Source organism: Talpa europaea (genome assembly GCF_964194135.1).
Source record: "Talpa europaea genome assembly, chromosome: 9".
In the NCBI taxonomy this organism is placed as follows: domain Eukaryota; kingdom Metazoa; phylum Chordata; class Mammalia; order Eulipotyphla; family Talpidae; genus Talpa; species Talpa europaea.
Window position 1 is genome coordinate 15564866 of NC_140076.1, and position 67278 is coordinate 15632143.

A 67278-nucleotide genomic window follows, 5' to 3' on the forward strand; every position below is an offset into this window, starting at 1 on the left:
CATGATGCCCCCGCTACCTCGTGAGAGATCACAGAATGAAGAGTCAGGCTTGGATTTGAGTCGAGGCCACTCACCTTCTGCGCCTCAAGTTCCCGCTTACAACCGGGGAGAAATACCTAAAGTCGCTTGTCTACCCAGATTGTGGGGACTGGGACGTGTGTCACGTGCTTGGCACCTAGGAAGGTCTCGGGAGCGCTCAGCTCGCCCCACAAGTTGGCGGCGGTGCCCGCGCCAGACCGCGCACATCAGAGCGCGCCCCTCGCTCCCGCGCGACGTCGGCGGCCGCCGGGCCCAGAGGCGCGCGGCTGCAGTTCCCGGGGGAAGGCCGAGCCCGGCGGACCCCGCCTCCCGGAAGTGACGCCACGGGGGCGAGCGGCGCCGGGGCCGGGGCTGACCGGAGCGGGCCGAGCGCACCATGGCGGAAGCGGAAGGGAGCCTGCCGCTCCTGTTGCCGTCGCCGCCACCCCCGCACGCGATGGCGGAAGTGGAGGCGCCGACGGCGGCCCAGACGGACCAGAAGCAGGGTGGCGCAGCCATGGACGTGGAGCGGAGCCGTTTCCCCTACTGTGTGGTGTGGACGCCCATCCCGGTGCTCACGTGAGTCTCCTCCGGCGTCCGCCCGGGGACGAGGTGGGCCCCGGGAGAGGCGGGGCGGCGCGGCGCGGCGTCCTCGGACGACCCCGGGGCGGGTCCTCACGCCACCCGCGCGGCTCCAGTTGCTGCTGACAGAAGGACACGCTCCCCGCCGGGGGTAGTCCGGGAGGAGGACGATGGCAGACCGGCAGGGGAGGGCCTGCGGCTTCCCGCTGGTCCCGTGGCCCTTAACTCGGGCTGAGGAGACGCCATCATTCATTCTTTAGTTTATTCCTTCATGTGCAAATGCTTGCCGGTCGCTTCCTCTAGGCAAGACAGCCTGGGGTCTGGGAATCCCACCGACTCCGGGAATGCCAACTTTGGCAGAGCCCCCAGGTATCTGAGAGCCCAACCCTTTGTCTCACAGGTGAAGCTGGAGTTCACACACCATCTCAGTCGCACAGAGGGTGTAAGTCCCGGGTGTCTGCAGCCTTTGTCGGAAGAGAAAGCAGGTGGGGAGGTGGCTTCCCCTCCCGCATCGGCCTTGTCAGCTGATAATCACTTCTCCGAGTGCTGGACAGTTACCCAAGCTCCTTCAGACTCTCTGAATGTCACAAACGCTTTCTAAGTTAGGAATTGTCTTCTCAGATGATGGAGCCCAGCTTCCTGTACCATTTAATGTCTCGATCCCTCGCACAGCAAAGGCATCCTGGAACTCAGTCTTCTGATACCAAAATTTCCCGCCTTTGACTCCACTCTCTTCCCCTCTCACCTGATAGGGTAGATTTGTTCCCTCTATTAAGAACAACCAAGTGGTGATGTAGAAAAGGGATCATTTTTGGCTTTACATATTGCTGTCTCTAAAATGACCTTAATTTTTGTATCATGTTAACATACTTTGGTTTATGTATTCAAATGCTTATGCATTTGTTTAAGAGCACCCATGTCTGAGTCCTTTAAAAATAAAAATGTTAAGAAAGTGTTAATTCATTAATTCATTCAGTGTTCCTTTAACATTTGCCTCGAGTAGTTTTAGGTGATGAGAATATATAGTGGGGAGTAAATCAGATACTGTCCTTGCTGTTGTCGAATTTAAACGTGGTGGAAGGAGACAGTTAACTCTTAAGAGAACTGATAATGATATCTGCTATGAAGAAAGCAAACTATTAATGTGAGGCTATTTGGAAGGGATAGTGCAGGGATGTATTGGTTTTGCTAAAACCTGTCTTGTTATCCTAAGGTTTCTTAGGGTGTGTTTTTAAAAACACATTTGTGGAGTTCTCTGCTCTCCAGAGAGCTGGTTGCAACATGAGGTAGAGACATGTCAGTCCCCAGCCATCTAGGCTAGAAGCAGCTCATGTTCCATTTCTACTCAGACCTGTGTGCAGGTATTGATAAGGCCGAGATGAAAGAGACCTGGTAGCCCTGTCAAAGAGCTCATGTGCCGATGAAAGAACTTGCCCTCCATAGGATGGGGAGAAAGACAGGTGAGCCAGCCATCGGAGTGCCTGTGATTACTGACCTAGAGAGCACAGCGCGGAATAGATGTGGAATAGATGTGGCATGAGAAACTGCCAGCCGTCTTTGCAGGGAGGGTCAGAGAGGAGACTGAATCCAAAAATCTGTTCGAGCACTCACAGATGTCAGTAATAGCTACTGCTACTAATAAAAATAGCTAAGATTGGATAGTTTGTTCTGAGCTCTATTCAGAACATGTTATATTCACTGTTTCATTCAGTCCTTTCATCAGTCTAGTGAAGATTGATACTGTCATCACCATTGTATAGATGAGGAAATAAAATGAAGCCAGTGCAGGACCTCCCCTGGTGGCGCAGCGGTTGAGCGCTGGGCTGTGAAGCTGCCCTCAGCCTCTGTAGTGCCGGTTTGATCCCTGGCCGCCGGGCGAGGTTCGGTCCATCTGCCTATTTCGGTCCATCTGCCTGTTCTGTTCCCTGCTCTGGCTCTGCTGAATCCTCTCACCCTCCCGTGCTTCTGACTGTGCCGAAGCACTGGGTGCTCTTTGACAACCCAGTGCTTATATAAATAAATAAATAAATCTTTTTTTAAAAAATCCATTAAAAAAAAAAAAATGAAGCGACTGTGGGGTTTTTTCTCCTCCCATATCTACCTTCCAGGATAGAATTCCAGGGTCAGTAACTCATTCATACATTCATTCAGGAGCTATTTTGTTTAAAGATTTATTTTTATTTATTTATGCATACAAGAACTGGGGTGTAGGCCAGAGTGTGGGAGGTGAGAGGATTCACCAGAGTCAGAGTGGGGAACAGAACAGGCAGACAGACTGAAATACACTGCTGAGGAGAGCAGCGGGGAAGACAGGAGAGGTCTGCTGCTCCATGTGGGTCAGCTCCCTGGCTAGGGATTGAACTCAGGCTGAAGTGGCTGGTGATAGCTTGATAGCACTGAGACTTTAACCCCTGCGCCACCAGGGAGACCCTCAGTAGCTATTGAAGGCCTGTTGTGCACTAGGTCCTGAATGGGCAGTGGTCCATAAGCAGCTCTGGAGCTTGTCTTCCTGAAGCTTCCAGACTGACACGTAGAGGCCCTTATCTGGGGCTTCGCTGGGCAAAGTGTTCAGCTGTTACTGTGACCTTTAGTTTCCATCAGCAGTAGCCAGCACAGCTGAGGTATTTGGAGTACCTGTCAAAGGCAGACCTTGCCAAACAGAGATGCGTCTTGAGTAGGGTCTGAGAAGCGAGGGAAGCTATACTTTCCTAAAACTTCCTATGTGTCCATCCTGTGGCCACTATGAATCCTTAGGAACTTTATGCCAGTCCAGCCAACAGACAAGTATTTCCTGGACAGCCAATAATAACATGGAGCACTTTATCAACATATGCTATTTAACCCTCTCAGCACCCCCACTGAGGTGGTTATCATTACCACCCACCTCTCACTGATGAGGTGGGAAAGAGTTACTTACTCCAAAGTCAAGATTCTACTCCAATTTGGCTGCAGAGCCCCACTCCACTCCGCTCGTGGGGCATTTACTGGCCCAGACTCCACTCATTGTCCATTCACTCACCCATCATCAGTCAGTGAGGACTTAGTCCCAGCTGTACCCCCACACTGCTCCAGCAACAACTCTAGTAAGAAAATTCCTGCTTTTGTGGAGTTCCCATGCTGAGGGGGATTATCCCTTACATGGTTACCATGTAAGTAAGCAAGATAATTTCAGATAGTCGTGGATATTGGGAAGAAATCGTAGATATTGGGGGGCCTGGGTTTATGTGTGGTTACTCTAGAAGGTGTGGTCAAGAAAGACCGAAGTTGGCAGTTGAGCTGAGGCCTAAAAGATGAGAAGCAGCCAAAGGTGCAAAGCTCGAGGGGAAGAGGAAAGGACACGCGCAGAGAAAGCCCTGGGAGGGAATTCGGTGTGTTTGAGGAGCCAGAAGCAGGCAGTATTACTAGAGAGAAGGGAGGTGAGTGACTTCAAGGAATAAGCAGGGCCAAACTGTTGCAGTTTGAAGTATAACTTAAGTATAATAGGAAGCCACTAATGGATGTTTAGCAAGGGAACGAGGGACTCTGAATTATATTCTCAAAAGGCCAGTCTGGCCCCACCATCCCCTCAGGTGCTCAGACTGCGGCCGTGGGAGACATGTCTCCTGTCCGTCTTCCTCTTAAAGATCTTTTTAACTCATCAGCTTCTCACCAAACACCATCGTTTGGTGCCAGTATTCCACAACGGCCTCTGAACTGGCTGCCCTCCTTCCTTCTATCCTGACTGCCCCTCGCACCACCCCCATACACACACCAGCCCCCCATTCTCCAGACACACAGCACTTTGCTGCTTCAGAGTTTTGCTTTCCCCTTGTTGACATCCTGCCCTTTCACAGGTCAAGATTAAAAGTCACCTCCTCGGTGAAGCCTTTGCTGACTCCGGTCCAGCCCACACAGTCGTGTGCTGCATCTCTGGGAGTTTTGCCTCCGTCACCCAAGCAGGGTCAGCCTTGACGCTGTGACAGTCTCCAGCATATAGACCCTGCAGAGCCTTGGATCTGAGACTGCAGACAGATCTGGGGTTCCTTTGTGTTTTCCATATTGGAGTCCAGCTTTTAAAAATATGAACTTTCAGTTCCTGGCAAACACCATGCTTCTATCCTAAAATCTACCCTTGCAGGTGCTGTTTTCTTCATATTTCCTGGGGGAAACCTCCCCTGAACCCCAGCTTGGTTTAAATGCCTTCCAGCACTTTTTAGAAACTTTTATTTCTGAGGTGTAACACTCATAGAATATACAAATCTTAAGTATGTGGCTGAATGGGTGTTTACGTGATCTGTCACCCAGATCAAGAGAGAGAACATTAAAGTACCCAAAAGGGCTCCCTGTGCTAGTCAGTTCAGCCCCAGCAACAACCCTATTTGCCCTCTAGCACCATAGATTTTCTCTTTTCTTGTATGAACTGCATATAAACAGAATAATATGCATATACTTTTGAGTAAGTCTTTCTTCACTCCATCTTCTGAGACTCTGGGCTGTGCGTTGCATGAGTTTGTTATGTGCTATTTCACTGTATGACTGTACCCCAATTTACTTGATCACTGAATATTTGTATTATTTCTAGTTATTTTTTAAATCAACCTTATTGACATATAATTTACAAACAATAAAGTGCATACACTCTGAGGTGACAGGGCAGTGAATTTTGACAGAGGTGACTGACCCTTTCCAGCTGTCCTGGCTCCTGGGGACACTGCTAGGTGTACACTCTGATCTGGAATCCCTGAGGCATAGGCTATATTGCCAGTTTTCGAAAGTGGTAGAAACAATTTCTACTCCCACTAGCAGTGAGAGGGAGTTCCAGTCACTCGGCTTCCTCCCCACACTCTGCCTTCTTCCTCTAAGGCTCACCATTGCTGGGGGTGCTGTGCTATCCTGCCGTACTCGGCATTTGCACTTGCCCTCTTCTGGGCTTCCCCAGCCCTTCTGGCCACCCTATACACCGCATGAAGTTAGACACCCACCACCTGTCTCGCCCGCTGCAAGACCCCTAAGCTCTGCCCTTTTTCCTTGCAGGTGGTTTTTTCCCATCATTGGCCACATGGGCATCTGCACATCCACAGGCGTCATTCGAGACTTCGCAGGTCCCTACTTTGTCTCGGTGAGTCCCTATTCTGCCCCGCTCTGGAGGGCTCCAAGGCTTAAGTGGAAGACTGGCCTATCTTGCCTGTAGGCAGCGGCCTTGTCTCCCTTAGACCCAGAAGAAGGCAGATACTGGGCAGTCCTTGGCCCTCTGCTTCTCCCCAGCATTTCACCCCTTTACCCCTTCTCTTGCCTCCAGGACAGGCCGGGAGGGCAGCGTGGCCAGAAGGATTCTTAAGTAACTGAGCCAGTCCTTTGCTCACCCCTGGGGTACCGAGACATGGGTAGGGGTTGTAGAGGCAAGAGTGGAGAGTCAGACCATCCAGGACCCACGTCTCTGGACCTTCAGAAGGTGCGAGTCGCAAGGTGGGAACACGGCTGACAAGGTTCCCTAGGTATGGCCTTGGAGAAGAGGTGGGGGGCTTCTAGAATGAACTGCTGTGTCCTCAGGTCTATTCCTGGGATGTGCCAATATGGGTGCCATGGGCTGGTTCCAAATGAGCAGGAAGCATCCTGCTTCTTCCCCGGTTGCAGCTTGTGTCAACAGAGGCTAGGATGAAGGGGTGTGGCGGCACCAGCCCCCTGTATCAAGAGTTGTCGTGATCTTAACACAACAAAGGTCTTTCCCACCCTTTACCATCGTATTCTTTCATAATTCATCTTTGCCCAGCTCTCACTAGGATCTTCCAGATCCCGCACCCACAGTCTATCCCCGTAGAACTCCTGTATCCCAGATCTTATGTGGCGGGTCTAGGACTAGGCTGAAATGTGTCCCTCCAAGGAAGACTCTGGAGCCTGCCCCCTGTCCTGCCTGCTCTGATGCAGTCAGAGGGCCAGACGCCGAGAAAGGCCCCAGGTGGACCACCTCTGTCAGGCCAGGAGGTCATAGGGTAACATCCTTTATGTGGCAAGGACACCCCTCCCTGTAATCGAAGGCCAGACATTGACCAAAGAACCTGGAGCAGATGAGGTCCAGAGAGAGAGGGGATTACCTGGGGGCAGACCGGGCAGTTGCGGCCGTTCACCCCGAGACTTCAGTCCCCCAGTGCAGTGCTCTTTGCACGCCTGCCTTCTTCCTGCTGAAGAGCTACTGCTGGCACTACAGATGCCAGGCCTGCCCCAGAGCAGGGACCAGGCTCCCTCTGCCCACCTGACACACTCCTGAGTCATGCATGCCCGAATCACGCACGCCCACCACTGGCCCAGGTCTCTTTCCGGCTGGATGCCAATTCCCCACTGACCTCTGCTCTTTTCCCTCAACAGGAAGACAACATGGCCTTTGGAAAGCCTGCCAAGTAAGTGATGAGCAGCCGTGTGACTCGCCCAGAGCCTGCTTCCTCCTGCCAGGAGCAGCAGGCCAGGCCTTCTGGGGCTCAGGAGGAGCCAGCACCCTCACCGTGGGCTGAGGGGAGGGCCAGCCAGGCTCCGCCACAGCACACAGGCCCCAGCGGGTCTTTAGCCACGGACCGTCTAGGCTCACTTCAGCTCCGCCAGTGGTGTTTGCAGCTCCATTGGAAGGAAAGGGGAGGGGCTTGGTCAAGATTATATGGGAAGTGGCACTCCCAAGTGCTCACTTGGGAGTAAGCACGCCATTCCAGGTATGAGGGAGGCATTATCTGGAGTTCTGCTGGAAAGTTCTGGTTAGAGAGAACAGAAGCCGTCCGGGCCCTCTGGGAGCTACTGCTGCTTTGCGTGGGAATTTTAGTCTCCAGTTTTTCTGTCTTGCGGACCCACCTCAGCTGTGGGCCTGGGGACGGCTTGGGGATGCTCAGAACAGCCCCTGTTGCCGAGGAGTGTGGCCTGAGGAGGAGTTGGTGTTCCCCTGGGCAGAGGTGGCCTAGAGTGGGCAGGTTGCAAGCTGCCAGGCTGCTTTTCCAGGACGGTTTGAAGCACACCCATGCCTAGGTAGAAGCCCTGTAGGCCACTGGTTTCTCACTGGTCCTGTCCCTCAGCCTCCTCCACCGAGCCATTCCCCACACAGCCTCCAGGGGGTGCTCTGACCTCCCAGCCTTTCCTGGCTTGCCCTTTGGGGCACACTGTTGCTTGAAACAGCTGTTCTCACCCAACTTGAGGTTTGAGGTTTTAGCTCTGCCAGCTGCTCTCCCACTCAGCGCCGTCTCCTGCGTGGGGAGTCAGGGTGACGGCTGCCGACAGGCAGATTCCTTGCGGTGCTGTTCAAGCCCCAAGTCTGCATATCAGCCTCACCTGCCAAAGTCCCATCACCCTGGCCCCACCCTCCAGCACCACCCAGCTGTAATTTCTGGCACAGGCTGCAGGGTTGTGTGCCTCTCCCAGTGTTCAAGCCCTTCCCTCTGCCCAGAAGTCCTGCTCTGTGCCTGGCTGACTCTTCCCCTTTCCCACTCCACGCAGGTGTCCCCTCCAGAAACGTCTCATGCCCCCATCTCTGCTAAGTTCATTCATATCTTCCCGGGTCCTCGTGGCAGGGGGCCGCTCACTGTTAGCGATGTGTGCTGTGTGGCCCCCTCCCCGGAACTGGCTCCCCCCATGGTCCTAGCACCCAGCTCTGGCCCTGTGCCAGGGACATGTGTGGGGCTGAGCAGCTCAAGGGAACTGAGCCAGTGCCCAGAACTCCCTGTCTCCCCTCAGGTACTGGAAGTTGGACCCTGCTCAGGTGTACGCCAGTGGGCCCAATGCCTGGGACACGGCTGTTCACGATGCCTCTGAGGAGTACAAGCACCGCATGGTAGGTGGGCCGCTTCTGAGGGTGAGAGGCGGGGCCAGCGCCCCACAGCCCAGCCTGACCCCACCCGGCCCTTCCTGTGTCTCCAGCACAATCTCTGCTGTGACAACTGCCACTCCCATGTGGCATTGGCCCTGAACCTCATGCGCTACAACAACAGCACCAACTGGAACATGGTGACACTCTGCTTCTTCTGCCTGCTCTATGGGAAGTATGTCAGGTGAGCCACCCTCCCCTACGTTGTCCTCCCAGGATCCCCCTGCATTGTCCTCCCAGGATCCCCCTGTGTTGTCCTCCCAGGATCCTGGCAGGGCCATTTCTGGAGTCCTCCAGCCAGCAGGAATAAAGCAGCTGCTGGTTGCTGCCGCGTAGGTTCTAGAACAACTAGCTCAACTCCTGGTGGAGAATGAGGTGGCTGTTTTAGGTCCCGAGCCCAGTTCTGTCACTTGCTCACTGCAAGATCTCAGGTGACTGCCTCAGCCTCTCTGAGCTGCAGCTCTCCTGGGTGAAGGGGAGACAATGACTCTGGCCCCTTGGGGAGGCTGTGCGTCTGCAGAGCCCCATGCTCGGGTCACATGGATAGGTAGCTCCCAGGGGAAGTGGGTGACCATTGCACAAATTCCCTTCTCTGCACCCCTTATCAGAGACCGGGTTCTGGGCAAGAAGACCCAGTGGTGGCCCAGGAGAATCTTGGAGGCCACGGCCTCACGACCTGCAAGGTCAAAGGCATTGGTCCCAATTCGCAGGTCAAGACCATGTGACTCACCCACTTGGGGGCCAGCACACACCTGGCTAACCCGGCACCTCACGCTTTCCTCCAGCTGCACTCACCACTAAGAGCCTCTGAGAAGGAGACTCTCAGGGGTCTTTTTGTCCAAAAGGTCTTTAGAGGCTCCCTGAGAAACCCGTAACTGTGGTCACAGGGACAGAGCCGGAGCAGGGGCTGAACTGAGGACCCCAACTCTGGCCCCTGAGCTCCAGAAACAGTTCTGCTCCAATTGCCAACCCCTCACCTCACCTCCAGGGGTCCCATTATGAGACCATGGGCAGAGGAGACCCCTGGCTTCCACACCAGACTGAAGTTCCCAGTCTGCTCACTGGTGGCCTCTCCCCAGAGACAGGTGTGGTCACGAGTGGCACTGTGAGGCCCTGAGGGGTGGGCACTTTTGCACTGCCCAGCAGGTGTCACCAGATCCCCTCCAGGAGCCTGGACAGCCCCCGCCAGGGGTTGCTGGTTCTCTATAGTTGGCACCAGGGCCAGCACATACCTCGGTTGGCCAAGTTTGGGGGGCGGGAATGTGCTTCCCTAAGGGCAGCAGCCTCATCTGGGTCTGTGATGAGTGGGCCTGAACACCCACTCATGGGGCCCTTCCCACCTGTACCCCCCTCTCCTCTCTGTCAGCATCGGGGCCTTCGTGAAGACCTGGCTGCCATTCGTCCTCCTCCTGGGTGTCATCCTAACCGTCAGCCTGGTCTTTAACCTGCGGTGATGGCAGCCCCAGCCCCAAACTCACCAGCCTCCTGAGGAGGCAGCTGCCACCACTTTGGTTCCAGAATTTTTCTTCTCATCGCAAAGGCAGGGATGGACCCGCTGGCTTTGACGCAGAGGCTGTGGCTCAGTGGGTTAGCGTGAGAACTGAAGCTGAGGACGAGTGGGGGGCGGGGTGTTTCCTCGCTGTGTCTCCCGGTTACTCAGAACTCCTCGTCTCCCCCCTGCCCCAGGCTTGTGACCCCGCCTTTGAGTCACCCTCTTTGTTCATTTGTTCATCTTTTGGGAAAGCCTTGGCTTCCCTCTGCAGAGCTGCTGCTGCCACCGCCTCCTGCCGCGGCCCAGGGCCCAGTGCGGGAGAGGCCGTTTTTAGACCCAGCGAGGGCCCGCGCTGGATTTGGAGCCCGCCTCCTGCTGCGGCTGCGGCCTGGTGCGTGGGGACAGGGGGCGTCTCCATAACCCCAGCTGCCCTGGGCTTCCTCACTCGCCTCTCAAAGGGTCCACTGGGGCTGGAGGCCCCCCCCTTCAGAGGTTTTCCGGGAGCCGCGCTGGGGTAGTTGGTGCCCCGTCTCTTTGGTGTCCAGCCCAGGCATCCCCTCTTCCCACTCTTCCGGGGCCCATGGCCCACCTGCACTTGGGGGCCTGGGCGCCCCGCGCCAGGCTGGAGAGATGAGGGGTGCTGATGTGTCCAGAGTGGCCCCCTGTCTGCCAGAGCGTGTGGGGCCTTGCCCTGGGGATGGCACCCTTGGGCTCAGGATGTGGGGACTTCAGCTGGCACCACCAAACAGCCAGAGGGAGCTGCTTCCTCCCACCTCTCACACCCCCTTTCTCCAGGTTGTGGAAGGCTGGCTGCCCTCCCCACTGTCCCACATTCCTCTGCGCAGGGCGTCCAGGGCAGGACAATAAAGAGTTTTGACATCAGACCGTGCCTGGTACTTCTTTTCTCCCTTCCACACCCCCTTGCCCTTCGGCTTGTATCTTCTGACGTCCCGGAGTATCTCTACCTCCTGGGCCCCTGGTGAAAGGCCTGGTTGCTGGCAGGAGTTGGATCCTCCTCTGGGACTGGAAGCTGATAGGGACGCCAGCGCCCCTCAAATAAATCCTGCCCTGGCCCAGGCTGTGGGAGTTCCTCATCTGCCACCCTCCCCAGGCAGGTGCGTATCGAAACCCTCCCGCATGCCATCGGGAAGAACTTTGCAGTAGGATTGGGAGTTGCGCCTAGGCCTCCGGGAGCCCTGGACCTGTCCCCTCCACCAGGGTAGCAGCTTCCCCATATAGGGGGATCACCCCGGTCCCTGGCCCGTCAGATCCGAAGTCATGTGGCCAAGTTTCTCAAGCTGATATCCCCCCACCCCCCACACCTACGCTGGCTTCCCGCCTGTTGGAATCGCAGCCTGCCTTCCCCAAGCCCAGCTTAGAAGTCATTCCTAGGGGCTCCCTGGTGGCACAAGGCGTTAAGCATAGCACTATGAAGCTGTCCACAGCCTCTGCAGCATGAGTTCGATCCCCCAGCCAGGCAGGGAGCTGCCCACATGGTGCAGCAGACCTCTCCTGTCTCACCCGCTGCTTCCCTCAGCAGTGTATTTCAGTCAGTCTGCCTGTTCTGCTCCCTACTCTGTCTCTGGTGAATCCTCTCACTCCTGCACCTCTGGCCTGTAACCCAGTTCTTGTGTGCATAAATCTTTAAAAATAAAAAAATAGGGCCTCCCTGGTGGTGCAGGGGTTAAAGTCAGTGCTATCAAGCTATTGCCAGCCACTACAGCACAAGTTCGATCCCCACCCAGGGAGCAGCACACATGGCTCAGCAGAACCCTCCTGACTCACCTGCTGCTCCCCTCAGCAGTGTATTTCAGTCAATCCGCCTTTCTGTTCCCCGCTCTGTCTCTGGTGAATCCTCTCACCCCCGCACCTCTGGCTACACCCCAGCTCTTGTGTGCATAAACAAATAAATCTTAAAAAAAAGAAGAAAATAATAAAAGCGAGTCCAGAAAAGTAGCTGTTCTAAGTACAGGAGACACGCGGAGGAGACTTGCAAGTTGGAAGCATAGACAGAGGAGTTTGATACCTTCCAGGAGGAGGCTGCCGAGAGCTCGAGGGCTGAGGAACAGCCCTGGGAGGAGCCAGGAGAGGACGGTGGGAGGGGGTGAGGATGCCGCTGCAGGCTACTCGACAGGAGGTGGCACCACAGTGATCCCCCCCCCACACACACACACAAACACACATGTGCTCGGTAGACACTGCTTGGGCAGATGCACACGCTTGTTCAGTCAGCGCCTCCGGGGGTCTCACCCAATGGTAGTGAAACCACCTGTGAGGGATGTTTACGCCCATTTAGCAGATGCGGAAACAGAACCTCAGAAAATCAGATTCACGTGTAAAAAATAAACGGGGGCACTGGCCCTTGGGCTGGGGGAGGGGCTTCAGGTGGGTGAAGGGAGTTAGCATTCATTCAGGAAGCAGTTTAGACAGGGAGGGGGTGGGCTTTCCTTGCTCACCTCCTCTCCTGGGGGGCTACAAGCTATGGCTGCAGGTGGGTGTAGGGTAAGGAAAAATATCAGGCTTTTCTGCCCTCCCGCCATCAGGAGAGATGATGGATCCTTGCGGTCCTGAATGCATGCCTGATGGGGGGCGCCTGGAGGAGGGTGTGGGCAGAGGTAGATGGGATTCACCTGGGCTGAGACTGGGCTTTTAAGGGCGGCGTCACGGGGACGCCAGCAGCAGCAGAAGCCGAGAGAGAAGCCGAGAAGCAGCAGAAGCAGAGAAGGCCAGAGAGCCCAGAGAGAGTGAAGACTCGCTGGAGGCTGGGAGGCCTGCCAGCCTCCCGGCCCCCCAGCACCCCTGCCTGCTGTGTACTGGGTTAATCCCAATAAAAAGACCTGCAAAGAGCTACTAAGGACTCTGATTCCTCCTTTACCCAGTCTGCATGAGATCAGAAAACCTGCTCAGTGTTCTTTCCTGACCCCTTACAGTGGGTCAGGACGGTCAGTTGAATGAAGCAGACCTGGGGGGGGCTCCAGAGCCTTGGGGTGGCCTCATTCATGGTGCCCAAGCACGTGTAATCTAAACATAGGGCCCAAACCCCTCAGGGCAGTGCAGAATCTGGGAGCAAAGGGGGCACCAAGGCCTCCCTGTGGGCAGAGGAAAAGCACCAGAGCCTCACTTTGTCCCTGGAAGAGTCTAGGCTTCCTCAAACACCTGGGGGTCCCCCAGGTGGCAGAGGAGACAGACAGCAGCTCTGCTGTGACCTGCAGTTCCCAGGGGAGGCGGTGGGCGTGCAAATGGACTGTGCTGGAGAAGGGACAGTCAGTTACTGCTCTGTGCCAGCCTGTGCCAGGCCCCGTGTCCCTTACATTGTCCGCTGCTGCTGCTATCTGTGCACAGTCTGCACAGGGGGAAACTGCAGCTCCGGGAGGCTAGACCCACCAGAGGCCATACAGGGCGGAGCAGGACCCCCTCTGGCGGTCTGCCCTCAGCAGGCACCCTTTCCGGTCGGTCCGGCACTCGTAGAAAGGTGTCTGACTTTGTTTTCAGAGCAGGTTCCTATCAGCTCCAGGCTGGGTGGGGCTGCCACCCCCCCTACAGATGAGGCAGCCAAGACCCTGAGGTGCGCCCCTCTGTTACAGAGCGTCAGGGTAAGTCTGCAGAGGAGCCTGGGCCACGCCCCCACATCGCCCCCCTGCGGCATCTACTTGGGGTCTTGGGAAGGTCAAGGCAGGGGCGAGGCTCTCGGGAGCCCGGAGTCCAGGCCCGGTTTTGCATCAGGCCCTGCTGAGAAGGTGTTTCCTCCTCCTCCTCCTCCTCCTCCTCCTCCCCCCCGTCCGGGCTGCTGCTCGCTCTGGGGCGCTGGTTGAGTGAGCCTCGCCCCTTCACTGCTCTCCTGGTTCCTGAAACTTGGCTGCCTGGAAGCGGGGACCGCCCTGTGAAGGTGTTCCCTCCATACTGGACCCCTACAGGTAACACGCTGGGGCGACGGTCCCACGCCCGGGTCCCCGGGGCCAACACTGCCACCTGGTATCTTGGGACTTTGGGGTGGAGGACATGGGAGTGTGTCCAGGACCAGAACAGCCAGACAGATGGACAGGCCCTTAGATTGACCAGCCGGTCGGCCCACAGCACTGAAACAGCGGCAAGAACCAGCACTAGATTCTGTCTCCGGAAAGACAGGGGCCTGGCCTTAGGGAGGGGGTTCGGTGGGAACCCGGGGCTCAGATGGCCACAGCTCTGCCCAGGCAGACCTGCAGGGCCAGGGCAGGGTCTGCTATGCAGAAGCCCCCCCCTCCCCACTCACACACACATCTGGTGGCCCAGGCACCAGCGCAGACGCCACCGCGTACAGCCCAGCCACACACCGCCCGGGAGGAAACACACACAGGGCATGACGCTGTCACCCAGAAAGTCACCGAACACACAGTCCCCGGGAGCATAGCACTGCCATGACGCATGCACACAAGCAGTGACATTGCATTGACACCCACAAAACACCCAGGCCGGGGTCCCACACAAACACGGTGCAAACCCAGCCTCACTCTCCAGCTCCGTCAAGGCCAGCTACACCCGCCAGCAGAGCCCAGACTGTTCACAACACCCAGCACCCTGAACGCGGTAGATGTTCAGGAAATACTGTTGAGTCAACCACACAGGCATTCACATGTGGGTCCCCGATTCCGACGTGCAGGAACCCCACCCCCACCCTGGCTCTGGGGTGAGGGGGCAGCTGGGGGACAGGGTTCACTGAGGCCTGGACACTGACTCAGCTGGGAGGGCACCACACAGGCGGCGGGCACAAGCCAGGGCCTGCCCGCCAAGCCCTCTTCCCATCCTGGCCGCCTGATGCCCTGGATGGGGTAGGGAGAGGCTGCCTAGCAGGCTTAGGCCCTGCCTGCTCTGCCCAAGGCCCGCTGGGGCCCCCTGCCACGTCTACACGCCCCTCAAGCCAGGAAAATGTTTTCCTTCCGGCGTCACCTGTGGTACCTGAGCTGCGTTGCAGCACTTGGCCAGCTGGCACCTGGGGCTGGGAAGGAGGACCCCTTCACTGGAGCACAGGGGCCCAGGGGCTCTGGCAAGAGGGCAGGGCTGGCAGCAGGGGCATCCCTGGGCTGGAGGCCTCAGTGGGAGTGAATGTAGTGGTTACTTGGGGGGGGGGTGTGGGAGGAAGTTGGGGTGTGGGCTGAGGAGGAGGTTGCCTCAGACAGGAAGACCAAATGGGCCAGGGCAGGGTGAAGGTGAAGGGTGGAGGGAGGGGAGCAGGTTGGGAGGTTCCTGGGTGAGGGTGAGGGGGAGTGAGCAGATGCCTGTGTGCGCCTGCTCTGTGTGTGTGTGTGTGTGTGTGCGTGCATGCATTCACCGTGTGTGTGCACATGCACGCCTGCATTCAGTTGTTCAAACTTTTACCAACCATCTGTTGTGTGCAAAGTACTCCCGCCCTCAGGTGCTACCATCAGGCGGGAGGCAGACACTGTGCGTGTGCGGATGTCTGATGGCGCGTGTCTCAGATCATGTCTCTGTCCTGACACTTACCCTTGAACAGGTGAACCCCACCTGTGCAGGTAACTCTCGGCATGCACGTGCCTGTGTGCAGGCTTAAGGCTCTGTTAGGTCTGGGCCAGGGCCGGGGCCTGTGACTACACAGGCTGGCTCTTCGCGGGGGAGGGGATGTGCGTGGGCCTGTCTCTACCACTCTCCACGTGCGTGTGTGGCCGGTGCCCGTCTTTCTGGGGGTAGGTGTGTCCGTGTGTGTCAGTGCATGTGGGGTGTCTGCACACGTCTCAAGGATGTCCTTGGTGTGTTTGCAGGCCAGGCATGCATATGTCCGTGGATGCATCTCACACCACCTTGACCTCAGCCCTCCTGAGGAGGTGCCGCCCCTCACCCCATTTTGAGCAGAAAATGGCAGTCAGCCAGGATGTGCCCTGTACTTGGGCAGGACTTGACCTGACCCTTATCTGCCTCCAGGGAGCCACGTGTGCCCAGCCGGGGCACTGCCCCAGCTGATGCCCCAGAGGTGCCACACATCTCAAGAGGGGCTCTGTGCCCTGCCCTGCCTCCTCATGGCACATGAGTCAGAGCCTGAGGCCGATGGGCTGTTGGACCTCAGCTTCCTGACAGAGGAGGAGCAGGAGGCCATTGCTGAAGTCTTGACGCGAGATGCCCACCTGCGCCAGCTGGAGGAGGGGCGGGTCAGGTGAGGCAGGGCAGGGGAGCCCAGGAAGAAGGGGTCTCAGCACTGGGAGGCTTGGCTGGTTTCCACATTGCCAAAGTGTGGCCTGCCAGGTGTCTGGGCAGCTATTAACTTCGCCCGTTGGTCCCCTCTGCCCTTGGTCAGCTCGCCCATCTCTTCCAGGGTGGCTGCACCAGCTCCCTTGCCAGCCTCCCTGCCTCCAGCTTGCCCCATCCAGCCTACCTGGTGGCACATTTGAGGCCCCCTAGATCTGCCTTTCATACCCCCTGCTGAGACCTCCTGTTCAGCACCTCGCCTCAGGCACAGCACTCCTGTCTCCTCTTCCAGCAGTAACCCCCGACACACACATGCACAGAGTGCCCGCCACAGCCCCGGGGGCTCGGGTCCCCGAGCACACCCTTCACTTCTGTGCTGTTCCTCTTCCTGGAAAAACACAGTGGCAGAGGAGCATGGCAGAGGACTCACAAGTGTGTTTGGAAACAGATGTGTCCCAGCTATGGAAGCTCAGGGGACTCCCCTGCCCTCCCTGGCACCCCTCTCATCTGTAAAGTGGGGCTACAGAGCACCACCTCGTAAAATGAGGGAGAATGGGCAGAAATCATTTAATGAATAATTCTCCTTCTCTCCCCGGAGAACCCCAGTTCATCCTTTAAGAAGCAATACAAATGTCACCTTCCCTGGGTGATCCTCCTGGATTCCCACTGGCAAAGCCGGCGCTTCTCCCTTCTGTGGTGTCTCCTACCTCACTGTAACGTGCACATCTATTCTGGACTCAGTCTCCCCACCAAACTGAGCTCCTCCTGAGCAGGGATCAAGTATGATTTGCAGTTGTGTCCCTGCTCCCAGGTACAGGGCCAGGCACAGAATGGGTGGCAGGAATGTTGGCGGGGTGAGTGGTGACAGCCACACCATCCCCCATCCTCCAGCAAGCTCCGGGCCTCGCTGGCAGACCCTGGACAGCTGAAGATCCTGACGGGGGACTGGTTCCAGGAAGCACGCTCCCAGAGGCACCACCCTGCCCACCTTGGCTCTGACCTTGTCCGAGCCTCCATCCGCAGGAAGAAGACTTTCCGGGGTGAGAGGAGATCCCCAGGGAGGGGCAGGCCTTGCGCAGCGAAGGGCACAGGGTCAGGGCTCTATGGAAAGACATCCAGCTGTGCCCAGTACTGGGCGTCTGGCTGGTCACCACCCCTCTGTGAGCTACAGGAGCTCGGCAGTCATCTCCAAGAAAGGAGAACAGGGGTTCACAGAACTTCTCACCTGGGCAGGTCAGGTTCTGGGTGGTGACAGGAAAGCCGAGGCTCCTGGGAAGAGGGATGAAGAGGAGGAGCTGGGGCCCAGGTAAGAGGTGTGGCAGGGAGGGGGGATGCCTAGCAGCCCCTGGGGCCCATCCCCTGCATCACCTCTTCCTTCTCTAGACTCCGCATCAACCAGGCACCCCAAGAGAGGCTCCGCAAGGCTGAGGTGAGTTGTGAGTGACTGAGTGAGGTGATGAAGGCCATGGTGCCCCTGGAGTAGAGGTGAGGTGGACTGAGGAGAAAGCCCCCACTGGAGATCAGGAGGCCCTGGTCTGCGCCTCTGTTACCCTCTTCTGTGAGAGAGGGATCTGGACCAGCCTCGAGGGAATCTCTGAATCCTCTCTTAGGAGGGGAGGCCGACCCGGGTACTGCAGAGCCCCACTGGTGGGAGTCGGGGGAAGCATGAAGGGGTGTGAAGTACAGGCCCAACTGGTCCTGCAACTGGCCGCAGGCCAGTCCCTAGGGCTGTGCTCAGTCTGAAGCTGGGCTAGCTGGAGTCCTGACCTCTGGCCTTGTCCTGACCTTTCCCTTCTTCCTCGCTAGTCCCCACTGTGCAGCTACCCCCTGCTTCTTTCAGGGACTGGATTCCCCTTCACCCTATGTCCCGCCAAAGGCTTCAGGTCATGAGGAGGAATCCCAGGCCTGGGAAGGTGAGAGGAAGGGTGTGTGTTGGGGGGCAGGAAAGGTTGTGGGGGTCAGAGACAGCTCTGAGTGACTCCAGCTACCCAGGTGCAACCACTTTCTCTCTCTTGCGGTGGGGGGGAGGTGTGGTGAGGTTGGGGGTGGCCTCCGCGGGCGACCGGGGCCTGAACTTGCAGGTCACCGCGGTTGCCGGCTCGTTCCTCCCAACTGGCCCAAGGCCGCGCCGGGCCGGAGAGGGGCTCGCTCAGCCGCTGTGCCCTGTCCCAGCCCCCAGCCCTGGGCGCGCGCCGGTCGGTGCGGCCGCCGCCGCGGAGGAGGCGGACCCGGAGCCGGAGCCGCCGTCCCGGGCACTGAAGGAACCGCGGCCCGCGCCGGCCCAGGTGGGTGGCGGCGGCCCGTGGCTGCTCTCAAGACCCGGAGCGGATCTGCAGCGCGGAGCGTCCCGGCGCCAGGCTGTGAGCCGTCGGGACCCCGCGCCGTCGGGAGAAGGGGCTGAGAGAGAGGGCGCCCCGGCGCTCCGCCCTCCCCAGACCCAGACGGAGCCCAAGATGCTGGAGAACGGGGAGCAGGCCCCGGAGCCCAGCCCCTCGCTCGACCGCATGCTCAGCAGCAGCTCCTCGCTGTCCAGCCTCAACTCCTCCACGGTGAGGGGCTGCGGGGAGGGGAGAGGTGGACGCGCCTCCTCCCCGTACCCCAACGCGTTGCCCCGCCGATGCCCCCCTCGCCCCAGAACCCGACACTCAAGTCCCCGGGGCCAGCCACCTCGCTGGGACGGCCGTCAGCCCTTCACCTCGCGTCACCCCCGCTCTCCGCCCCGAGCCCGCCGCGCTCCCCCGGCCCCGACGTGAGCCCGGCGCGCGCGCCCTGACCTCCCGCCCCCCGCCCGCAGCTGAGCGGCAGCCAGACGAGCCTGGCGGAGGCGGGCGCCCTGCAGGTGCGCGGCTCGGTGCTGTTCGCGCTGCACTACGAGGCGCGCACCACGGAGCTGCGCGTGCACGTGATCCAGTGCTGGGGCCTGGCGGCCGCGCGGCGCCACCGCTCCAACCCGTGAGTGCGCCCGGGCCCGCGGGGGGAGCGCAGCGGGGCCGCCGCTCCCGTCTCGGAGCCCGCGCCGCGGCCCCCGGCACGCGCGGGGCCGGGCGAGCTGCCTGCGGGCGCGGGGCCGGCCCGGAAGCGCTTCGGCGCGGCGGCTGGGGAAGCCCCTGCGCCGGGCCCCGCTCACCGCCGGTTCTCGCCCCAGATACGTCAAGATCTACCTCCTCCCGGACAAGCTGAGCAAGCGCAAGACGGCCGTGAGGAGACGCGACCTGTACCCGGTCTTCAACGAGACTATCCGGGTGAGGCGGCGACGTCGGGGCGGCCCCCTTCCCGCGCCCCCTGCGGCCCCGGCGCCGCCCTCCGTGCCGCGGGGCCCTCCCGTGACCGCGAGCCCCAGTGTGTTTTGTGGCGGGCAGGGCGCCAGTCCGGAGCCCCGGGAATGCCCTTCGGGGCTCCCCAGGGTTGCGTCCCGCGAGGAGCATGGAAGGGAGAAGCCCATGTCGTGACTCGCGCAGCGCAGCAGCGGGGCCGCCGGCCGCGCCCCACTAAGGCGCCCCACTAAGGCGCCCCTCCTGTCCCCAGTACTACGTGCCGCAGGCCGAGCTGCAGGACCGCGTCCTGAGCCTGTCCGTGTGGCACCGTGAGAGCCTGGGCCGCAACGTCTTTCTGGGCGAAGTCGAGGTGCCCCTGGACACCTGGGACTGGGACTCGCCGGAGGCCTGTCTCCCCCTGCAGCCCCGGGTGAGGCCGAGCGCCCGCGGGGACCCGCCGCTGCCCCGGGGGCTCCCCCAGCCTCCCTCACGCCCCGCCTCCTGCGGCCCCGCGGCCCCCCACCTGCGGCCCTAGGCGAAGCCTATGGAGGGGGCGCGCAGATCCCACCACCACCGGCGCCCACTTTCTTTTGGGGCCCCGCCCCCGCTAGCCACGCCCCCTCAGTGTCCGGAGACTCCACCCCTCAGGCCGCCCTTCCCGGGAGCCCCGCCCGCCACTGACGCGCGGCTCTCGCAGGTGCCGCCTGCCCCCGACGACCTTCCCAGCCGCGGGCTGCTGTCTCTGTCCCTCAAGTACGTCCCTGCCGGCTCTGAGGGTGAGTGACCGGCCCCTAAGACGCCAAACTGGACCGGCCCGGGAGGTGGTTTAGCGGGAGGGGTGTGTGTGTGTATTGGGGGGCGGGACGGGGGGTGGGGGTAGGGGGAGAGGTTTCGCCCGGCCGCCGGAGATGCTGAGCGGAGCCTCCTCGCAGGCGCAGGTCAGCCGGAGAGCGGGGAGCTGCACTTCTGGGTGAAGGAAGCTCAGGACCTCGTGCCGCTGCACTCGGGAACCATGGATGCCTTCATACAGTGGTGAGGCCTGCGGTGGCGCTCCCCGCCTCCCACAGACCTCTTCTAACCAGATGCCCTGGGCCCCAGAGCAGGGGGGAGGGGACGTCTTGACCACAGGGCTGGAGTCAGGAAAGTTGAGGACCCCCTTACAGAGCTGCGTTTCACACTGTCGTCACGGGACTTGCTGGGGAGCTGAGGCTTTGACCTCGGAGGTGGCAGGGGACCTTCCATGAGGACCTGGAAAGCCTGGCTGTGGGGCTTGGCCCTGAGCTTGCAGTTCAGTGGTTTTCAAAGTGAGCCTCCAGGGTCCCCACCCTCAGAGTGATGTGGAAGTAGGCAAGTCAGGTTCTGAGTTTGCAATCTTGATTCAACCAGAGACACTATTTCTTTTAGGTCTTGTGCCTTGCAGAGAGGGGTCTGAGGCGTTAAGAAGTTTGGAAACTATTCAGGAAGGCAACAGAGAGCCAGGGTAGATCACTGAGCAGACTGCACTTCAGAGACATTACTCTGGGATCCTGTGACTAGGAGCTGAGACCTTGCAAGGCAGGAGGCCTGAGAGGAGGCAGGAGCAGAGGTCCCAGGGTAGCCAGGCTTTGAGGCCAGGACTCAGGCAGCAGGACCTGGGCCAGTGAGGGAGGGTGGGTGGGGCTGTGAGATTGGTTGGTTGTGGGAAGTGTGAGGAGGTGATCTCTTGATGCCAGCCCCACCCCTGCCCCCCAGCTCGGTGCTCCCTGATGACAGCCGGGCCAGCCGCCAACGGACAAGAGTGGTGCGACGCAGCCTCAACCCCATGTTCAACCACACCATGGTTTACGATGGCTTAGGGCCCACTGATCTGCGCCAGGCCTGTGCCGAGCTCTCCCTCTGGGACCAGGGGCCCCTGGCCAGCCGCCAGCTGGGGGGCACACGCCTCAGCCTGGGCACAGGTGAGTGGGGCAGAGGTGAGGGGGAGCCAGTGCTGGGAAGCAGGGGTTCAGTGTGCGACCTTGGGTACTGCTCTGGCATTTCCTGACCTATAGCATCCACTGAGAACTGGGGATTACAGTGCAGAATCTGGGGTATCCAGTGTCATTATGCCCTCAACCCCTGCCCCCCACATCCAGGCAGCAGCTATGGGCTCCAGGTGCCCTGGATGGATTCCACACCTGAAGAGAAGCAGCTGTGGCAGACACTCCTGGAGCGACCATGTGAGTGGGTGGATGGCCTTCTGCCTCTCAGAACCAACCTGGTCCCCAGGACATAGCTGCCCTACAAGCCCTCCTGAACGCCTCTCTCCAGACCCCCATCTCAGGGCCTGCCCTTGGCTAAAGTCAATAAAATCTATTCTAAGGGCAATAGGGGCTGATGTCTGCTGGGGTGGGGGCTGGGGACAGGAGGCAGCAGGGACATAAAGCAGGCCAGGTGAAGGAACTTTAGACTCAGTCATAAAGACCCTAGAGGGCTATTCCAGCAGCCCCAAGAAGTGTACAAGGCCCAAGTGTACAAAAAAATGTTCCGTTTAGTAGTCTATGCCTGGGGCATCTCTGTGGTTGGTTCCCCCCACTGGGGCTAGGCCTGGGCTCTACCCTTCCCCCACCCGCCTCAAGTTGCCCTGGGTCAGCTGTGTCAGAAGCTGTTCGTGTGTTCTCCACTCCTCCATCCGTGGGTTGCCTTCACTCGGCCTCTTGGAAGCTAGGCGTCACTGGCATGGATCCTGCTCGCTGTGTCAAGATGGCTCTCCAGATGCGGCACACCATCCCACCCCTGGGGGTAGCAGGCTCAGTGTAGCTTAGCCAGAAGGTGGTGCTGGGCTCTCTCCAGTACCCACAGTATGCCTGATGCCCCCCTCTGTACCCCAAGGGGCACTGGTCTCCCTAGTTTCCAGAGAGGAACCTAGGCAGGCTTGTAACTAGGGGTGTGGGTGGGGGTCACAGTCTGGCAGTCATGAGACCATTGGCCTAGCTATTCCCTGGAAGGCTCTGGACATACCTGATGCGGGTGTAGATGAGGTCGTCTCGAGAGGCACAGGTCAGTAGGATTTTCAGGGTGAAACGATGATTCAGCAGCTGATGGAGGACAAAAAGCCATGGGCAGAAACAGGGAGAGAAAAAATAAGAGAAAGATGAGGTACCAGCTCTGTTCTACCAACATGCCAGAGCAGATCACCCCTTTTCTGTGCCTGTTTTCTGCACAATGGGAGGGGTACAATATGTGCTTTCCAGTACTGAGATGCTCTGCCTCAGTAGGAACAAGAAGAGCTGAAAGACAGGCAGAGATGGGGCCTTTGGTTGGTGGGGGTCACAGAAGGCCAGTACTCGCCCCCTCACCGTCTGGATGGTGCCTGGGTCCACATTCAGTTCCTGTAGCCACCGCACCAGGTCCTGGTCCCCTTCCAGAGCAGCTGTCAAGGAGAGGTCAGGTGGTGAATGCAGGGGTGCTTCCTGTAGGAAGCCGCCTCACAGCCAACTATGTTCTCCAGCCAGCTCAGGCTCACCTGGGGACTCTGAAGCCAGGGCCCAGGGCCTGGCCTCCCCGGCCACCCGCTGCAGAGCTTGCTGCAACAGGGCCTGGCACTCTCGTTCCTTCTGCGCCAGGACTTCCCGAAGCCTGTTGGGGTAGGAGTGAAGTGGGTGGGGAGTAGGAGTCAAGTTCTTGGGGAGCTATGGGCAAGTCCCAGAGGCTTTACCTATCAGTCTCCGCTCTTAAGAGTCCCAGCTGCACCATCAGAGGTGGGGGGCCCTGCTCTGTTCCCCCAAGGAGCGTGTTCAGCAGGACCGAGGCCTCCTGTTGCTTGGGCTGGGACTCCGCTTCTCCACTTGACTCCTCTGACCTCGGTGGGCCTGCCTCCTTCACCTCTGCCGATCCGAGTGGGGCCAAGTCAAGCAGGGCGATAAGGCCCATTTGGGAACCCCAGAGGCAGGCCTGGGGGTGGGCCTTGGGGGTGGGCCTCGGACCGGTGGGGCAGGTCAGGTCTGGTCACACCCCCTCCAGCCCCGCCCCACACTGGTAGCTCTGCTTCCACCAACCACGCCCGTTCTGCCACGCCCCCAAGAGTTACACCCCGGCCGGCAGGTGGGCTCTCCTGGCCTACCTGGACCCAGCACCGCCAGGGCTGCGCGCACCGCTCGGCTGAGCAACGAGTCCAGCACAAACATCCAGTGTGGGCGGATCTGGCGCCTGCGGAGGATTTGCTTCACCTGGAGAGGGAGGCAGGAGGCTGCTGAGTCTCTAATAGAGGTGGGGCTGAGCAGGAGAGCCCTAGAAAGTCTTGTGCCAGAGGCGAGTAGGCTGGACGGGCCTGGGGGACAAGGGAGGCGCTGGGAAATTAGCGCTGAGGAGATGGTCCTTCCCTGGTGGCTCCAGTGTCACGGGCAAGACATGTAATCTTGCAACCTCAAGCCTTTGCACATTCCCAGGCACCGGGAGCTTCCTGCCTCTCCCTGGGCAGCCCCAGCTGCGAGCAGGCCTCCTCACCGCGTTCGGGAACGCGAAGAGCGGGGCCTGCAGGAGCTCGGGCCCAAGGCCCTGGCTCTGCAGTTGCCCTTGCAGCCCTCGCAGCTCCTGGGCCAGCTGCCGGCGGTTGGGAGAGTGGATGTGCGCCCCGAGGCAGCGCAGTAGCTGTTCCACATGATTCCGGCTCAAACAGGGACCCTGAGAAGCGAGAGAGGGCTTGTCGGCGGGCGTCCGCACCGGAGTCCGGAGGGATGCGGGATGCTCGCGGAGCGGGTGGGGGACCGGCCGGCCCTTGGCAGGCGTCCTGCTCGAGCTCGGCCACCAGGGGGCGCTGGGGCGGGCCACCCACCTGTTCCTGCTCCCGGCGCAGATTCTCCGCCAGCGCGCGCAGCTCCTGCTCCAGCACCGCCGCCAGCATGGCCCGGCGCTTGCTCTCTTGGTGCAGCAGGCTCAGCCCCGAAGTCTCCTCGGGAGAAGTGGGCTCCTCAGCCCCGGGCTCCTCAGGGACCCTGGTGGGGTGGGGCGCAGATGATGGAGAGTGGGCAGCAGCACCTCGCCCCAGGGTTTGCACCCCGCTCCTTTACTTTATGCCTGTCTAAAGCGACAAAAGGGGTGACCCTGCGCGAAGAAGGCACAGCAAGTACGAGCAGCGGGGGCAGGCACCAAGTGCTTCCTTGCAAGTGGGCGACGTGCCCAGGCCCTCAAGGAGGGCTTTTTCTAGAGGAAGTAAAATGGCAAAGCGAGAGGAAGCAAACCCACCCCAGGACCCGGGGCTCTCACCGGAGCTGGCTGGCGCCTCCATAACTGAGGCAGCGCTTCGGGGGACTGGGTGGGTGCTGAGAGGGTGCCTGAGGGCGTGGGAATGTCTGGGACTGGGTGGTTGAGTCAGCTGAAGGCGTGGGGCTGGCTGAAGGGGCATCTGAAGGAGGGACAAGACTGTCAGCCTGGGCCCCTCAGTCCTCTCACCTCCACAGCTCCACACCCCCGCGGGCTCCCTTCTCCCAAGTGGTACCTGAGGGTCTTGGAACATGTCGAGGGGAGCTGGGGCTGCAGCTCCTCTTCCCAGGCTGCAGGAAGGGGTCCCCCAGCAGTGCTTGAGCACTGGCTCGGAGGTGGGGCTCTGGCTCAAAAGTTCGGAGGAGGAAAGCTTGGGCCTCTGCTGACAGAGAACTGGGCACTGGAGGGTGCACCTTGTACATGCCCACCTGTGACGGGGCCGAGGAAGGTAAAGAAGGGTGAGGTTTAGTGTTCAGGGCCCGGTATGTGCCCCCCACAGTTCATGGGCCCCAGAGGGGTCTCACCTGAAACATGGCAGCCTGCGGATTCCCAAGCTCGTGGAAGGGCGGGCGGCCTGTGGCCATCTCAATGACAGTGCAGCCCAAGGACCAGATGTCAGCCGCCTTCCCATACCCCCTTGGTCCCTGGTCAATGATTTCTGGGGCCATATACTGTAGGGTTCCTAGGACAGCAACAGTAGCAATAACGCTTTGTCACTGTATGGGTGGGGAGCACCCTCCTCTCTGGCCACCTGCACCCGCCCTGAACTCCATCCTCCAAAAAAGATTTTATCATCATCCTGGTCATTAAACATCTCTCCTGAGATTCCTCACTCATCACCCACACCCTGGCATCACCGCCCACAGCACTGCTGTGTCATCACGCTGATCTCAGGTACCCGCTGTGGCCCACATCAACACCCCTGTGCTCCGTTTCAGGCACTAAATTCAACTTCATCAACCATCCTAGCTCCATTCTAGATTCCATCACTCTCCCCGGCTCAGTCACCTGCCCTGGGTTCCACACCCCCCCCCCCCAGGACACCATTCCCAGGAAGGTGCCAAGAGTTCTGCTCCCGGTCAGCCGGCCCACTCACCTCCCCCAAATCCTATTACCTGTGAAGGTTTCGGTGCAGGGGGTGATGCCTGCCAGCCGCTTGGAGGTGCCAAAATCTGAAATCTTGAGCAGCCCACTGAAGGTGTTGATCAGCACGTTGTCCCCCTGAGTGGACACTGTGCTCAGTGGACACCAGGCCAGGAACCTCTCCAAGGACTACCCTTGCTTAGGAAGGGTGACCACATCTCGAACCTTCAAGCCAGCTGTCTTGGGAATCCTGGCCTGACCGTGCCTCTAACACCTTCCTCCCCCTACCATCCCATTATGCCCTTTTAGGAGCTGGTATCTAGCTTGGCTTCAGATCTGAACTTCTCTCGGGAATCTTCCTGAGAATCTCCCCACCCTTTGCGAGGGGTCTGCCCACTTAGTCTAAACTGCCAGCCTGCACCTGGGCCGAGTCTCCTCCTGCCGCCCCCAGCAGGCTTACCTTGATGTCCCGGTGAACGATGCGGTTTTCGTGCAGATAGCTGAGTCCCTGCAGAATCTGGCGGGTGTAGAAGCTGATGGTGCTCTCGTTGTCCTGCAGGGGGCCCCACACTGACCGCAGCAAGGAGGACAGACTCCCTGGGCAGACGGGGCGGCATTCATTATTGGCACCCTCTTACTCGTCACAGCTCTCCCATCAAGGCCCAGACACACCCATGGCCTAGACACCTTCATCCAGCACTGTCTCAGCTAAATCTGGCCTACACCACCCACACAAACACTAGGCTTCATTTCCCCCCAGGGTGCCCCACCCCGCCCTGGCCGTTCCCACGCCACCAGGGACAGGTACCTCCAGGCACTTCCTCCATGAAGATCTTGAGGTAGCCGTCCTGACTGGCCGAGCCCAGGTAGCGCACGATGTTCTTGTGGCGCAGGCGTTTGTGCAGGGCGATCTCTTCGTGCAGGGGCTGAGAGACCCTGGGGAGGCGTCGGGGGAGGAGCTGGTCAGATTTGGGCGGGGAGGTTTCCCCAAGTCCTGCACCAGCCGGGCTGCGCCCCTGGGACCGGCCCCACTCCCAGCCCCTCCGCGACCTCATTACCCGCCCTCAGGCCCCTGGGCCGCCTGCCCGACCGGTCCCTGCGGTTCTGCGCACAGGCCTGGGTTCACTAGGGTCGAACCCCCCAGTCTGCAAGCTGCCAGCTCAGGGCCGAGGCTCCTACCCACGACCCCCTCCCAGGGCTCAGTCGCGGCCCCGCCCACCTGAGCCCCGGCCCCGCACCTGCTGTCGCGCTCCGGGATCTCCTTGATGGCGATGCGCACCCGCGTGTGCCGGTCGCGGCCCGCGTAGACCACGCCGTACGTGCCCTTGCCCAGCACCAGCCTCTCACCCGTCTCCGTGTACTCGTAATCAAACTGCAGGGGCCAGGGGAGGGGGTTCAGCGGAGCCCTCGGCCCCGCCCCTTCCCGGGGCTCTCGGCCCCACCTGCTCACCTCCAGCACCTCCCGCACGCCCTCTGCCTCCTCGGCCGGCACCGCGGAATCGGGGTTCGTCACCAAGGCCTGGATCAGGCCGCAGAACCTGAGGGTAGGCGAGGTCAGTGGGAGGGACGGGCACCTGGGGGGAAACTGTCCCCTCCCACGCCCGGAGGGAGCCCTGGGAGCACCCCACCGAGGGCGCGCTCACCACTGGCAGTGAGCCACGCTGGGGAAGCACAGCTGGACGTCCTGGGCCGGGGGCAGCGCATAGAGGAAGCAGCAGCGCTCGTCCAGCTTGGAGGCGCTGGGGAGGCATGAAAAACCTATATGACTGTCAGACAAGTAGGGCCCCCCCGCCCCCAGGTCTCCCTCTCACCTGACCCCGCAGATGGAGGTAACTGGTAAGGTCCAGCTGGAGGGAACATCCTGTGAGAAGAAAGAGGGTCTGGGTGGGGCGTGGGGGCTGGGAGAGAGAGTTCTGGGCTCCAGGGACTTGACAGAAGCGCACAGCTGTGAGCTGGAGAACCCAGCAGCCCCTCACCTGGCTCTCAGGCTCCATCAGGCTTAGAGTCACTGCTCTCACCAGCTCTGGACCCTGAACCTCAAGTCTGGCGGGCAGCAGCATCTTGTTCATCTCCAGGACCAGCACCTGCAGAAGCCAGGGGAGAGGACGGGTCAGAAGAGGCCTGCCACCTTCCAGGTCGCCCACCCCCACGGGCCTCACCAAGCACTGGTCCCCTTGGGGACAGGATGTCTTGAGTGGCTGGCAGGACTGTAGCAAGAAGTGGAGCCAGAAGAAGGCACGGCGTGGGGGCCCCTCAGGGGGTTCGGGGGTGGGCCTGAAGTGCTGATAGAGCAGGAAGGTTTCCATCACTGATACCAGGTACCTGCAGGCACAGCCTTGTCTTCAACTCAGCCCAGGCGCCAGCTGGCATGTGGGGTGGTGTGGGCGTAGCCCGCACAGGGCGTTGGGGGCCACCGGCACTGGCCTGGAAGGGGCCAAGTCAGTGGCTCAGGGCTTGGGCTAGAGTGCCCGTGAACACTGGTGTGGGGGCTGTGAGCCCTGGCCAGGTCAGATTGAGGAGGGGCCACCTACCATATGGGGGCATTGAGCTTATACAGTTGCTCGGCAGCCAGTGCCACCTGGGCCAGGTCATTGGCGAGGATTTGAGCTCCCAGGTAGAAGCCTACATCCCAGTAATACTGCATCTTCTCCACACAGCCTTTCCGGGCCAGCAAGCAGCCCAGCTTCATGCCTGCGGGAGAGGGCGTGGCCCCAGTGAGCGTGGTTGCGGGCTGGGCAAAACCTTCATGTGCGCAGGAACACAGATGCGGGCATAACCCTAGCTGGGGCTAGGGTTCCTACTGGGTTATCCCCAGTAGGAACCTGGGCACAGGTGAGGGTTTGGAACAAGCGTATCTGGAATTCAGTGTGTGAGGAACACAGGTCATGTCAGCTTGGGCCCAGGAGAGGTGTGAGGACCAGGTGGGGGTTCAGGCACAGCAGGTCCAAAAGAGGGTGAGGCCAGTCCCAGCTCTAGTCCGGCGTTCTCTCTCTGCCTCTCCCACCGGCCACTGAGCCCCTACTGGTGGGGGTCAGGGGCGCAGGATGGGGGCCCACCTATGAGCCGGAGCTCCTCAGAGTCCTCAAAGCGCTGGCCCGCGGCGAGGAGCAGCACAGCTGCGTTGATGCCCGAGTGCAGGCTAGGCTCGACGTCAAAAGCTTTGCGATACCTGCAGTGGGGTTGGGGGAACCCGGGGCTGGACTGATGCCCCATTCTCTGCCCACTAACTCAGCCCACCGCCCACTCGCTCATGCCTCTCACCAGTGATAGGCCTGCTCCCGGTGCCCGGTGTCCTGGAAGCCGGAGCTGAAGAACATGTCCTTGTAGACCCGGCCACACATGCAGTAGAGGTCGGGCGCCACCACGCCCTCCAGCTGCACCAGTGGCAGCAGCACCGCCAGGGCCTTCTCCCGGTCCCCAGGCTGGTTCCTCCTAGGGGAAGGGGAACGTGGGCTGGGGGGCCGCAGGGCCCTGGCCCACTCTTCAGAACAGTTGAGACCCTTCCAAGGACTGACAGCGATGAACCCCAAATAGCAGGGACATTAGTCAGCCCTGACCTCTCTTGAGGCAGTGAACCCAGATGGAAGTGATTTCTCGCCGCTGTGACTGACCTTGACAGCTGTGGCCACTCCAGGGCCAGCGCCCACCCCACCCCCCAGTCAGCAATAACAGGACGGGGCCCTCTGACATCAGAGTGGCCAGCAAACCCCCAGACAGCAGCCACTGTAGAGAGCAATGACCTCACATCGCAGAGAACCATGCCCCCCTGGGGCTGTCACCCACCGGTTGAGGGCGAAGGTGTAGTGGAAGCAGACGTTGTGCTGCTCCGCCACATCGTAGGTAGGCAGGGCCTGCAGCGTCTCCACCAGCTCGATGATGGCCGAGTAGTCCTGCATAAGGGAACGTCAGGCCCTGGGTCCCATCAGCTCCCCCAGACCCTGAGCAAAACCTTCCCTGGGATCCCCTCCCACCCCAACACCCCACCTTCCCCATCCTCACATGGAGAGCCCCCTGTGCCCCAGCCTCCCTCCTGTCCTGGGAGACAGTGACACCACCGTCCTCTGCTACAAACGAGGGCATTGAGGTTCCAAGTGGCAGGTAATTTGCTCAGAGCGGCCCCGAAGGAGTGACGCGGGGATCTGCTGCCGGCTCCTCACACCTGCACGTCTCGGTAGGACAGCAGCAGGTTCATGATGATGTCGGGGCTCAGCAGCTCCACACTGTCCAGTCTCCGCTGCAGACGAGCCAGTTCCTGCCGCAGCTGCTGCCCGCTGAACCGCTCTCGCGCCTGCCGGATGTTCTGCCGAATGGTCTCCCGGAAGTAGCCACTGAGGCCCGCCGCCGAGAAGGGAGGGAGAGAGATTGGTGGGGCCTATTCCTCAGCCCCAGCCCTCTGCCCCCTCACCAACCTCCTGTGCTCCCTCTCTGCGGCCCCTATTACCAAGAGTCCGTGGGCGTGGCCTCCAGCAGGCGCACCAGCCGGCCCACCAGGGGCGTGAGCAGGGCCTCGGTGCCCACCCCGGCCTGCACTAGCCCGTCAGCCAGGCCACGCAGGAGGCCCACATCACCACACAGCACCCGACCAGTGGCTGTCACCACATAGGGGATCAGCGTGTAGCTGCCAATGCAATCCTGGTGGGAGGGAGGCAAGAATCAGTAGAGGTCAGAGGTCAGCATCAGGTTAGAGGGGGAAGGTGAGAGGGTCAGAGGTCAGCATCAGTGGGGACTGGAGTCGAAGGGGAGCATGAAGGGAGACAATAGGGAACAGAGGGTCACAGGCTGTCAGGAGGCATTAGGGAGGTCAGAGGTGACTGAGAAGCCAGAAAAGGGACTGGAGGTCAGAGGTCACAGTGGAGGGTGAAGGGCACATTGGAGTGAGGGATAGATTCAGCTCACCGAGTTCTTCTGGAAAACATCCTCCTGCAGGGGACAGACAGTCAGATAATCCATCCCACTAGCCCACTTCAGCCCACTCCAGCCACCAGGCCCCCGGCCACCTACCCGCAGGGCCTGCAGGTCAGGCAGGTCAGCCTGGGAGCAGAGGAGCACGTTGTTGGTCATGCTGAAGCTCTCACGCACGCCCAAGTGGTAGAACAGGGAGGGCTGGGCCAGGGAGCTGCTCACCTCCAGCACCACCACATCTGCGGGCACATGTGTGGGACTGAGCCCTGAAGCCCAGCTCTCAGCCGGAGGGCCCGGGACCCATGCTGCACTCCCTGCCTTCCTGGGGGACTCCCGAAGGGTCCAATTTTGTTCTGGACCTCAGTTTCCTCCTTTTAGGGTCCCTCTGACGCTCAGAGGTACTGCTGCCTGCGGTGCTGCGGGAGGAGTTGAGCCACAGGCTAGGACACTCACCCCACTGTTCAGAGCCGGGGTGCTCTGGGTAAGGGGCGGCTGTGCGCCAGCCCAGAGCCATGCCAGGCCACCTGAGGGGCAGGAGTTGTGCAAACACAGACGTCCCCTTCCCTGGGCTGGGCACCAGCACTTTGTGTGTGTGTGTGTGTGTGTGTGTGTGTGTGTAAAGTTTACCGTGTCTGACTGCATCTGTGTGTGTGTGTCCCCCAGGGCCCGCGTGAGTCAACACGTGAGCCTGCCTTGCTGCGTGTGCGTGTGCTCGTCAGGGCAGCCTTCATTTTCAGGCCGCTCTTTTCCCGACAACCGGCAAGTTCGGTTCCTGGACTCGGAAGAACGAATTAGCGTCGGGGGCGGGGCGTCCGGGGAGGCGACTGGGAGTTTGGGCCCCGCCCCGACGACCCTGCCGCGCCCCCAGCCCCGCCCACCCGCTCGGAACTACGGGGCCTCGTTTCCCTAAATTCCCTCGCCCCGAATCCAGTGCCGTTGCTTCCCCTTCTGCCTCGCCAGCCCGGTCTCGGAGGTGGTCAGCAGAGCCCCTGGACCTCAGTCCCCCAGGAGCGCCCTCCTGGCACCGCGCGAGATCATCCAGAGACCGAGCTCCCCAGCCCCTCTCCAGAGACCTGCCGGCCGCGCCCCAATCCCAGCCCCGCGCCCCACGCACGGCGCCAGCTCCAGAGCGCCCCGCAGCCCCGAGCCCCGGGGCGGGACCTAGAGCCGCTCAATCCCAGCCCGAGCCCGGCGGCACCGGATCCCCCAAATTCCACCTTTATCACGGCCTCGCCTCCAGCGCCTCAGCTTTACTTTCCCTCCCGCCCCACCCCGCGCACTTCTGGGGTCTCCCCGCGCCGGCCCCGCCCCCGCCGGCCGGCTCACCCGCGTTGTAGAAGGAGTCCAGCGCCGCGGTGTCCCCCAGCGCCAGGGTGCCGAAGGGCAGGCTGCGCAGCTGCGGCCGCGCTCGCGGCCCGGAGAGCTGCGCGCAGGCCTCGCGCAGGCAGCGCAGGGGCAGCGGCTCCGCCTCGGCCCCCGCCTCGGGGTCCGGCCCGGGCGGCGGCTCGCGGGTCAGCACGTAGACCACCCTGAGCGGCCGGCCCCGCGCGCAGCCCCGGCCCGGGGGCGCCGCGTGCGCCCGGCCCCGACTCAGCGCTTCCGCCAGCGGGTCCTGCCAGCAGCTCCCCGCGCACTGCGGGGCTCCGGACCGCGGGCACGGCCCGGCCATGCGGGGGCGCTCGGGCCTCAGGCGCCCGCTCCCGGGCACCCGGGCGGGGCGGGAGCCAGGGATCTCGGAGGCGGGGGTCGGTGGGGCTCGGGCGTCTCCTGGGGGATGCGGAGCTCGGGAGTCCGGACGCAGGTCCCGTTCCGGGGATCTGGAGTCCAGGGCGAAGTCAGAACCCCGAATATCGGAAATCGGGGATGGGGTCCCGCGTTTCTGGAGCATCCATGACCCGCGGTTCAGTCACGTGAGGATCCGGGATTCGGCCCCACGGCTCCCCGGAGTCCGCAGGAGGCCGCCCCGTCGTCGCAGGCTCCTGTCTGCACTTGTAAGCCGCGCCCAGCCTTTCCCGGCTGGCTGGGAAAGCTCCACCCTCGGCCCTGGGCAGCTCCACTCCCCAGCGGCCCGGGGCGCGCCCTCTGCCCTCCCTCCTCTGCGCCAGAACCTCCGAGCCCGGCGGCTTCCGGAACAGCCTGTGCCCCTGGGCAGGCAACCACCGTGGGCTGCTCTGAGCGGGCGCCGCTGAGGTGCGTGCCCAGGCCTGGGCCCGGGGAGACGTGCGAAGCGCAGGCCCTGTCCCGCGGGGGTCTGTGGAATGAATGAAGGAAGAGGGCTTGCTCCCCAGGGGCGTCCTGGGCACAGAAGGGCAGGAATGGGGGGCCTGCCCTCTGCCTGCCAGGAGCTGCCAACTCGCTCGCGGGGGAGTTGGGGCGCCTGCCCTTCTGTCAGAGGGCCCAGCATCCAATCTACTGTGGAGCCCTGCTTACCCTTGACCTCCACCACAGCTTCCCGCTCCAAATCCCCAAGAATCCTTGACCTCTGAGTGTGATGGACGAGGCAGCAAGCTAGTGTAACCTCAGTCGACTCTGAAATCAGGAACTGGGGGCTTAGATAGATTGAGTAACTTCAAGATCGCTCAGCTACATGACAGAGCAGGATGCAAACCCAGAACTACCTGTCAGACTGCAGGTGTCAGACTCTTAACTATTTATTGCTCTTGCATCTTTCTAAAATGAGACTCCAGCAAATTAATTGCTTGGTTAAAGCAAGCTCAGTAGCAGCCCTTTCACAGCCCTGTTGCCCCATGGAAGAAGATGTACCTCCCCTGGTTTGACCCTGAGTTCAAACAGCTGGGAAGGGGAGAGGCAAGAAGCAGCAGAGACTGAGACCTTGCTCACAAGCAGAGCCCGGGGAGGCAATTGCACAATTTAGGCACCGCGACAGAGAGAGAAAGCTGTGCAACTCTCATCAAAAAGCCATCCACTTGGGCCTCCCTGGTGGTGCAAGGGGTTAAGACGCAACCTATGAAGCTATCCGCAGCCACTGCAGCATGAGTTCGATCCCTGGCCAGGGAGCTACCCACATGGCACAGCAGACCCCATCTGGCTTGCCCGCTGCTCCCCTCAGCAGTGTATTTCGGTCAGTCTGCCTGTTCTGTTCCCCACTCTGTCTTGGTGAATCCTCTCACCTCCACACCTCTGGCCTGTACCCCAGCTCTTGTATGCATAAATAAATCTTAAAAAAAAAAAAAACCAACCAAAAAACAAAAACACCATCCACTCACAGAACCAGAGGACCTTGTCAGAGGATGCGTGGCTCCCCTTCCAAGTCCTCCACTAAGTGCTCCTCTGGCCTTGCCTGCATACCTCAGAGGCGGAAACCTCACTGCCTCATGAGGCCCCCCCTTTCCATCTTCAGGACTAGAGGCAGGTCTTCCTGGACTGGAGCTGGTCTTGGTCTGCCCTCTTGAGCTGCTCCCAGTAATTACCTTGCAAGCCAGGTAAGGGTTAAAACGACTTTTTCTTTGTGTGTGTGTTTAACTTTTTTGTCTTGTTTTTAAAATTTTCTTTTTAAATGTGGAGCGAGCAGAGACAGCAATGGGGAAGGGTAACTGGGGGGTTCGGAAGCTTGCCCAGAAGAGATAAGGGTGCTTATCAGAGGGTGCCCGAGGGAAACATCCTGAGAACCCTGCAGTAAGTGTGGCCCCGGCTGCAGCCTGAGGCCCCGTCGATGCCATGCTTGCGGGCAGCAGCCCCGGACTGACTCCACATCGCGCCTGTTGAGATTGGACTGATAACAGGCTTTGTGCCACCAGCTGCGCAGCGGCTGTAGCTCATATCATGGGCAGTGTCTTTGGTGGCAAAGGGGCTCTCCCATTGTGGAAGCGCAGAATCCCCTGGCAAGGAAAGGATGGGGGGCACCCTGGTGGCAGGTGCCATGCCCAGCAGCCTTGAAGAGATGAGCTCATGGGCACCTGAGAGCAACTGTGAGGTGCATGTTACCAGGCCCCATGAGAAACAGCATGGCAGGGCCAGGGGATTTGGCCACAGTCCCCTTGACTAAGGTCCCCTAGTCACAATGGTGACTCCACAGCCACTTGTCTTTCTCCTGCCTTGTCCCCTCCCAGAAGCCCCAGCTTGCCTCTACTCCTCTGCCTCCTCCCAGATCCATCAGCAGCTTCAGCAGTTCTGCCAGTGAGGGCTGGGGAGGATGTCCCGATGCCCGGGCAGGAAGGGGGTTGCCTGAGGCATCTTCTCATAACCACTTCCCTCTTTTCAGGTCTCTCCTCAACAGTCATTATTTCTCTGAGAAAAAGAAAACCCTTGCCTGGTTCCTCCTCTGGAGCAGATCATGCTCACATCAACAGGCCCCTCCTAGCCTCTTGCCCATTTACAGGGGAGGAAACTGAGGCTCTGACATGGAAGGGACCTGCCCAAGGTCACAGAGTAAATGACAGATCTGGATTTTTTTTTTTAAGATTTATTTATGCACAAGAACTGGGGTACAGGCCAGAGTTGGGGGGGGTGAGAGGATTCACCAGAGACAGAGTGAGCAACAGAACAGGTGGACTGACTGAAATACACTGCTGAGGGGAGCAGCAGGAGAGACAGGAGAGGTCTGCTGCGCCATGTGGGTAGCTCCCTGGCTGGGGATCAAAATCCTGCTGCAGTGACTGCGGCTAGGCTAGCTTCAGAGGTTGCGTCTTAACCCCTTGTGCCACCAGGGAGGACCCAGAGCGGGATTTAAACTCAGGATTCTTGGGCCTTCCTGGTGGTGCAGGGGTTAAGACACAACCTATGAAGCAATCCGCAGCCACTGCAGCATGAGTTTGATTCCCGGCCAGCCAGGGAGCTACCCACATGGCACAGCAGACCTCTCCTGACTCGCCCACTTCTCCCCTCAGCAGTATATTTCGTCAGTCTGCCTGTTCTGTTCCCCGCTTTGTCTCTGGTGAATCCTCTCACCCACAATTCTGGCCTGTACCCCAGCTCTTATATGCATAAATAAATAAATTTTTTAAAAAGATTTATTTATTTATTTATACAAGCACTGGGTACAGTCAGAAGCGCGGGAGGGTGAGAGAATTCACCAGAGCCAGAGCGGGGAGCAGAACAGGCAGACCGATGAAGTACACTGCTGAGGGGAGCAGTGGGCGCGGCAGGAGAGGTCTGTCGTGCCATGTGGGACCCTCGCCGGTGGCCGGGGTCCAAACCGGCGCTACAGAGGCTGCGGGCAGCTTTGCAGCCCAGCGCTCAAACACTGCGCCACCAGGGGAGGCCCATAAATAAATAAATCTTAAAAAAAAAAAAACTCAGGATTCTTTGCCTCCAGAGCCCAAATTCTTCATTCTTGAGCCACCGTGTCTCAAGATTGCTATTTTACAGATGAGGAAACTGAGGCCCACAGAAGGGAATGACGTGCCCTGTCATTCATGGAGGCCACAGAGTGCTGGAAAAGGAGCCAGGGAGGTGGCTCCCTACTCCAGGACCCACCTCAGGCTCACTCACCTGCAGTGCCCCCTAAGAATTTGGCTAGCACCAGCTGGGAGCAATCTGCCTCCCCAAGGAGGTGGACGGTCTCATAGTGGGCAAAGGTGCGGTTGCCACTGAAGTCCACCAGCTCCACCCACAGCTGCCAGGTACCTGGTGGGGGAAGAGGAAGGACCAACCCTCAGAGTCCCCAGTGGGGACTCAGCATGCCAGGGGACTGCCCCTCAGGTTCCCTGGAGGTTGCAGGAACTTACCCTGGAGAGAAGCTGGTGCAAATTTTCATTCCCCAGCCAGAATTCTGTCTCCTATCTCCCAAAACCTGCCTTGTAGGAGGACCACGAGTGGAAGAAATCTATGGAGCCACCCTGTCGCCTCTGGAAGACCTAGGGAGGCAGATAAGGCCAGCACACCTGCCCCTGTTCCAGGCTGGGTGTGGGGCTAGGAGAAGCAGGGGGTGGTGGCAGCTGAGAGTGGGTGCATTGTGAGGGATGGGGGGTCCCCCCTCTTTGCCTTGAGAGCCTGATGGTAACTATGAACGCAAGTGAGATTTGCCTGTGATTTGTCACTGAACTACATTCCCTTATTAAGTTTCACTGACATTCAACTTCACACCAAAACTTTGCAATCCCGGGGAGACTGAAATTACAGAAACGTCGTCCCCATCCTGGGATTCACATTCAAAATAAATTGCTTTGATTTATTATGATAAGAACTGAGATATCAGAACAGAGAGGTCAGCTCCACAGCCCAAGCTGGACTCTCAGACACACCCTGATGTCACCCGGACCCCCTACTTCCTCCTTCAGCCAAGTAATCCCCAGCCCCTGTAGAATTTCTCCCCTAAATATCTTACAGTCTAAGTGCCTCTACTCTATTGCCCACTGCCTTCTCCTGCCCCTGCTGTCCTCCTGTGTCCGTAATGGCCCCCATCCCCACTGCAATGCGCTTCCACAGGGGAGCTTGCGTCTTCTTTTGAACACAGTCTTATCCCTCCTCTGCCTAAAACTCTTCCTTGGCTCCCAGTCGCCCACCATGTTCCCGTCAGTCATTCAGCGCCCTTTGTAGACATCCTAATCCAGGTTTGACCCACACCAGTGGACCTCAGGACCACATGCCTGCTCTCAGCTCATTCCCATTGACACCCCCTCTCACAGTCCCTCTTGTACTCCCCGCCTCCATGCCTTGGTCTTTCTGTACCTTTTCTGTCTAGAGACCTTCTACACAGCCTTCAAGGCCTTTTCAAGTAGCACCTCCTCTGTGAAGCCTGCTGGCGCTTCTTCAGGCCCTCTGGGAGCGCAGCCAATGCTGGTGAGCGAGTATGCTAAGGAATGTTTCTTGGCCCTGGCTCCCCCTAAGGGCCAAGGGGAAGAAGCAGGCCTGGCCTGCAAGTCCCTTCCTGACACTCAGCAGACTGCTGCCTCCCCCCCCCCCCCCCCCCCCCCCCGCCGTGGTTTCCATGTCACAAAAGACTGGGAGGACCCTGACCTGGGGTAGGCACAAGTGGTTTCAGAGGCTCAAGGTAGCACCCTGGCTCAGCAGCTCCTGGCAGCGCCTGGGGACTGGGAGGTAAACTGAGGGGGGCCCTAAATTACTCCTCAACCCAGTATGGAACCCCAGGAGACCTCAGCCCCTCTGGGCCCCTCAAGAGGGCTGGGCCATGCCAGGTGATTCACTGCCTGATTCCAAGTTTCGCCTGATTCCAAGTTCCAGCTCCTGCGGAAGCTGCCTCACCCTCCTGGCACTGGAGCCTGGTCCCTGGGTCTCCAGCCCGGGGGAAGATGGAGTGTTGGCGCTGAGATCTGCATATCCCCAGAGCAAGGTCCATGAACCACCCGAAGGGAGGGTGTCCAAGTCTCCCACTAAACCCTCCCCACTCCTTCCAGCCTCCAGCCCACTATGGGGAGGCCACAGTAGCTGACAGCAAGCAGATCCCCCTCCCACCCAGGAGCAAATGCCAGGGAAGGAACGGAGCCTCTAATGCTACACACTCACCAGGATCTCCCTTGGGGCCCATCTTGCTGGGTGGTCCAAGGGGCCCTGAAATCTCAGAGACAGAGATGCCCGAGTCCCCACCCAAGCCCACTGCCAAAAAGCACAGAGGGATTTGGAACCAGAAGTGAAATCCCAGAGTACCCTTTCCTGGCTTTTTGGCCATGGGCAGATGACTAGACTCTCTGAGTCTCACATTCCCCCTCAGCAAAATGGGAGGGACAGGGGCCTCCCTGATACACAGGGGTTAAGACGCAGCACTAAGAAGCTATCTGGAGCCACTGCAGCATGAGTTCAATCCCCGGGCAGGGAGCTACCCACATGGCACAGCAGACCCTGTCTGGCTTGCCCGCTGCTCCCCTCAGCAGTGTATTTCAGTCAGTCTGCCTGTTGTGTTCCCTACTCTGTCTCTGGTAAATGTTCTCACCCCCTGCACATCTGGCCAGTACCCCAGTTCTCATATGCATAAATAAAATCTAAAAAAAAAAAAAATGGGAGGGATACCACCAACCCCGGCCTCCCAGCATCCAGGTCTGCCCTGCGTCGGGCGGGGCTGCCTGTGTGACTGGCTGTATCAGCAGCTGTTTCTTGGGCCTGCCAGGGGCCCGTTGAGGGATCTGAGGTCGGGCGTGAAGTCACTTTGCTAAGGGTGCTGAGGGCCCAGCCCGGAACCTGCACAGTAGGCATCTTACCTCTTTGTCATGGCCCCTCAGCTCAGACAGTAACTGCAGCATCCCCAGGCTCCCCGGCTCCTCTTGCCTTGAGGAGCTGGAGCTCCCTTCTCCCCAGGACTTCCTGGGCTCCAGGACAACTGGGAAGGAGGACAACTTTGCTGGCTTCCAGTTCCCTGGGTTCTGCGGGGAGTCACTGGGCCAGGTGGGCACAGGGTGGGCATGGAAGACTGGGCATATCTCTCGCAGAGGCCTCTGCAATCCTCTCTCCATCTCCCAGAGTCTAGCTTGCCTCTGGGGCTGGCAAGGTTTGGCGCCGTCATTTGCATGTATTTGCATACATTTACAGCCGAGCCCAGATGATCAGGCCTGCCCCCTGCTCCCAGAGGCTAGTGAGCCTGGGTGGGAGAAGAACACCTGGGGAGGGGCTGGAGAGGGGGTCAGTAGAGAGGACACCCTAGACCACTACCTGGGCAGCTGGGGTGCTCCGGGGTCCACAGGCAGTTAGGCGCCCCCGGCAAGAGGAGCAGGAGGGAGCGTGCAGTCCACAGTTGGTCCATCTTGCTGGCACCCCCGAGGGAGGATGCCAGTTTGTAAAGGGGCCAGGCTGGAAGGACAAGGAACAAGTCTTCCTCCCATTGTCCCTTCCCAAGCACACCTCACCCAGTCTGCAGCCAGCAAGAGGTGGGAGCATTTCCTCCCTCAACCCCCAACAAAATGGGCATTATCTTTGCCATGCCCAACCAAGATGGAGTCAATCTCTGATTCTGGCCCTCAGGCGCCCCCGCCATCTGCATTCACATAGGGTCTTTCTGCCTTTGAACCCTGGCTCATTCTGTGCCTTCCATCTGGAATGTCCTCTTCCTCACTACCTTGACCTCCACCTGTCCACAAAGGTCTGGCCCTAATGCCATCACTAGGAATCCTTCCCTGCCCCTTGTCAACAGCATGAAGTGATCACTACCACCACCTGCACCCAGGTCATGTGGCTGCGGCTTGGATATTGCTTCCCCTCCTCACACAGGCCTGCTCACAGTTACTAATGGACCTGGGTTACAGACCCGCAGCAAAGCAAGTACTTCCATATGGCTTGAAAGGATGAACAGACAAGGAGAAACTGAGGCCCAGACGAGACATGACATATGCTCTCTTGACACCATGAATAGAAACAGAGATTTTGCCAAAGTCCTATGCCCCCTGCCAGGAAGAAGCACTCTTAGCAAAGTGCTTCATGCCCAACCTCAAATTCCTCAGTGAGCCCCCAGCAGAGCCCAGGATAGAGCTGCCAGTCACACGGGCAACCAGGCAGACCTGGAAGCTGGGAAGCCAGCGAGGGGGCAGCAGCCATGGTCCAGATGTGAGGTCTGAACTGGAGAGGGACTTCAGTGATAGGGGAGGAAGGGGGGGGCTCATTCACTTGTTTGTTGGGTCATTCATTCATTCATTCGCTCACTCAGTCAGACCCTCCTGTGGAGCTCTTCTGTGCCAGGTCCAGCGCTTGTGGGGTTGGGGAGTACTGGGCACGAGAGGGTACCGGGGAAGGTAGAGATGAGTTTGCCAAACAGATCTGTGAGATGGGCAGTTCCAGTTTAGGAAATGTCCTCCCCAAGCTCTCCCACAAGAGATCAGCAGACAAACCTGTTTATCATGACACTGTTATGACAATTAACACCAAAAAGACCTAAGTGTGGGGGCCTCTGTAGTGGTGCAGGGGGTTGAGAGGCAGCCTATGAAGCTGCCCACAGCCACTGCAGCACAAGATCGATCTCCTGGCTGGGAGCTACCCACATGGTGCAGCAGACCTCTCCTGTCTCACCCGCTGCTCCCCTCAGCAGTGTATTTCAGGATATCTGCCTGTTCTGCTCTCCACTCTGTTTCTGGTGAATCCTCTCGCCCCTGACACCTTTGGCCTGCACCCCAGTTCTTGTATGCATAAATAAATCTTTCAAAAAAAAGGTCTAAGTGGACATTGACAGGATTCAGCAAATAAATCCTCCATCGGGACAAGCCATGGGGCAAATCTGATCTGTAACGAAAGGGACCAAGTTGCAGAACTCTACACAGATATGCGGAGATAGATCATGCTCCCATTCTATATTCTACAAAACTAAGTGTGTATGTGTGTGTTGTAAATTCCCAGAAAAAGGTCTGAATCATAGTGTTCACCCAAGTCATTTCTGGGCCAGAAATAGGTCCAGAGGGAAGAGTGACTCCTCTCTTTACAAAGACTTCTGCACAGTCCTTTTTTTCTTACACTCACTGCTTTTGAAAAAAAAATAATCCCATAAAGAAATTTCCTTAACGGAGTGGAAAGCCAGCAGGAGGTGGGGGCATTTCCTCCCTTGGCCCCAGAGGGAACAGGCATTATTCCTGCCAGCACTTAAGTGCCGGTTGGAGGAGCCAGGAGAGGTGGTCCAGGCCGGAGAAACTGCAGTATAAAGGCTTGAAGAAGAGAGAGGCAGGCTGGGTGACAGGATTAGATCCAAATAGCTGGGAGGGTATTCTAGGGGGAGGAAACCATTTGAGAGGATGGGGTGCTTTGATGAAAGTGAGTGTGGACAGGGAGGGTGCCTTGCGTAGGAGGGAGCTGGGGAGGAAGAGGCGCAGATGGCAGGATGCACAGCTGGAAGGGTGGACAGGGTACCGGGGAAGGAAGCAGAGGGCACCTGCACTTGAACTGTCCTCCCACACCCCACTGATATGGATCTAGCTGTTACCAATCCCCCCACCCCTCCCCACACACACACCTTACAGGACACTGGGGCCCATGGCTGTGCGATGACTTGCTCCAGTTGATGGAGCAGCTGGGCTCCAGTGGGCTCTCAGCCACCTCCATTCCCCCGCCAGCTTCCTAGGCCTTCAGGTCACGGGACTAAACATGGACTCTCAGTCACATGCCTGTTTTCCAGCAAGTGCCCCAGCAATGGGCAGAAGATGTTATTAGTTGGGAAGACTTCTGTGCCAGGGATGGGGTGTGGGTGTGAGGTGGGTGTGGGTGGGCCTTCCTGAGGGCCCGGGGGTGGGGATGGGGGTGGAGGAAGGCCAGAAACAGTGTTTGAGGGTCCAAGAGGCCTCTCCATCTTGGCTCTGGGGCCAAGAGCCAACTTTAGGAGCCAAGTGGCCTGCAGATGCCTCTGCAGGGCAGTTCTGAGTCAGAAAAGCTTGGATTCTAATCCCAGCCCTGCCGGGTCCCACCACATGACCTGACCAAAGGCGATGACCTTTCTGAGTCTGCGTCCCTTGGCCCTTCTCAGGAAAGAGGTGGAGGGGGGTCGGCCATTTCAAAGCAAAGTTCAAGGCTGAAGTCCCGTGAAGAAGAGGACAGTAGCCGCCCCCCACACACACACTCAACCCCACCCCACAAAGCCCAAGACAAGGGACATAAAGCGCAGTGCTGGAAAGAGCTCCTTTATTTGGGGGGAGTGCCCAGGCCAGTGGGTGGGAAGAGCGGGAACAGCGCCCAGTGCTGCAGGGAGTCCTGCAGGGATGGTGGGGAGCCTAGAGGTGGTTGAGGGATGTGCTCTGCTGCGGGTACCAGGCCCAGGACGGGAGGGGATGTCAGGCACGGGGTGCTGAAACTGCTCGGTGCCCACGGGGGCCAAAAATTGGTGGCCAAAGGTTTTCCCACCTCCCATGCCCACAAGGGAGCCAAGAGGGCAGCCTCTTCATCCTCCTTCCCCTCAGTGTGGAATCCAGGCCCAAGGGGGGTCAGATTCTGCAGAGGCCAGACAAAGAGGGTACTCAGGGTAGCGGCCCCACTCAGGCAGGCCAAGAACCCCAGAGAGCAGGCGCAGCTGGAAGAGCAAACACTTAACAGAGGCTGTGGCGACCCTCCCCACAGCACACACAGCACACGGGGGCTCAGAGCAGCTCCCCTTCCCAGAGGAAAACCAAGTTGCACACGTGGCCCAGGCTCCTGCCCATGGCCCACAGCAGCAGGCCAGAGGCTTGCCTGGGCTGTCACCTACTGGGTCTCCTCCCTGCCGGCAGCATGAGGAGACAAAGACAGGTGGGCTCAGTGGGGTTCCCAGACACCATGCCCAGCCTGAGTCCTGGCCCCAGCCCACACCTAGCAGAGAATCCCGTAATGACAGCAGGGAGAAGGGGTGTGGTCACATGTGGGGTACCGGGTGAGAGTCACTGCCCCTTGGGAAGACAAGGCCCTGCACTGGTGGGGACCCACAGGGCTGGGGGAGGAAAGCGGGGCCGCTGGCGGGCCAGGTACTCACAGTGTCTGGTAGGTGCTGTCCTTGGCCTTGAGGAAGCGCAGCATAAAGAAGGCCACTGCCTGCAGGCTCAGCACCAGCACCACACCCCCAATGAAGCTGGCCCCATCAAAACCAGGGCTGTGGGCTTCAGGAACTAGGGGGCCCCCTGCAGGGGAGAGGTAGGGAAAGGTCAGAGCAGCAGTCGCTGAGGGCCCCTGTCCCCAGCCTCACTCCAAGGACCAGCACAAGTCAACCTGCTCCCCCAGTTCTCACTGTAGGAGCCTCTAACAGTGGGTCCAGGTCAGCGCCAAACTTAGGGGCACTTGGGAAGTGCCTGGTGCAGAGACTGGAAGGGGCCTTGGCTCCTGAGTTGCTCTGGGACTTGAGGCCTCTCAAACCCTCTTCTCTGGGCCTCCTGACCACGCGGACCAGTTGATGATTGAGCTCCCTCCCAGCCCCCCGTCCCACACTGGCCCAATAGGTTGAGGAGAGACCCAGACTCAGGCATCATACCCCTTTAGCTCAGTGTCCCTTTCAGCCTTGGGTGATATGTGTCAGAAGGGTAAACTGGGCCCTGAGGGCACCAGACTGTCCAAAGTCAGCTTACAGAACACAGCCAGGCTCACAGTGCCCCATCCCCTGCCCAGCCTCAGGATCCACAATTACTAGGCTGTGCCTGGTGGCTCCCAGCTGAGCCAAGTTAGCCATCAACTCCCACCAGGGATTCAATTTCAGGTCCTGGGCCAGGTGCCCAGGGTGAGCAGGGCTGCCGGTGCACGATCTTTCTGGGGCAGAGGACAGGGGCCCAGCCAGGTGCTGGTTCCATGGCCCAGAAGGTGCAGGTTGTGTAAGGGGGTCTGAATACATGAGGGCAAAGGTGATCCCAGCTGCCGCTCAGGGAGTCCCAGAGATCACTGGGGAAGAGAAGCAGACCGGGGAAGAATGAGCCGCACAAGCCTGATCTGGGCTGAGCCGGGGAGCTGAGCCATCAATAATTCAGCCCTCGAGATCACGTTTCTGGCTTTAATTAACCAAGAGCCTCTTCAGCCATCCCTGCCAAGCCTGTGACCTCCAGTCCTGAGGGGCAGTGGGAGCCAGGGGGCAGGGTTCCTGCCTCTGCTCTGCTGGGAACCAGTTCTGTGACACCCCCACCCCCCGCCTGGAGGCTGCAGCAGGTCTTCACTGAGGACGGTTCATTGGCAACCTGAGCCACACGCCCTCAAGCACCCAAGGTGGGCCCTGAGGGTCACCCTGAGTTTCTAGAACTGGTGTTGGCGAGAAGGGATGGGGACTCTTTCTTGAAAGCCTTCTATGCGTCAGGCACCGGACTAAACACTGTAGACGCACTTGTAAAACCCTCACAGCAACTCCTTCTGGTGTGCTCTGTCCCATCTTGTGGATGTGGAAACAGCCAGATGAGACTGTGTGCTCAGAGGGAGAAGTCACAGGGCTGAGGTCACAGAACATGCCAGTGCCTGAGCCCAAATCTGCCTTCCCTGCACCTTGGGTGCTCCCACCTATTCCTCTAGGGTGCACTTACCAGTTGTGACTGTCTTGGGTTCATGTGTGGGGTGGTGGTGGGCAGCTGAAAAGAAAGAAAGAGAATCCATAACAGTTCTCCTACCCCCGACTCCCACTGAGACCCAGCCCAGGCCAACAGTGGGACTTCTGGGGTCCAGGTCAGGCCCCCGTCCAAGGTCATCCGACATTCTCATAAGCCTTAGTTCACACTGTTCCTTCCATCAAATATGCCCTCTCAACATCTACCTTCAGAGTCATTGCTGGTACCACCTCCTCCAGGAAGCCCTCCCCTCATTCCCTTCAGAACTTAAAAGCCTCACTACACTTCATTTATTTATTTATTTATTAAGATTTATTTATTTATTTATACAAGCACTGGGTACAGTCAGAAGCGCGGGAGGGTGAGAGAATTCACCAGAGCCAGAGCGGGGAGCAGAGCAGGCAGAAGGACCGAGGTACACTGCTGAGGGGAGCAGCGGGCGGCAGGAGAGGTCTGCACGCCATGTGGGACCCTCCTCCGGTGGCCGGGGAGCAGCTGGGGATTGAACCAGCGCTGCAGAGGCTGCGGGCAGCTTCGCAACCCAGCGCTCAACTGCTGCACCACCGGGGAGGCCCTACACTTTATTTTTTTAAAGATCTATTTATTTATGCATATAAGAGCGAGGGTACAGGCCAGAGGGGAGCAGCAGGCAACTCAGGAGAGGTCTGCCTCACCCTGGGGGTTCCTCCCTGGCTGCCGGGGGATCCAACTCATGCTGCAGAGGCTGTGGACTGCTTCATAGTGTAGTGCTTAACCCCTTGCGCCACCAGGGAGGCCCCCCCCCACACACTACACTTTAAATGAAAAGAGCTAAATCCCCTATCTGCATCCACTGCCAGTCTCGGAGCCCCAGGCTGTAACAATTTACAGTTGAGGAAACCAGCCGGCGAGGGGAAGGGAGTTCTCACTGAGCTAAAGGCAGAACTGAAACTGGACACTGGTGTTTGCGGGCAGTCTGCTGTCTGAGAAAGGCTGGTTCCTTCGTTGGGGCCAGGCTCTGCCTGGGGACACCACAGACCCCTCCCTTTGACTTGGCATAGGCCAATTGGAGCCCCCTTACCTGGACAGGACTCTGAGTGGTTGTAGACAGAGCAACCTTCCTTGGCCACCTCAGCCTGGGTCACACAGTGTCCTGGTGGGAGAAGGTGCAGAAGAGAGGTTTGGGGAAGAGGGGCAAAGGCCCTGGGGTTCAGAACAGGAGGCCCTCAACTTGGGGAGGGCTCAACCCCATACCTGGTTCATCTGGCTGACATTGCTCCCACACACAGCCAGTGAGATTGCGTGCTCTGTCCCCCTCCACACAATGCTCACAGAGTTTCAGATGTTTGCAGGCCCCTTGGACAGCTGGCCAGATGTTCATGCGGAGCAGGGCTCCCCGCCCAAAGCCTCGGGCTCCTTTACCTGGGAGTGGGGAGGGAGGAACTCCTTAAATTTGAGCTGCAGCCCCCTTCCCACTACTGTAGCTCTCAACTCTCTGCACACATACTCACCTGCACACCCTAAGCCCTGCTTCGTACCTGGAGTTCCCCATAGTTACATGCACCCGGCAACCCCCACATTCACCCAGAGCCCCCTCCCTTTGCACACACCGGGAGTTTCCAGAAACATCTGAAGCCGCCTCCACTGACACACCTGCGGCCCTTCACGTCCATACACCTGAAGCCCCCTAATGCCCCCCACCTGGAGCCTCTCTACCTACAAAGAGCTCCACACACAGCGAGAACGCCCTTCCACCCAGCCCTGGAGCCCTGGAGCCCTGGAGCCCTGGAGCCCTGGAGCCCGGCACACGTCTGGGAAGTCCCCTCGCGCCCCGCAAGCCCGGGCTGCTCCCGGCGGGGGCCGCGTGAAGGGCCGGCTCCCCCAGCCCGCGCCCGCGCCCCGGACCGAACCCCGGCGCCGCGTTACCAGCCGCCGCGAGCTGGGCGCACAGGAGGAGGCAACAGCAGCCGCCGCAGAGCGCAGCCCACAGGGCGCGGGGTCCCGGCGCGGCCATGGGCGCGGGGGTCCGCGGGGAGCGGCGCGGCGCGTCCCTCCTGGACTCGGCTACGACCCGGTGTGGGGAGCGGGACCGGGGCCACCGGGGCGGGGCCTGTTGGGCGTGGCCTATTGGGCGTGGTCATCTCGGGGTGGGGTCGTGGGCGGGGCCTGTGGGCGGGGCTAGTGGGCGCGGCCAGGTGGGGACTGACTTCGACAGTCTGGGGCGGGGCTGGGACAAAAAAGGGTGGGGTCGGGGCTGGCCCCACGCTAGTCCCTCGATGCTCCCACCGCAGCTTCACAGCCAGCCGTGCTGAGTGGCGGGCTGTGACCTGCGTCTCAGGTGAGGAGACAGGCCCAGGAGAGGTGAGCGACTAGTCGGAGGTCTAGAGTTAGCGGCAACATCTGGATTTGCAGCGAGGTCACTTTCCTGCTCACACAGGTGGGGCCTTGGCGAGCGCAGGTCTGCAGGGACGGCTCCAGCTGGCCCCTGGATGCTGAATTCCCGACCCAGCTTCAGGCGTTCCCTCTGCACCTCTCCTTCCACCTTGCCCCTCTTTTACCCCCTCAGCCCACCGGTCTGACGCGGCACACCCTCTGGCCACGTGACCAGCCTCGCTGTTCTAGGAAGCCTTTCTGCTGCCTTCCCCTAGGTCCAGCCAGCCCAGCCACAGACTTCTGGTTCTTCTCCTTCCTCTGCAGCCACCTCTCGGGTTCCTTAAGGGACACCCCCTCTTCCTCTTTTCCCTCCCCTGTGCCTCCTGTACCCTCTTCTTACCCCCTCTTAGGACTGAATTGGGCCACCACTCGCTCTACTAGGTCATCTCGGCCTTTCCTCTGCCCTCAGTTCCCATTTGAAAGCCAGTAAGTCTCCAATCTCCATCTCCAGCCTAGTGCGCCCTTCCCAGCTGCCACACCTGTACCTAATAATACATAGTCAACAACCACAGGCTCCTGACTAGTAGCAGAATGTTCATTCTACTAAGAATTTTTATTTGCAGCTACTCATCCAATAATGCTCACAACTGCCCTGCAGGTGTGAGTTTTATTATTTCCAATTTGGATGCTTCAGAAGTAAAATCGGGCCTACCTGGTGGAGCAGGGGTTAAAGACAGCGCTATCAGGTTATCACCAGCCACTGCAGCATGAGTTCCATCCCCAGCCGGCCAGGAAGCTGCCCACATGGGGCAGCAGACCTCTCCTGTCTCGCCCGCCGCTCCCCTCAGCAGTGTATCTCAGTAGATCCACCTGTTCTGCTCCCCACTCTGTCTCACCCCACACACCTCTGGCCTGCACCCCAGTTCTTGCATGCATAAATAAATTTTTAAAATCTTATTTAAAAAGTTATAATGCAACATTACTTCAATAAAAATTGAAGTCTCACCTGGAAGTGAGTGCTCACAGCCATCTGGTGGCCACCTGGGGGAACTGCAAGTATTTTTAGCTGGGGTCACACTTCCATTCTCTTCTGGGGAAGGGTGACATCTAGTCATGAACGGAAGCCACCCTGGACCTGGTACAGCTAGACCATCTTCAGATCCCGGCTCTACCATTTACTGTGTGATTTGGGACAAGCTCTTCAGCTTCTCTGGGATTTACTTGTGAAAAGGCATGCAAGGTGGTTGTAAATGCTGAGCTCTGATGTGCCCCTGGCAGGTGGGAAGACCTGAAGAGAGGCCGGGTAGGGAGGAATTCCACAAGGAGATGGGAACAGGGGCATGAGGTGGGCAGGTGAGGAAGGGCTGCCCCTTCCTCTACACAAAAAGTCTCTAGGGAAGAGACCTGGCCGGCAGTGATGACCTCAACTGTCCCGCTGGGAAGGGGCAGCTTGGGAGCATAAGAAAGAGTGCCACGTGAAAACCCAAGCCTCATTTGAGTTTCCTGGGTCTTTGGGGTTTCTCAGGGTTAAAAACACCATCGTGTTCTTCTCCTCCCTGGTTCCCGGCAGGCTGACCTCCACCAGGAACAACACAGTGACTCTGGCTCGGGAAGTTCTGGCCAACGAACCCCCTCAGCAGAGACAGTGTCAGTCAGGAAAGGAAATAGTACCAAGAGAAATTTGGAGAAAGCTAGTCAAAATGTACAAGTCCACCTCAGATAGCGCCCCTTATACTTGGATTCAGAACCTGGTTTGGTGGTAGCAGGACAACTGCCTTGGGCATGATCCATGATTCCTTGCAAGAGAGACCTGCATGAGAAGAAAAAGATCTCAAGAAAACAGTGAATGGAATGCAAAGGATGAAGACAGTTCCAGGGATGGCAAAGGCTGACATTGGTGCAGTAAAGAGAGGGAGGAGAGATGCAGCAGTGATGAGGGGATTAATAAGCTATGAAGGAAAAGCTATCCCTGCTGCTCTCCACCACAGAAGACAGTCCATACATCCTTTCCACGCCTGACTCAGCAGCCTCAGCCCTTTCTGAGACCAGCGAGACATTTGCTGGCACACAACTCTGATGAGGGAGACCGTGGACACCTGAGTCCTGGGGGCTGGTGCCCCATATCCTCTCTCTGACACCCCCACCTTCCTTGACTCACACTGATCACCGCTCCCTGCTTCCCTTCTCTCTCTAGATGCTGCTTTTTAGTCATCCAATCAACAAATATTTGTAGAACACCTGCTACATGTCAGGTGCTGTTCTCCTGCAAGGAGTGGGCAGTTGGTACACCACGGTGTTCTAGTAGGGTTGACATGGAGTAAAACACCCTACTGATGTTCTAGTAGGATTGACATAGAGTAAAATAACTATATATATGATTTCAGGAGAGCTAAGTGCTCTGAAAGCTAATCAATCAAGGGAATGGGGGAGACAGTGGTGGGCAGAGGAGAGCTCATCTGGGATGGAGGTTGGGGAGACCTGCTTTGGAAGAAGTGATGTGGGTACTGAGACCTGAACTAAATGAAAGATTTCAGGTAGAGGGAACAGTCAGTGCAGTATGGGATTCCCTGGGGCTCCTTCTCACCCTCTGCTCCCACCCCTAAGTAACAGCACCTGCCCTAGAACCTCAGTTACCACCTGCACACCTACCCTCCCACGTGGCCTCCTCCTGCCACATACACTATTGGCACCAACACAACCAGTGCTTCCTACTGTGCTGAGCCCCCCAAGAATCCTATGAAGATATAATAATATATCCTTATAGATGAGAAAACAGGTATAAAGAACTTTAAAAACTCACCCAAAGTCACACTGCTAAGAAATGGAATTTGGATTTGAATCCAGTTTACTCTTCTGACCACCTCCACCCACCAGGCACCCCAAAGTCACCACAGCCAACCTGAAGTACATCATCTTCCCTAGCCCCACCCCTCTCCTCTTCCCATGTACCCTGCCGCTGGCTGTCACCTCATCCCCCTGCCCCACACTGATGGGGAGCTGTGTGGTGGAGAGAAGTCAAGTTGGTAGGGTCCAGGACCTGGACCCCTCTGGTTTCCTCAACTCCTAATCTGATCCTCCACATTCCCCCCCATCCCACAGGCCTGGACAATTCCAATAAGGATCTAAGTTAGAATCAGAAGGAGCAGCAGCCATATCCCTCCCCCAGGGCCTGCCATATCGGTCACTTTTGGAGATGCAGGCAAGGGCTTGGGGGCTGGGGGTTTCCAGGACTAAGGGTAAGCAGGGTTGGGAAGGAGGGAGCTCTTTCTTCATGCCCTGGCTTGCCAGCATGCCTGAGATGGGAGGTTGAGAGGGGCCTGCCTTGGGGACTCAGCTGCCAGGTTCTCTGCCTCCAAGTCCTTCCCGGCTCCCCATCTCCTGCTGCTTCGGGGAAGTGCCCCCCCACAGCACTCTGCTGGCTTTCCAGATCCTTGAATAAATAATTCAGATTTTGAAATCTTGCCAGGTCCACCCCTCCTGCGCTGTGAGGACGCTATTGGGCCGACACGAGTGACGTCACCAGGCTCCTTATCCCAGCCCCATTATCACGAGCACCTGCCCTGGCAGCATCTTACCTGCCTGGTCACTGCCGGTCCGACCTTCCACCCTGTCCCACTCACTTTGGGACCCACTTGCCACAGTCACGTGGTGCCTTCATTCGAACACCCCGCAGGCCTCAGCACTATGCACTTAGCCTTGTCACCTCAGTACTTCACTCAGCCCTGCGACAGGGTGACCTGAAGTGCCATCACCTAGGCATCCCAGCTTCCCTTGCCACCGTGGGGCTCCTGAACCCCACCACACCACAGAGTCCCCCTGACATTGCTAGGGTTGCGGTGGTGGCGTCCCTCTCTACTTCAGTGTCCCGCAGCCATCAACCCCCCAGATCCTGTCACTGTGCTCACACCGTCACTGCCGCCCACCTCCCTTCTCCCTCGCGCTCCTGTTACCGTCACCCCAGGGCCCCGTCACGCTCACCAGGGACCCCTATTCAGCCCCGCCGCTAGGTCTCCATCACCTGGATTCCACTAGCCTGGCGGCCACCCAAGAGTCCCGGCCCCGCAGCCTGTCGGCTCCCCTTTCCGCTCCCCCCTCCCACCTCCTCCACAGCGTCCCCGAGATTTCAAGGCTCTCCCACCGGCGCCCCGGAAACCCCCCCTTGCCCCCCCACCCCGCCTTCAGAGGGCGCCGCGTCAAGGACAGCGCCGGCGGCCGGGAGGGGCGGGGCCACCGCCACGGCCGCTTTTTATGAATGGGGGAGCGGGCGGCGCGAGGCCTCATTACACGCCGCGCAGCGCGCGGTGCGCCCCAGCGCGGCGCGCCCATTGGCCGACGGGCCGCTGACGTCACTGAACCGGGGCCGGGGGCGGGGCGGGGCGGGGTGACTCACGCCGCTGCTCCCGCGGCCGCGGGGGCTTCTCGGGGTCCGCGCACACGCTGCGCCGTCCGGACCCGAGCGGAGCCTCCCCGCGGCCCGGCCGCGCCCCGTCCCGAGAGGTGAGTAACGGGGCTCGCGGCGGCCGCCGGTGCCCGCAAGGACACGCAGGATGCTGGGGCCCCGGCCCGCGGGGAAGCTCCCGGCCGCTGGCCGAGGTCGGAGGTCGAGACCCCGAGCCCAGTTCGGGCGAGCAGACGGGACCCAAGTGTCCGGGTGCCGCCGCGGGGTGCCGGGCAGGGGGAAGCGCTCCCGAGGGCCGCGGCCCTGGGGGCGCTGACTGCGGTCCTCCGAGGGTGGGCCGGCAGGAGGCGCCCCGGGCAGCGCCCCGGGCGTCCGAGCAGGTGTCTGCCCAGCCCGGGACTTCCGGGCAGAGGCGGAGTCAGGCCCAGGAGCCGGGTGTCCCGGCAGAAGGGGGAGTCTGACTCAGGGGTCCAGCGGCGTCTGTGCCAGAGACCCAGATGTCCAGGCGGAAAGCGGGGTCTGTCTGGGGACAGAAGTCTGGGCGGTGTGTGCTGGCTGGGGAGGGTGTCGCGGGGAAGAGCCGAATGCCCAGGTGTGGTTCGGAGGGCGGGTGGGGGCCGGCGCAAGCCTCACGCGCTTGCCTTGGGGGCGGAGCCTGGGGCTGGCAAGCTGAGAGTCGTGAGGGGTCTGGGAAGCCTTAGAAACTGAGCGTCATCCTCCCCGATGAGGGAGGGAGCAGAGCTGCCCGTAGCCTTGAGATGTTTCCCTCCCCCAGTCCAGGGCCTCTCCCGGCATCTCCTGGGTCCTGTGAGCCCTCATCACCTCGTCGTTGTCCTTCATCTGGCCCTCCTCTGTCACTCAGGGGAGAAAGGAGCCTGCAGACCCATGGAGTTGGAAGGAAGAGTGACACACTCAGGAAATGGGTCCCCAGAAAAGACCCTATTGGTCTGGGGGCATGAGAGAGAACAAAGGTCTCCTGGAAGGGCCCTGGGACATGAATGGCAGGGACAAGGCTTTGGGACCCATCCAGGTGTCTTGAGAAGAGACTCCCACCTTGTATCCTGAGGGGCACCTCACCCCCACTCCAGACCCCTCTCCCCAGCACCCGGCCCCATCAGCTTCTCACAGGGCCTTTCTCCTACAGGTACCATGACGTGGGGTGCAGGCAGTCCCCTGGCCTGGCTCTCGGCTGGCCCAGGCAACGTGAACGTGAGCAGCGTGGGCTCAGCGGAGGGGCCCACAGGCCCGGCCGAACCACTGCCCTCACCCAGGGCCTGGGACGTGGTGCTGTGCATCTCAGGCACCCTCGTGTCCTGTGAGAATGCGCTGGTGGTAGCCATCATCGTGGGCACTCCTGCCTTCCGTGCCCCCATGTTCCTGCTGGTGGGCAGCCTGGCTGTTGCAGACCTGCTGGCAGGCCTGGGCCTGGTCCTACACTTTGCTGCTGTCTTCTGCATTGGCTCGGCTGAGATGAGCTTGGTGCTGGTTGGTGTGCTGGCAACGGCCTTCACTGCCAGCATCGGCAGCCTGCTGGCCATCACTGTCGATCGCTACCTTTCTCTGTACAATGCCCTCACCTACTACTCAGAGACGACAGTGACGCGGACCTATGTGATGCTGGCCCTAGTTTGGGGGGGCGCGCTGGGCCTGGGGCTGCTGCCCGTGCTGGCCTGGAACTGCCTGGATGCCCCGGCCATGTGTGGCGTGGTTTATCCACTCTCCAAGAACCATCTGGTGGTCCTGGCCATTGCCTTCTTCATGGTGTTTGGCATCATGCTGCAGCTCTATGCCCAGATCTGCCGCATCGTCTGCCGCCATGCCCAGCAGATTGCCCTCCAGCGGCACCTGCTGCCTGCCTCCCACTACGTGGCCACCCGCAAGGGCATCGCCACACTGGCCGTGGTGCTTGGCGCCTTTGCCGCCTGCTGGCTTCCCTTCACTGTCTACTGCCTGCTGGGTGATGCCCACTCCCCGCCCCTCTATACCTATCTCACCCTGCTCCCTGCCACCTACAACTCCATGATCAATCCCGTCATCTACGCCTTCCGCAACCAGGACGTGCAGAAGGTGCTGTGGGCTGTCTGCTGCTGCTGTTCCTCTTCCAAGATCCACTTCCGATCCCGTTCCCCCAGTGATGTCTAGTTACATCTTGACCTTTCAGCCCTGATCCTATGGAATTCCAGAATGTTAGGTCCTCCAGGGCTTTGTTCCAACCCTCCAGCTCCACACCCCAAGACCCAGCTGGCTCTGGAGTTCTAGGACATTGGGTGTTTCACAGGATACTGTTCAGATCCCTGCAGGGCCCAGCTGGCTCTGTGGTTCTAGAATGTTCAGGTGGTCAGGGTTCCACTCAGAAATGCCCCACAGCCCAGCTGGCCCGGAGTTCCAGAAAGCTGCTGGGCGTTCCACAGTGCCATTCCAAGTCCCTGACCTTCCCTCCCCCTTGACCTAGACCATGTCACTTTACTTTTATGTTTCAAATCTAATGAATCAGAAAGGTTAGTCACTTAGTTGCCTCGATAGGAGAAAGATTGGTCTGTTTATATGTGCACATACAGAGAGAGTTTCTATTTATGGTTTATTTATTTATCTATTTATTTATTTATGGGTGGTAAGGGGAAAAAAGAGACCCACACCTTAAAATCCAGGCCATACCAGGGTATCCCCAGTCCCCACACCCCCATTTCTGACCTCAGTTCCTAGAGGGGGGAAAGGGAGAAAGAGAAACCATGTATTTTGTTATTATTTTTGCTTATTTTTTAATCAAAGAGATCATAGGAACCAGAGCCTTCTCCCCAGGCCCGCCCTCCCTCGGGTTTGCAGGGGGAACACACCAGCCTCTGGTTTTTTATTTTTTTAAGAAGCCATCACCTGAGCAACCGAGAATTCCTCTGTGCTGGGGGCCTGCTGCTCTCTGGTGGCCATTTGGGGGAACTGCAGCCCGGTCAAACAGCCGGGACCAAGACAAGCAACCCCAATTCCACTCTAGCCAGGCATCCAGGGCCACAGCCATGGCCTGGGGGTCAGGCCTCACCCTGCAGTGCCCTAGAGGAGGCAGGGTGCGAGCCAACACCTGGCCCCCTCTGCCAACCTGGGTGTGGCCCCCAGTGCATTCCCTATTCCTGCCCCCAACCAGCCCTCAATAAAAAATGATTTTGTGATAAATATGTTTCTGTGCGTGTGTGTGGATAGACTGGGCCCTGGTGAGGTGTGACCAAGGAGAAGCTCTGCCTAGACAAGCCTCTCAGGCCTCCCAGATGAGCAAAGCCAATAAGTGGGGTACTCAGAGCATTCTGGTCCACGAGCACATTGTACAGATAAGGAGACCAAGGCCCCAAGAGGAAGAGCCAGCTGCTCAGACTCACACAGTGTACCAGGTTGGACCCAGGTCTTTCTCCGTTTCCCTGGCCAGGGCTCTTTGGCCTGCTGTTCAAGAGCCCTTCCCAACAATGGCCACTGGAATCCAAGGGGAGAGGGCATGCCACCCGCAGCTGGGCAGAGCCACACGCAGCTCCAGTGCAGGCACAAAAGGGGTAGACCCCAGCGCTTAGGCGGAGCCTCAAGGCTGCATTTCACCGGCGGCAGAGCACCTCATCAGGCGGTCTATTGCTCTCCTCATTTTACCAAAGGGGAAAATGAGGTTCAGAGTAATGGGCCTTCATTCATTCATTCATTCATTCATTCATTCATTCATTCATTCACTGCTGTCCTTGTGACTAGCTGAAGTTCTAGCCAGGGAGACAATCAAAAAGAGATAAGCTAAAAATACAGCCATGCCAAAGAGTGATAAGTCCCCAGAAAAATAAAGTAGGAGCGGGGCCTGGGGGCGGAGTGTGTCATCTTTAAACGAGGGCGCCCACAAAAGGCCCAAGTGAGAGGAGGCATTTGATTTGCCTAAAGGCACACAGAAAGGAGTCGAGCTGAGGTTTGAAAGTAGGTCCATTTGACTCCAATCGTCCGTTTCTTTTCTGGGTGAGGGAGTGGGTTTCTGAACAGTCCCCAAACAGCAGGCAAGGATACTGGGACAGGAGGGAGGGACCCCAGGATGGGGGAAAATGGGGTTTCCAGCTGCCCCTGGGGCCTTTGGGAGGGGCAGTGTAGGGAAAGGACCTCCACGCTGCTTCCCACAGGCTCCCCGGAAGTACCCCCAAGGTCCAGAAGGAGCAGTCAGGTGCCCATCCTGCCTGGGCAGGGCTTGGCTATTACCTCCATACCCGGCTGCAGGCTCCGCAGGCCCAGGTGGCATCTGGGAAGCGCCCCTTGCTGTGGGAGCTCCTGGTCTTGGCTGTGCTTGTGTGGTGGGTCTGATGCATTTCTGAGAGTCTGCACTGGGGTCTCCACCCTGGGCCCTGAGTTTACCCTGAGGGGCACCGAATCTGCTGGGGTGGAGGCTGTGTGCTCGGTGGGGCTGGCTGGTTTCTCTCGCCCCCTGGGATTCACAGGTACAGTTCAGGGCCACCTTGTCCTCCTCCCTGGAGGCTTTGCTCCAGGAAGCCTCCTTGGCTGAACCTTCCTGTGGCTGTGAAAATGTGGTTCAGACAACACGCCTTGCCACACTTGCTCCAAACAAACGTTCATGGAGAAATCTTGCCTTTCCCTTTAGAATGGGATCCCTGAAGGCTTCTGCCCTCCCAGTGTAGGTGCTCGAGGGATGGGACAAGTCTGCCCCCTCAGCCTGAAGCCTCCAGTCTCAGCCTCAGACACATCTGATGCTCAGCTTGGGGCTGCTTAGCACTGCAGGCCAGAGAGTGTGTGTGTGTGTGTGTGTGTGTGCGCGCGCGCGCGCGAGCGCACGTGCTTAGTTGGGGGGTCGACAAACCTTTTAGTCTCTGCCTTCTCCAGATTTCCAACCCCCATGCCTGATCCCACCCAGCTACGGAGGGCCAGCCTGGCAGTGGGGCTCCCTGGATTGGGGGAGGGAGGGGCAAGAGCCCTGTTTTCCTGCTGGGGTGGGCTCTGGGGTGGGGGTGGGGCCTTCCCTCCTCCCCTTCTCCCAGGTCCTGTGTGAGGGAGGGGCAGCCCGGAGTGCTGAGCCCCCGCCGGGGCCATGACCGCCTCTCCCTGCAATAAGTGAGGAGACAGCAGCTATTAATATAAGATGAGTTCACGGGCTCACAGCTTCCGCAGGCTGGAAAACAGGCTCCCCGGGCCGGGGGCTGCGGCAAGGCTCGTCTGTCAGATTCTCTCCTGGAGCTGGAGGCCGCCAGCCCCGCATCCCCTCCTGTGGGCACAGGGGCACACCTAGACACAGACATGTGGGCACACATAGACACACGTGAGGGTGCAGGCACCGGGCTGTTCAGAAAACACAAGCACATACATCCAGACATGCCTGTCTACCCAGAGGGATCTGCACACACACTTGTGCATGTGGATATGTCCTTGCACGCATGTACAGAGACCATGAGAATCCCACGCACAGGTCTGCCTGCAGGAGCATGAATTAAATGCATGTGCATGCACCTGCACACATGTGCACACACAGATACACTCCCCCTTTGTAAGCCCTTGTGCATGGGACACGCTTGCATACCCAAGCTCATTTGCTACCATTGCACACCCACATAGACAGACACCAAAGTGCACACGTGTATACAGATGTAACCACAGCACATCAGGGACTTGAATGCACATGCGAACCCTTTTGCACACAGTATAGACACAGGCATACAGGCCCCCATGCCTGTCAGCGCTCAGCAATCATGAATTCACAGGCAGACTTGGCTTCCAGCACCAAGAGACCAGCTCAGTCTCCCCCAGCCTCATGACAGGCAGCTCATCCTCCAGCAAACCCCAATGCCTGCCTTAGGCTTCCCGCCCCCTGGGGGTCCCCAGATCCCTGATTAACCCCCTCGCTAATTGGCCACCAGCCCCTTGACTTTGCTGCAGGCCTTCTCTGGAGCTGGGAGCGAGAGGCTGCAAATTGGCCAAGCAGGATTGGTCTGGGGAATAGTTGGGGGGGCAGTAGGGGTGCAGTGAGCCCAGTGTGGCTGGAGCCAGCCAGGGCACCCCCCATTCCAGGACTAGGGGGAACACTGGCATCATACTCCATTGTGAGGGCACCCCTACAGTGTGTGTGCATTGTCACATGCAGCCATCCCTGCACGCACACTGACATTCTCTCTAGCTGTATGCACAGACATGTTCCACCCCTTTCCACTCAAATGAACATTTGCACATACACATGTACACTCTTGAGCAAGCCCTGTGAACATGCCAGCAGAATCCTCATGTGCCTAAATCCACCTGCCACGTGTGCAGAGACCGTTTGTATGTGTATATCCAAACATACCTTGTTTAACCACACAAATGCAGCCCCACGCACACAGACTTGCAAATACACGTTTACGTGTAAAGCATGCCTCCGAATGCGCTAAGTATAAGTGTAGGCAGGCCAGACACACATCCACATGTGTGAGTGCATGGCTGTGGGGCCCAGCGAGGTAGCACTACTCACCTGCGTATACTTACCTTGACGGACAGCTGCCACAGGCGACTGAGGACCCACTTTCGCTGCTTCTGGTGTGCATAAGGGAGGCCAGGGTTTTTACTGCCTGCTGGTGGAGGTGGGGAGTGGTGGAACCCACCAAGCTCCGAGTTGCCTTTTCCCAGCCTCCATGCTAAGACCTAAGCCTCCTCTGGCTTACCCTTAACCTTCAGGATGCCCTGGCAGAAAGGCAGAGTTTCTGGCTTTAGCTGCCATGCTCCCTGTCTCCTTGGCTCTGGGCCCTAGTCCACAGGGAGCTCTACTCTCTTGTAGGTTGCCTGGGGTATTGGAAATAAGGTTTCTATCTCATGCCTGCTGTTCACTTGCTGTGTGACTTTGGGCAAGTTGCTGGGCCTCTCTGTACCACTCCTCAGTTGGTACCCTCCAGAACTGGTTGGAGAAGGCCACGGGGTCCAGTTTACTTAGGCACACGTCTAAGAGAGGTGTTAGTTCCCAGAATGGTGAGGCTCCGAGAGGAGGCGCCACATACATCATCAAGGTCAGCTTAGCACAGAGTAGCTCTGGAAGCCGAGAGCCAGAGAGGGAGCAGCAAGGTGGGAGCTGGGAGACCTCTGACTCCTCAGCCAGGAGCTGCTCCTCTTTAAATCTGTGCACGCACAGTCCCCAGGTAAGGGCGGCGCCTGCCTGCTGAGCTGGGAGGGCGTTTATGCAGGCCCTGGCACTGCAGCACTGACAGTTCCATCCTGAGACTCCTTTGCATGTGAAGTTTATTCTTTTTGCATGTCCCCAAGTTTCAGAAGCCCCTCTAGACACCCACAATTCGGAGGCCTGAGGGGAAGTCCATGGAGAGCGCCTGAAACTATTCCTAGTCTCATGACCTAGGAGGAAACTTGCTGAGAGCCACCCCCATCCCCCAACCCCCACCTGCAGCAGAAACGGTGCCAGGTTGCCCTGGCCACCGGGTGGCCAGGAGGGGGCAGTGAGGAACTGGCGGAGCAGCGAGAAGGGAGGGGTGGCTCCTGAGGACCTCGGGTGAGGTTTGCCTGCAATTGTGTGTGTTCCTGTAACTGAGTGCTGATCTGTGTCCTTGTTTGCACAACGGCAGGTGCAGCGTGTACACATGTCCCTGGGCCTGGCTGCCCGTGTGCCCCCTCATGCGATAGGGGTCTCTGCATGATACGTCTTGCGTGTGCATAAAACATGTATCTGAACGCTGCATGTGCAAGTACTGGGCAGGGTGTGTCTGTGGGAAGCCCCAGCACTTACCTAGAGAGCCCACTGCTTCCCCGGGCAGCTGAGGGTACTGGTAGCTCCAGCTCTCAGGGTCTAGGCTAGCTGGGCACTCAGTCCAGCTTATCTGATTTCAAAGCAAGAGCAAAAATAATCATCACCTGTTATTGCACCTGTAAAACTGGGCACCAGGGGGTGGGGTAGACAAGAGCAGGAAACACCGGCCCTGGGACTCTAAAGACGATTTCAAATGGAGACACTCTGAAAGCTGTTTAAATTCGCATGGTGGACAGAGCACAAGCTCTGGCCTGAGACCCACGTTGGAACCCTGGCTGTGCTCCTGGCCAGCTGTGTGATCGCAGGCAGCCTGTTCTCGCAGGTTAAGGCAGGGGGACCCTCGCCTCGTGGGAGTTCCATGAAGTACATGCCCACAGTCTTGGGCAGGCACCAGACATGCAGCAAAGGCTTTCTCAGGATTAGCCCAGAGAGGTGCAGTGACTTGCACAGGGTCACAGCTCCCAGGTGGCGGAGCCAGAATTAAGTTGGGGCCTCCAGCGCCCTTCCCCAAACCGCATTCCTTCCAATTCCCCAGCAAGGGCGGCTCCCGACACCATTTTGTCTTCTCCCAGGGCGGGCGTCTGGCTGCCTGTCAGTCACCAGCCTCGGGAAGCCAAGTGCTGACTAAACACAGCCCCGAGCAGGAGGGTGGAGCGAGGGGCTCCGCCGGGCGAGCCGGCTCCACGCCCCCTCCCCTGCACCCCCACCTCCAGCGATGAGCTCAGAGCGGCTGGCGCAGCAGTTGCTGACAATTCAAAACTTCTGCCCCCTCTCCTGGGACGCCAGTGGGTGACTCTCTCTGAACAGCAGGCGTGACCAGAGGAGTCACCAAGTCCGCTCCCGCCCCTCTCCTGGGGCCACCCCACTGTGTCTGCTGGGCGGAACTGGGTGTCTGCTCATAAATTACCCCCAGGGACAGTTACCCGCAGCAGCTGTGCTCGCAACAACCGTTGCTTCCTGGGTAGGTCATTTTTTTGGGTCAGAACATAAACCCAGCCCCCCACCCTCCGCCTTCCCAGGCAGGAGAGGGGCTGTGCTGAGGCCTAAACCTTTTATCGGATTCCATTGTAAATCGTTCTATTTAAGGTAAGTTGCTTGGGTCTGAGAGGCAGACAAGATGCCGGCCAGATGTGGGGAGGCAGCATCAGCATGCAGCCTGTGTGCCTCTCCTGCCTGATGCTTGCAGCCGCCAACAGCTTGTCTCCCTCCTACCCCCCAGCACACCCCCGCCCCAGTCATCCCAGGGAGCTTGGGGATCTGGGCCTCTAGGTCCCCCAACTTCTCCTTCTAAACCAAATTGGTTTCCGGCGTCATGCACACCTCCAGCGCGGTGCACTAACCAGCCCGAGGCCTCCTGCCCTTGGCGCCCACCCACCCGGGGCCTCTCTGGAGCTCTGGCCACCACCTGTGGCTCCCAACGTGGCCCCTCTAAGCACCTCTCCCATTAAACACACACACACTAGAGGCGGCTGAGTGTCTATAAAGACTTTATCAAATTATTTAAAATGTTGGCATTTTCGTGGTTGAATGTATACACAGTTTCATGGAATTTTCAGGTCACCTGGGTGCACATGTGCGGCACACACCTGAAACTGGTGGGGAAGCACATGACATTAGGCTTGGAGTCACAGGGCTTTAAAACCCGATTTCCTTCTAAGGACTGGGGAGGAGTCAGATGGAGAGGAAAGGGTCACTTCAGGGGGATCAGGGAACCCCACTGCTCAGATCTCGAAGTGAAGCTCTTCTCCAGTCCTCAGGAGAAAGGGCTGCATTTTCAGACTGTACCCCACCACGAATATGCCCAATCCCTAAAATCGTGATGTGGCCAACACATCCAAGAATCCACTGGAATAGGTCCTTATAAATATATTTATATCAGAGAAAACAAGGCACTTCGGGGGCATTACGGCTTACTCTCCTATATGTACATCTCTAGACAGAAAGCAAAAATTGGTTAGTTTCTCAAGTGAGTTAACTGAGTAAAGTCAATACAGAAACAAAATTGTTCCCTAGCCCTCACGGAGGCAAAGACGGAGTCTCATCTCTGGGTGACACCTGGGCCCAGGGCAGCTGGACCCCAGCAGAGCTCAAAGCCTGGTGTCCCCAGGGAAGCCTGACATCTCTCCTGAGCAAAAGCCTCTGGCCATGGGGCACAGCCCCCCTCCTCAGACCCTGAGGTCAGGGGAGGGGGGCTGTGGTGGGAGCAGGCCAAGAGCAGAGCTGGGACACGGTGGGAATGCTTAAGCAGGGTCACCAAAGCCACAGAGACCTCAATCTGTCCAAGCTGGCGCTGCAGTCGGAGGATCGGCGCCACGGGAAGAGATTTCACATTAGCCCTGACAACACCGCCTCGGCTCTGCGGTGACATTGGCCAGGGTCATTTCTGAGGGCGCTAGAGCTTCCGTTGGAGGCAAGCTGGAGCTTGGGCCAGCTGCTCTGGGCCTCGGAGGGCTCTCTGAGCCTGCCTCCTCCCCGAGGCTGCTCCTTTGGAATGTACTCATCTCAGAACCGCGGCAAAGCCACAAGTCACTTCTGACACTGCCGACTGGAAGCTGGGTCCCTGGGCCACAGGAATGGGGGCAGGTCTCCGGGGCTGGGCAGGCCAGGAAGGGAGGTGGCTCCTGGCTCCAGGGCCTAAAAGTCCTCAGGAGCCACTGTTCCACACTCTTACTGGCCTCAGCCCAGTTTAAATAATCACTAAACTTTGCATTCTACAATTACAGGATTCCAAAAACACACAATTACCTGCATAGGGTCCTTTATCATCTTAAAGGGCTCTGAGTTTAAAGAAGCATTTTTTTTTTTTGGTGCACATATGCGTAAGTTGAGCCCAGAGGGCCTCTCGGCTGACTGGGTCCCCAGCCCCCCAAGCTGAGGAGGCTTCGCAAGGCCGGCTGCTACAAAGCGCAGAGCTTGGCTGCATAGATTTTAATGAGAGCGTCAGGCAGAGCTGTGCTGTTGCTCTCCGGGACTTGCAGATCATTACCAAACCAGCTGTAGGATGAGAACACAGCACATCGAAACCCTAGGAGGTCACTGAGCTAATGATCTAATCCTACCTTCTGCAGGCAGCGCCCCTCCCCACCTCCTCCTGCCCCCAGCCCTTTCCACTGCGGACTCTGTCCATTCCAGAAGCCGGGCCAACACCGCCCCCTTCAAGGTCAGAGCAGTATGATAGCAATGGTGCTGGCTCCCCCTTTTCCGGAAAGGAGGGGGTGGGGGGTACTTTAGTGAAAGCCATTAGGCCCAAACCCTAGCCTGGCCAGGCCCCAGGATTCCTATTTGGGAGAACCACGCCCTCTGCCTGCCTCTCCAGCCACCACTGGGCTGCAGCTGGGGGCATCTCCGGCAGCCATTTTGGGGTTCTGAAGAAAGTGTATCTTCAGCTTCTTCAAAGTGTGGGGTGGAAAGCAAGGCGGGCGCACAGCCTGGTATGCTCAGCGCTGGAGCCTGGTGCCAACCCTGTGCCAGAGACACCTGATCTGGGGAGAGGAGGGCAGGCTCTGGAGCAGCCCCAGCAGGAGGGCATGCTGGCACCCACAGGCTCAGTCCCCAAGCCTGAGTTCAAGGAAAGAAGGCGGGGGGGGGGGGGGGGTTCAGTCAGGGCACAGCGGCAATACCCGTGATTACACTCTCCTCAAGCCGGAGGGGTTTATGAGGGCTTTGGCAATTACTACAACCATTTGCTGTGCAGGGTAGAGACAGATCCTGTTTCTCTTTGTTTCAGGGCTCTGAAAGCCAGAGAAGGCAGGAGAAGCCAGTTACAGCAGAAGAGGCTACACAATAGTTAGGGCAGCAGAGAAGAAACCCTACTGTTGGCCAAAGCTGACCAGATTTTTCCTGAATAATAGCACCTGTGTATTAGCTCTGGGGAAGGGGAGGGCGCAACGGAGGGAACATCACTGTGTGCAGTGAGGGGAGCTGGAAATAAGACCCAGAGTCTCTCTGCCTTTCAGCCCTCCTCATGGCTGCCAGGCCCCCCCAGGCGGCTACCTGAGGCAGCTGCCAGCCTGAGGGACTGAAGTTTCTACAGTTGGCAGAACCTATGCTTAAATTGGGGAAATAAAATAGGGAGGAGTTATGGAGGAATTGAAAACAGCACCTGTCAAAGCTGCCGACCCCCTTCCTTCTCTCACTACCTCTGGTCCCCATAAGGGCAGCTCCCAAGGCCCCATGGTTGGTGATAGGAAAGGGGAGCAAATAATTATAGGGAAGGGTCTGAGCAACACCGAAACAGGCTATGAGCCCTCCTGCTGCAACCTCGACCTGTGGAGAAGGGCTGGAGGAGCACAGAAGCAAGGCTGCTCAGACAAGACTCCAGCAGGGGCCCACTATTTGGTCCCAGAAAGCAGAGGCGACTTGGAATCAGCAACTTTGGGCTCTAGCTCTGTCACCATCCAACTGTGACCTGGAGCAAGTCCCTGCCCATCTCTGGGCTCTGGCATCACAGGGGCAGGACACAAGGCATTCTACCATTCTCCCAGTCTTGCCGTTCAAGTCTCTATGCCCAGAGCCCTGTGCGCCAGGGCTGGTTTGGTTGTGGGTGTTAGAGGTCAGAAGTGGGCTGTGGCGCCCGGAGGCACTTGGTGGGCGAGGGGCATTTAAGGGGTAGCTGAACACCACGCTCAGGAGAGGGTATCTGGGGCGTAGCAACCACCTCAGCCTTCAGAAAGCCTTAATTTCTGGGCAGAGGGGGTGAAGCTTTCTTTGGGGGCTTGATGGCTCCTGGAACAAAGGGCATCCAGACACAGAGACTGCTTAGCAAATGGTAGCCTCCCCTGGCCATCAGGGCAGAAGGGCGCAGCAGTCTGGCTGCTGGGCATACAGTCTGCGCTGCCCTCAGTGCACGGGAAAGGGGCCAGCTCTGTCCACGCAGGCTTTAGGACATGAAAATGGCTGGCATTATTTGAAGTAGCCAAGGGCAAGGATTTTGGAAGAAGACCACAGAGGAAAATGGGTCCTTGGGGAAGGCACCAACTCCAATTTAAACCCAATCAAAAGGATCTGCTTTGGGGTTTCCCCCTCTCTTCAATATGCAACAGTCACTTGAAGGGAAGAGACAACATTGCAGCTACTACACCTCTGGAGCCCCACGGGGCCTCACTCTGGGGAGACGGGAAATACATGTGATTTGGAGGAAGCACTTGGATAGATCTTTGGTTGCTTCAGGGAAGGTTTTGGCCCCTTGAAATTCTTTTTTCCCTCCCCTCTTCCCCCATGGGACTGTTGGGGTAGGCATCAAAGAAGGCAGGTAGGAAAGCAACAAAAAGGAGGTGGGCAGCGGGCAGGAAGAATTAATCCGACCAGTCGTCCTCATCAAACTCAGAGGAGTCATCTTCTGAGTCGCTGTACTCGACAGCAATGCGTCGTGACAAGATGGTGGCCACATCATTGCCCACGACATCCCGTTTTTCTTGTTCCCGCTGTTCCTCCACCCTGCGCAGCTGAAAGCCTGGTGGGAGAAGAGAGAAAAGGGTTAAGAAGGTGGGTCCTCATTCTTAGAATCCACCCAGGCCGAAGAGGGGAGACTGGCCACTGTTGGGGTGTGTATGGGGAGGTCAGAGAAAAAGGAGCATGCTCTGTGAGAACCAAGAGGGGAAGGGGAAACAAAAGATGAGGTTTCATGAAATGGAGGGCCCTGTGTGTCTGAAAGGAAGGCTGCGCCTGCCCCAGTTTCCACGCTCCTGGGCCGCGGAGGGTGGCACTGCTCACGAGGCTGGGTGAGAAGGGGCCACCACAGCCCAGCGAGGGGGCACTTGGTCTGCTCCATCCATCCGTACCGGCAGCCCAGTGCTCTCATTCGTGTCGAGAGACTCCTTCAGTGCCTTGAGGACCACGAACAAAAGAAACCACTCTAACCCCTTGGGTCCACACTCAGAAAAAAGAATGCATGCTCCATGAGGGTGAAATGATCATGAGGAAGGGAAGGCAGGAAGGGTGCACGGAGAGGAGGGCATGAGAGGCACAGAAGTGTTGCACAGAAGTAACCAAGTAGCCGAGTGCCATTAAGGAAGCACCTCTGAGGACAGTGGCTTGTGTTTCTCTCTGGGACACAGAACCCATTTAGAACCTGATGAAAAATGAAGATGTTTCCCCAGAGGAAAAAAAATGGCAGCAAACACACAAATCCTAAATCCAGGTTTCAAAGATCCCAGGTTAAGAATCCTTTACTTTGAACTACTGGAGGGTTTTCCTTACAGGAGGAATACAGGGGAACCAAATAAGGAATCGGAAAAAAATAATAATAAATAAAACAAGCAGGAAATTATAAATCAGAGACATTCTGCAGGGGAAGGGGAGGGAGAGGGATCAAACAGTGCAGGAAGAGCACAAGGGACTGTGGTATGTTCACTAGTGAATTTGTGGTGGGATTTTAAGAGGCTACACATGAGAGGAGAAATCAAACATACAAAAATGAATGATGATGCAAAAAAACCCCAAATATATATATATATATTTGGGGTTTTTTTGCATCTATATATAAATAAATAAAAGAATCCTTTACTTTAAGCAGGGTGGAAAGAAATGTAAAATCTTGTTTCGGGAGTGAAGCCTTTCCTTAAGCTTACACCCACGCCCCAACCCCCAGCTCCAGTCAGTCATCCCAGCTGCAGTGAAACCAGGTCCTGGACCCGCCACTGGGATTTACCTTGACGAATGGCTGAAAGCAAGTCGCTGCGGGCATCACTCACAGGAGGCAAGGAGGACTTGGGCTTGGTGGCATCCGGAAGTGGAGGGGGTGGGGCAGCAGGTTGGTCATCCGCACCACCGAAAGGGGGAGGTGGAGGGCCTGGAGGGGGAGGGGGAGGGGGAGGGGGAGGTGCTCCTCCCATTGACTGGGTCAGGGGAGGTGGCGGCAGGGTTGGGTAGTCAGCTGCTGGTGGTGGGGGAGGTGGGGGAGGGGCAGCAAAATCAGGGTGAGGTGGGAAAGACGGGGGTGAAGGTGGTGGTGGGGTCCCTGGAGACCCAAATCCGCCGGGTGGAGGAGGTGGTGGAACACCCATCATCGGAGGCGGAGGAGGAGGGGCAGGTGGTGGAGCAAACCCAGGTTTGGGGCCTGGTGGAGAGGTCAGAGGAGGAGCTGGTGGTGGATGACTTGGGCTGACCACACTGGATCTTTTGAGTCCAACCAAGCCAGACCCTCTTTGGTTGTCTCCTGCGTAGCTAAAAGGACAAAGAAAAACAACAGTCACTCTCAGGCTACCAGCATCCACCTATAGTCAGGCTTATCTCTAAACCTAGGGTCCATTTTGGTTGACTTATCATTTTACTTTGGCTCCAATAGAAAGAAAATCCTGGCAAAGATCAGAGCAGGCCAACAATAAAATGGGCAGCTTTGTAAGGTAACGAGCCTCCCATCAGCAGAGGTGTGTAAAGAGACACGGAGAAAAACTACCCGGAAGAAGTGAATTTGGCATCCTTCTATCAGGTAAGGGCTGGCCATGATCATTTCTTAGGTCCCCCTCACAGCTTACAGCTATCCAAGGGAAGGGCCCTGCCTGGACCCTCTCTGGAGAGGAATGGTCAGTTTAAGGTCAGCATGAAGAATGCACACAAAGAAGTGGAATAAAAAATTCAACCACATCCAGCCACCGTGCTCTGTACCTCGGGCTATTAACATTCACCAGATCTTGCTGAGGGCAGGAAATCCTCACAAGCCAAGCCAACCAAACCTGAGCAGGGTACAGAATTAGGTGAATGCACTTTCAATGTTCATGTGGAAAAACTTGAGAAAGAATGAGGGCCTGCGGGTCAGAAGAGACAGGAAATGAATGTGCCATCGGACTTGACCCAGGATGAGAGGAGATTAAGGTGCACCTCTCCTGGGTGAGGCAAGCTTGGCTGTGGCTGTAAGGTCTCAGGCCATGTGTGAAGCTGAAGGGCTTCTTGTTCCACCTCTGTATCAGCCCTGCACTAATAACTACTCCTTAGGAAAGCATCCATCTTGGAATTTTCCACAGACCTTCAAACCTTAGCTGCAGCTGACAAGACAACCAGCAGGAAGTGATTTGGGAGGCAGAAGGAGATCTGGGATTTCAAGAGCCAAGAAGAATGGGGTTGGGGGGATGAGGGGGAATTACAGCACTGCTTTAAGTCTCCATTGGAGGGGTCCTCATATACCCGCTCTGATTAAACAGTGCCGAAGGAGGACAGTGTACCTTTCAGACTCTCAGATGTCAGGCATCAGAGAGGGAAAAAAAATAACTGTGAGGAAACACTGAAATCCAAACAATCCTCAGGCTTCTTTGAGCCCTTACTTGCTAACTCTTCCCCTTGCTAACTCTGCTAGGGACACTGACAAATATCAAAATGGACAGATTCTAAGTCTCTTCCTTATTTCCCCCTTGTTTTATGTTTTCTGGAGATTCTCTCCAGCAGTGAAATGAAT

At 58.5% G+C, this 67278-nt stretch overlaps 7 protein-coding genes across 8 annotated transcripts in view; 3 read left to right on the forward strand and 4 right to left on the reverse strand.

Moving 5' to 3' along the window:
* Positions 1–415: 415 nt before the first annotated feature.
* On the forward strand, positions 416–10764 carry TMEM222 (transmembrane protein 222; the record flags this gene model as incomplete). Its single annotated transcript, XM_084242156.1, has 6 exons — positions 416–597; positions 5614–5698; positions 6943–6974; positions 8287–8383; positions 8470–8600; positions 9783–10764. The coding sequence occupies 6 exons, from the start codon at positions 416–418 to the stop codon at positions 9868–9870; spliced, it is 615 nt and encodes a 204-aa protein (XP_084098282.1). The 3' UTR covers positions 9871–10764.
* Positions 10765–15818: 5054 nt separating this feature from the next.
* Positions 15819–21590, forward strand: SYTL1 (synaptotagmin like 1; the record flags this gene model as incomplete). The annotated part of the gene is made up of 14 exons (XM_084243309.1): positions 15819–16050; positions 16974–17122; positions 17316–17388; positions 17466–17511; positions 17923–17995; positions 18255–18367; positions 18518–18631; positions 18877–19034; positions 19228–19324; positions 19608–19766; positions 20034–20112; positions 20245–20368; positions 21068–21277; positions 21455–21590. Exons 1-14 carry the CDS (start codon positions 15860–15862, stop codon positions 21588–21590), a joined length of 1722 nt encoding a protein of 573 aa, XP_084099435.1. The 5' UTR covers positions 15819–15859.
* Positions 21591–21822: 232 nt separating this feature from the next.
* Positions 21823–32219, reverse strand: MAP3K6 (mitogen-activated protein kinase kinase kinase 6; the record flags this gene model as incomplete). 2 transcript variants are annotated; one of them, XM_084243424.1, is made up of 29 exons in its annotated part: positions 21823–22090; positions 22316–22392; positions 22654–22727; positions 22821–22933; positions 23013–23181; positions 23418–23523; positions 23801–23977; positions 24129–24288; positions 24560–24698; positions 24792–24984; positions 25081–25238; positions 25672–25777; positions 26100–26236; positions 26448–26575; positions 26878–27011; positions 27090–27177; positions 27283–27378; positions 27451–27500; positions 27616–27723; positions 27799–27961; positions 28171–28330; positions 28696–28808; positions 28901–29071; positions 29423–29529; positions 29799–29967; positions 30081–30271; positions 30536–30559; positions 30641–30780; positions 31868–32219. In XM_084243424.1, the coding sequence occupies 29 exons, from the start codon at positions 32208–32210 to the stop codon at positions 22000–22002; spliced, it is 3885 nt and encodes a 1294-aa protein (XP_084099550.1). In that variant the 3' UTR covers positions 21823–21999. The 2 variants fall into 2 exon arrangements, with proteins under 2 accessions (XP_084099550.1, XP_084099549.1); XM_084243423.1 differs by lacking the exon at positions 30536–30559 and having other exon boundaries at positions 31868–32210.
* An 8-nt stretch (positions 32220–32227) lies between these two features.
* FCN3 (ficolin 3) lies at positions 32228–39273 on the reverse strand (the record flags this gene model as incomplete). Its single annotated transcript, XM_084244116.1, is given in 11 exon segments — positions 32228–32358; positions 35993–36127; positions 36229–36237; positions 36240–36279; positions 36283–36357; positions 37421–37480; positions 37484–37533; positions 37967–38011; positions 38723–38764; positions 38767–38817; positions 39104–39273. Coding segments are annotated over 11 exon segments (729 nt in total). The 5' UTR covers positions 39195–39273.
* A 3586-nt stretch (positions 39274–42859) lies between these two features.
* CD164L2 (CD164 molecule like 2) lies at positions 42860–46433 on the reverse strand (the record flags this gene model as incomplete). Its single annotated transcript, XM_084241529.1, has 5 exons — positions 46309–46433; positions 45637–45804; positions 45464–45535; positions 44383–44427; positions 42860–43008 (listed from the first exon to the last, which is right to left on the reverse strand). The coding sequence occupies exons 1-5, from the start codon at positions 46394–46396 to the stop codon at positions 42860–42862; spliced, it is 522 nt and encodes a 173-aa protein (XP_084097655.1). The 5' UTR covers positions 46397–46433.
* Positions 46434–52284: 5851 nt separating this feature from the next.
* On the forward strand, positions 52285–53296 carry GPR3 (G protein-coupled receptor 3; the record flags this gene model as incomplete). Its single annotated transcript, XM_084242731.1, has 1 exon — positions 52285–53296. The coding sequence occupies exon 1, from the start codon at positions 52304–52306 to the stop codon at positions 53294–53296; it is 993 nt and encodes a 330-aa protein (XP_084098857.1). The 5' UTR covers positions 52285–52303.
* A 10887-nt stretch (positions 53297–64183) lies between these two features.
* The window catches only part of WASF2 (WASP family member 2), a gene marked incomplete at its 3' end in the record, with an annotated part of 17247 nt that continues 14152 nt past the window's right edge, over positions 64184–67278 (reverse strand). Inside the window, exons 7-8 of the mRNA XM_084242011.1 lie at positions 65539–66053; positions 64184–64341 (exon numbers count right to left, since the gene is read on the reverse strand). Coding sequence (XP_084098137.1) covers positions 64184–64341; positions 65539–66053 — 673 coding nt within the window. The remainder of the gene's footprint in view (positions 64342–65538; positions 66054–67278) is intronic.